This window comes from Corvus kubaryi, unplaced genomic scaffold, assembly GCF_017639235.1.
Source record: "Corvus kubaryi isolate FWS band 111438036 unplaced genomic scaffold, C.kubaryi_AGA036_p1.0 65438, whole genome shotgun sequence".
Classification (NCBI taxonomy): Eukaryota; Metazoa; Chordata; class Aves; order Passeriformes; family Corvidae; genus Corvus; species Corvus kubaryi.
The window spans coordinates 92,269-164,357 of NW_024582002.1; the positions used below are offsets into that span (position 1 = coordinate 92,269).

General features: G+C 39.0%; 1 protein-coding gene across 1 annotated transcript; it reads right to left on the reverse strand.

Annotated features, from left to right (window-relative positions):
* Positions 1 to 994: 994 nt before the first annotated feature.
* Positions 995 to 59,814, reverse strand: LOC121673443 (ubiquitin-like protein 3). The gene is made up of 5 exons (XM_042046738.1): positions 59,132 to 59,814; positions 11,103 to 11,211; positions 7,498 to 7,584; positions 3,168 to 3,245; positions 995 to 2,765 (listed from the first exon to the last, which is right to left on the reverse strand). The coding sequence occupies exons 1-5, from the start codon at positions 59,156 to 59,158 to the stop codon at positions 2,713 to 2,715; spliced, it is 354 nt and encodes a 117-aa protein (XP_041902672.1). The 5' UTR covers positions 59,159 to 59,814; the 3' UTR covers positions 995 to 2,712.
* Positions 59,815 to 72,089: the final 12,275 nt, after the last annotated feature.

Below are 72,089 nucleotides of genomic sequence, written 5' to 3' on the forward strand. Positions count from 1 at the left end.
ACATACAAGGAAAAAAGCACACATCTTTTAGCAATCCCCCTGCCCCAGTTTTCCGCCCGCCTCACACCACAACAGAAATGCTCTTCCGGGGCAGAACTCTGACCATTGTTAGGAAAATTCAGGCAAACTGTTCTATCCACTTTCTGCAGGAGTTATTTTGGCATGCTTTAAATGCCAGACAGTACTTAAGGATTTGCCTGGACATGTGCATATATGGATCTTATTCATCTTAACTAAAGGGGACTCCACATACTTTGCTACAGAACCTCACCGAATACTTTAACTAGAAGCTACTGGATTTTCATGTATTTATTCTAAGTACCTGACTATTTTTTCAAACCAGGATTACATCTCATGCATTCGTTTTTCAAAATCAATTTGAAAGACTTGTTTAACTAGCCGAGTATGTCCCGTCTCAGACCATTTCTTTTTCTTGTGCTGTCATAGCCATTTCCCATCTAAGTCTGTGTTACTTGGGTGGTCAGCATTTTGGAAAAGGGAAGTCTATCAGACTTTTTTTCTTTTTAAAGAAGAAGGTTTGTGTCCCTACAGTTTCTTATTTAGCAACCACACTGCAGAGCAGAAGGAAATGCCCCCCCTCCAGATTCACTTTGGTAATGAGCACGTAATGGTGTGATCTCAGTTCCCAGCACCTCAAGGGATATGTGTGTGCTCTTTGCTATCAGTAAATGAAGGTTCAAAAACTCACAGTATGAGCACACGGCTCCTGTGAGGCACACAAGGGTGTGACACAGCTGCACATTTGCAACTGCTCATGCTCACATTCCTCTTCAACAGAAAAAAGGTTTCCAGGCCACTTATGAAGTAAAACAAAAATTGAAGTGATAAATCCCTTTAGCATTTTTCAGCAGGTTTTGTGCCCCTCCTTTTTTTTTTAAATAAATAAAATGGAGTCCTTACTTAATTTCCAGATTAAGAAGTACTATTAAAAGCAGTTACAGCCCCAATTACAACCCTTGAAACACCACTGAAATGCACTACAATATTCTTTTATTTAGTTTACAGAAGAGTCTATCAGTACAGGTTGCAGAAAGAAAATGTTTAGTGCTATTTACAATTTGTTTTAAAACTCTGCTCTATACAAATTTAATTCTGATCAGTATGAACAATATTTTTGTAAATCTACTGCATATAAAGCATTTCATCAAAGCAGTAACAATGAATAAAATAACCTGTTTACATTTGAATGATGCCAATCATTCGGAAAAACGATTACACAGAACATCTGTAAGAGTTGTGGACACTTAGGTACAGAACACAATGTCAACCTGTGACTCAGTTTTTTAAAGGCTAAAGCTATTTATATGGAATATTGTTCTATTATACTACACGCCAATCTATATTTAACCTCTATAGTTATGTATTTTATAAGATCTTTATTAAATATATTCTACACATATTTGTAATTTCACCCAGGAAGAATTCCTCCCCAGTGAAAAAATATAAAATCTTTTATACTTTTTAATTTTTATTTATTTTTATTTTTTACAGGTTTAGATGAAACTAGCTCATGCTTTAGTGCTGTGCAAATTTCTTTAGCATATCAACATTTAAATTATTGATATGAAATAAAAGAATGGCATCCTTTTCAATTATGTACGCCTTCAAAAATCAGCTTCTGATTTTAATACCATTGCAAGCACTAATACCAAATGCAGATTACGTAAAGAAACAAAACTAGTACTATGGCAGAAGTTTTTCTTTTTGCTTTTTAAATTTTAATAATTCTCTTGAAATCTCTAATGAGTAAGCATGACACTGGAGTCTAAGGTACAGATGAGAAAAATGACTGAAAAACACCAATTGCCAATATTCAAATACATAAAATTGATTAGTAAATGATGTTTTCTAACATTTATGCACAATAATAAAAGCCTATGAACTACAGGAAACTACCCCTCCCATATTAAGGCTAGGAAATGCACTCTCTGCACTTGTTTGTGCTGTCTGAATAAGCACTCAACTAACACACGAGATCGGAGTGCACACAGTAACAAAAAAATCAGTTTCATCAGCCCTCTACAGAGTGCTTTTAAATTACAGGCACATAGTATTTTTTCTTTGTTGCAGTGAAAATATATATAGTTAGACTTGGTTTAGTTAGTATTCTGTGCCAGTTTGGCCACCGAGGTTGACTTAGGTAGAATTGACTTAACAGTTTTTCCTTTGATTTGGCCATAAGTGAGATTTGTTTTAATTATTAATATACTATTTTCCAGTGTTGCATTATACATTGTGGGTTATTACTAGATGTCTCAAATATTGTTAGAGATTGTTGATGAGAAATATACTGTCAACCATATTTAGTGCAAATTGCATCTAGAAAGCTTGACTGGTTAGATCCGGTTAATGCAGATTTTTGTGGTAGCAAAAGGATTCCTCCTATGGAAAAGAAAACAAACCTTTCTGGAGATTGAATTCTTTCAAAAAGTGATGTACTCTAAGATTATTCAACAAACAAAAAGGAGGAATTGAAAAAAATAAACAATTAAAGTGTTCATAGATCTTTCACTTTTTAAAAAAAAAAAAAAAAGACTAATGAGACAGTGTTCGTGTATTATTTCAGTTCCATGGATTTACAGACAGGCTCTTCCTACAGGTGTTTGAAGCAAGGTAGGGCCTCTTCTATTCCAGCAGCATGAAAGACAAAGACTATATTACATCACACTTAGCAGGTAAAGCTAACAGGGTTTACAGGATTACACAGCAATTGCTTTCTCCAGTTTTTTCACGGTTCCTTTGACCTGCAAAGAAGAAGGAAGTTTTACTTACATGCCATTTCTAAAGCAATGAGGCTGTTCTGTGTGAGAGTATACTTAATACAAGTCTGTTCTTTACTATTTTCAGTAAAAAATATTTATTGTTATACACATGCATACATAACTGCAAGATAAATCAGGACTAGATTTTCACAATAAAAACAAGAGCTTCTAAGGTCTGAGTAAGTTTCTGCACTAACATAAAAATGCTAAACCAGAAAGTTAATTTCTTAGTTTTCTATAAACATGTACAAGAGCATTCCATTGCCTTCTTCACAAAAGAGCACAAGGACTTGACTTTTCTCTGTTATGAAATACTCAAAAAGCCTGTAAGAGACCTGACCACTTTGCCATGTACTCGAGTAAGAAATTCCTCTAATGCCCTACCTTGAGAGTTTGGTTCTGGCAGTGTCTCTCTAGCCACCAAATGCATCACTGTTGTTTTGCCAAAAGGGAGTTTTAATGCTGCAAAAGGAGAAAGGGAGAATAATTAACACATTACATCAGTCTTTTTTTCTCCAAAATACCCAACTGAAACTAACTGTAATTGGATTAGCACCTGTTCAAAAGTTCATACTGTTGGGTTTGAACTGCTTACTGGTTGAAGTTCAGTAAATCAGGGACTCAGGGCATGAAAAGAATCACTTAAAACACTGCATTCTTAGAGATATGATATTCCTGTTAGGAAACTTAGCCTTCCTCTTCTGAGTAAAAAGTGAGGTGGGCAGTCATGCCAAGACTCAGGTGTTAAGCATTCTTTAATAATAAGGATGCAAAAAAGTTGCTAATTCAGCCACCAAGTTGTTATTCCTGAGATATCAAAACACTGAACCTCTACTGAAGAACAGATTTTCCTAAAACACATTTTGATCCATGACACAGATTCTTTGACATACAAAATGTCTGCATCTTGCCTTTTAATACTAATCTGTCACATCAGCTGCATGTGAAAAATATCAAATTTAAAGCTTTTTAAATTAGATACAGTAGTTCTCACAGTGCTGCCTTTGTGAGCTTTAGCAACACAAAATTTTAAAAAATGGTCCTTTCCACAATTCCTTCTGCTTGTGTCTGAAACTAAAATGATAATTTTTACATTCCAATTTAAGTATACAAATACATTGTATACTTAGAGTATCTTCCTTGATTGTTTTTCTGAGAAATACAAGGCAAGGATGCTCTAAGTTTTGTCCTTCCCACCTTACAGTGGAAAAAAAAGTCAGTGCTAAATTTAACAAGAATTTAATCCTTAATACAAAAATAATTCTGATTTGAGTAGAATTTGTCCTATCAAACTCAAGTTACAGCTTTTGTTTTCACATACAGTGAAATGGCATTTTAAGTGAATAGATGAATAATGAATGGCCAATAAACCTGAAGGCAACTGAAGTGAAAAACGTCTCTGTTTTACACTACAGCACAGATTAAAGATTCACTAATAAAAACATAAACCCAGTATTTAGTAATTAGGTGTATTCAATACAAGCCTCGCTACAAGACTGCTATTAAAATCATGTTTGTTGCCTACATATTTATTTGAAGAAATGCAAATTATGATTAAAACACAGGTCCAAACAGGTGTAAGCACACGAAGTGATACAGAACTCCACAAGATTCTTTGAAGCAGCTGTACTTTGGGAATAGTGATCTCTATGGAAAGGCAAATCTGAAAGTTTCTTAGTTTACTTGAAGCACTGCCTGTGCCTGCAACTAGAAGCTATTGATAGCTTGAAGTCTGACAAAGATGATGTATTTTGAGTACTTGGTACCATGACACAACTGAAAAGTCTAACAGACTGTTAATATGCTCTTTGCAAACTCCATGGAAAAGGACTGTCTTCATAACATAAACTCTTGAATTACAAAGTAATCACATTAAGAACATCTTTCATAATATCAACACATTTCAGGACACTTGATTAGTGAGTTGTGGAGATTAACTATTTACAGTAATCAAGTAGAACTATGCTAATATTTACATCAACTACTTTCAGCTACTAGTTTGCACAGTTTACACAAGTTCTTGCTAGAAATTTCCAGCTTCTTGTTTGGAGCACCATGACACCATCTGAGCAGCCTAACCTATGCTCAGTAATCCTTTCTTGCTCTTCTCTTTGTGCTTTCACGCCTTTCTCTCACTAAAAGCAAAATTGTATTTAATTCCTTTCCCAACTACTCAATCCCATTGTTTTTCTGTAGTTTCTATTGTCAGAACTTACTTTTCACCCCCTTTTGGAATGTGGATGGCATATGGCAGGTTGACTTCCCTTCCCCAATAAATAAGGAAGCAAATGCTGCTGATTACCATTATCTACCCAGAAATGGAGAACTGTTGATTATGTATTACTTCCCTAATTAATATTATTTGAAATGCAAACTGCAAAACAAATATTTAGCTAAAGGATTAAATTTCCTGTTGGAAGCTGAACAACAGACTGCCTTGCTAGGCAACTCCCCAGCACTTTGCACAGGTAGGACACAACAAAACAGTGTGGCTCAAGCCCTGCAGGCAAGAGCAGCGCAGCTTTACAGAGGGGTCTGTTCTACCCTGCTTCCAGTGCCATTAGCTCTGCTGTTCTTGTAGTGACAGTCCATTCAGAGAAGCTATCAAAAGGGATGCTTTCTTGAAAATAAAATTTTTCACTCAAAACCACTTTCTCCTATCAATTTCTCATTTTTGAGCCATCTTAGTTTATAGGAGTCTCAAATTCAGAAGCCACTACACAGACACGTAAGGTAAAAGTGAACAAAAATGCACTCCAGTTAAAAAAGAAAACACCAAACTGTTTCCTTGGAAACTTTTGTGTCACTGGATGATAAAGTGATTTTCAGTAGGTCAAAATTCCAGTCAATATTTCCTAATCACCTAAAGCAAATATAACACTAAGTGCTATAACTCAGTCAAAGAGCGCTACAGCTAGAAAAGCTTAAAGAAAGTGTATTATAATAGTATAAGAAACTAAATATTGTGTTTAGCAAGAAATTTCCTTCCTCCCCTCCTCCACTTCCCTTTTAAAGGTAACTAGTTCACTTAGGGCTGCCTCTAATGAACACCACAAACTGAAGTAAGAGTCTTTTCAGGCTGTTTCATGAATTCCTGTTCCCCTTTCAGCTGTGTAATCTTACTCCTGACAACTTCATTAGTACTGAAGTTAAGCCAATGTTTTAGGGATTCTTTTTCTTAAAACAATACAGCAACAAAAATATTTTTGAAAAACACTAATATACATGTAAGATCCCTGGGGTAAAAACACGATGATTAAATCACAACGCATGAACGATTAAGAATGAACTAAAATGCCCTGAACCCAAGCAAGTGTTCAAAATTCATAGACCTAAGTTAATGCAAGAGTCAGCAGCATGCAGATATCATTTTTCCGCTTAACTCATTAAATAATATATTAAATACATTAAACAAATATTCAACATTTTCTTAGGTTTAGACAAATGTCATTAAAGGGAAAAAGTACTGGTGGTGAAGAGCAACACTCAGATGAATGGCGAAGTAAATCCCATTTAACTATCCTTGCCTGGAAATGTAGGGTAAGACTAGCATCTTTAATTGCAGAGATGATCCAAGACTTAACATTTGTCTTTCAACTCTACTCCAACTGCTACTAGCTGCACTCACTGTCACCTGGTGAAAATACAAATTAAAGAGTGAATAAAAATTTCAGAGTTCTTCCAGCTGAGCTGACAATGATCTTGTTTGTATATATAGAAGCATTAAAAATTTATATATGTGGAGAGTAAATCTATTCTGTAAGTACATCACTAGGCAACACTGGGAATGGTAGAAAGTGAATCAATAGGTGTATCATCCCAGTCAATTCTTCATGGAACATCACCATAAGCAGTCCAGAAATACTATTTTCAGATTCCTCTTAATTTCAAAACCATTTCATTGGTGATTATATTATATTATATTGTCCTTTCTGTATTGCATCCAGGTACCAAACCATGAATAATTTGAACATACAAAGTAGGAACATTAATTTGTTTTTAAACTGGCACAGAATGGAGAGGCTCATAATGTTTAGTCACTGATACAGCTGATATTCCCATTGGCAAATGCTACCTACAAAAGGAAAGATGACTTAACAAATGTGTGTCACACCTCTATCAAGGGTTCCCACCAAAATGCGTAATTGTGGGGAAACAGTTGCCACGAGAGGGCACAGTTGAATTACATTTCCTTAGCAAACGCAGTGAAGCCATTTACTGTTGTTTTCACATAACTATGCAATTGTATCCCTGGGAGAGCACTGGACAGCAAGAATGCTTCCCCTCATTCTCATTCATAGGGTGTCTTCCTGCATTGCACTAAGATTTAAAGTATTGTTTGACCAATTTTCATAAAGTTTATCAAGCATTTTAAAATACTTCAGATATTTATTAAGTAGCTTGTCCTGCAAATGCAGTGTAAGAGAGGTGGAACAAAATATTCCATTTAGAATGACAACAAATAAAAGCAGCACTACAGTTTCTTTGTGTGAGAGGAGGCTTGACTTAGCAGGTGGTACCTCGCAAAGTTTAACAACTCATGGTAACAAGATGGAAAAATATGCAATAAGGTACAGTGTCACCCTATGCACAAGAAAAACAGTATAAAGCAAGCCATACTGCGATCTTGAACAGTAAAGTAGTATTCACTGAACCATAAATAAATATCCCCTTTGCCTAACTGTAACATGTATAATAAAAATTATTTTCATACCTCCTAATGTCACGTTGCCATGAAGAAACCTCCCTTGATAAATAAGCCGCAAGATATTTGGACTGCTGACTTGTTCTTCTTCCCAATCTGAAGAGAGAGAGAATTTCCACAGTTACATTGTGAAAAAAACATCTTTTGTTATTTCTCTCACCTTTACCCAGGAAGAAAATTGGGAACAGGACTCTTTTGCTTAAAACACTAAAGAGAGATCACAGGCTGAAGGTACAGGAAGGTAATTCAAGACCAGCACTCGAAGTCTATTCTTGAATTTATTATTTGACACTGGGCATTCAAACACGTAATTTTATGTCTGCAAGTATAAGTATTACTGATGTCACAGACTGCAGGATATATTTAGCACATACACAAGTCCTAAAGAAAATATTTCATACATGCAAATTGCTTCCTGGTTCTTGATACCCAGGCCATTCTGAAGTTTCCCAAGCCATGCTCCCCGTCACCAGCTAACTGACTAACTGGAGCTGCTCTCCAGCAATGGGAAGCTGCCGCACACAGAGCAAGCACGCATGTGATGGGTCACTTGAAACAGGACTCTGAGATCACAGCGCTGAAAAAAGCTCCGGAGGCAGCTCAGCACCGTTCGATGATGGCCAGATCCAACCAGTTCCATGGCTGGAGGGGGCAGGGACCTGAGCAGCCCCCAACTGCCACCACAGAGCCAGAACAGAGGCTCTCTCAGAGCAGACACCCACCAATACATTTTAAGGAGCTTCCCCAAGGCTGATCCATGGATGTTTTTATATGGCAAACCGTGGTTCGAAAAAAAGCAAGCATGCATTTTCCTATAATGCTTAAGCCATCATAAATAAATGATAAGCTTAAATGGTCTTTTCCTACTCTTTTTCCATTCCCTGTCACAATGTGAAGAACAACTAAATATGCACTTTGCTTTCAGAACAAGTATCATAAAGCCTTGAAATGTTGAATTTAAATGGTCTCTCTGGGAATACAGTGTCTTCTGTTTCTTAGATGACCAAATATCTGGCAACAGTTGTTCACAAACGTTCTCTCTTTCTGCTTGTAGTGTTTATATAGCAAAATCAATATTCAGCAAGGGATCAGGACAAGCCACAGAAACCAACCTGTTCACTGGGAACATACAATTAACATACGGGCAGTAGCAACTGGCACCACAAAAGGAGAGGAACTGAAAAGGATAGAAGGGGAAGCATTTGAAACAAAAGCCATGGCTTCAGAGCGTACAGAGAGGCATCTGGTGCAAAAAGCAAGCAGGCAGAGACGTGGGCAGCAGGAGCCATCTCAGCCCCAGACCACGGCGGGGGCAAGGCACCAACAGCAGAAGCTGCAACACTCCCAGGTGCTCCCACGTGCCTAGTTTGTAAGATTAGATTAAATTAGGCAACCAAAGCTATTTGAATTTCAAGTATTTCCACTTAGGGTCTGATTCAATTGTCTTGCAATTCAAGCACATGCCCATTCTGCTATGCTGTGAAGTGGGCTACATTAAGGATCTGAATTATCACACTGCTACCATAACAGTTTTATTTATTTTTACTCCATACAGTCTGAACTCCACTATACTGTGGCTGTAAAGAGCAGAAATCCAGCCAATTGACAGTGCCATAATGATGTAAAACCACAACCAAAAGAAGACAGACTAGATTTTGGCACAGGTATTTTCTCACTGTTAAGCTGCCAAGTTACCCATCCTTTTAATTTCTGCTTCTTGGCTGGAAGTCTGAAACATTTCTTTCTGACATGAATTCAAATTTTAATTTCCACTGATGACTAAATGGGCCAAGGAAACACTGAATCTTTTTTTTTTTTTTTAAAGTTCAGATAATTGGTCTACAAGAAAGATGTTAATATTATTTAGAAGAAAATGGGGAGGGGAAGAAGAGAACAGGTAACTATCCAGATGATATGCATTAAAATAAATTTGGTGTTTTCTACTGCAAATAAAGAGATCCTAAATTAAAAACTCTACTGCCAAAAGAGGTGGGGAGAAGTTTGCCTTAATCCTGCCAGTATGTGACTGAGGTTATTTCATCCCTTTTTTCCCCCACAAGATCATGACAAGTCAAAATGGTGGTAAAAACAATTGCATCATCTGTGTTTCAAGGATACTTTAGTCCTCATCAAGATTTCTCAGTCCTGTGGCAAAGAGGAGCACTCTCAGTCTAAAAACAGCTAATGGGCTAATGCTTGTGAAAATCTATATGATATTCTGAAGCGAGGGGGGGGGGGTTTCTGTCTTTTAAATAGAGACCATTCTTCTTTGCAAATTAAATATTCATCAAAATTTAGAGCACTCCCTCAGGACAGCAAGTATTTGAACCGAGGTTTCCATGTCTGGTTCTACTTTTTTTTAAGGAAGAGACTTTAAAGTCTGGGTTTCTTCCCAACTCTAAACTCAGAATCTGCAACTTTCAAGCTCTTCACGAGACTCTGAACATGACATCACGTGCTCAGGCATAAACTTGAGTAAGAAAAAAAAATCCAGTTCTGCCTTTACTAATCCAGATAAATGTACACAAAGAACATTTGGTTATGACAACTATGTTATAGGCACACATTAAAAAATGTACAGCACAGATGCTATGTTAACCTATTTTTTGAAGTGTTTTACATCTGTATCTAATACTTCAGAAGACTTAAAACCTCCTCTTTCATTACATATTTTACTAAATACATAATACTGCATCCCAGAAAACCGAACTTTTTTCCTGACCTCAAAGAACAGTTTAAGGCCTAAAATACTGATTATCAACATTAACTTTTTGGCATAAACGATCATCCACCATATGTCTTTGACAAAAGCACCACAGAAACAGATAGTGCAATGTTTTAGTTTGTCTAAATAGTAGTCTTTTTAACATCAAAACAGTAACCCAAATGAAGTCCTGTACCAAAAGAAGCATTTTCTTTCATCGTATGTAATGCTATGTCTGTGTTTTGGCTATTTTCCCATGAAATCATAGTCGGGGAGAACAGAACCACTTTGTTTTGGGGAACTATTCACATATGTGAATACACATCTTAAGTTCTCAAGCCCATTTTCCAAAGCCAGTATTCCTGCACGACACCAAGTACATTCACATAAACAACATCCAGTCTTTTAATGTCTCTTAAAATGGGCTTTTATATTTGTTTTTTTCCCTGGAAAAATATCAGTATTACAGATCCTTTCCAAGATAAGGCAGTAAGGAAAAAGTACTTCAGACTCAATTTCACTAATGCATTCCTGTGACTTCCTGTGTTTTATTTTAGCTGTCCTCACATAAGAGGTTTTATATCTCCAACATTTCCTCACACTTACTAGATCCTCTAACATCAAGAAAAGTGTTGAAAGATAGGGGGAAAGAAGTACTTCAATTTGGGGAAGCAAATTTTAGAAATAAAGTAGGAAACAGTCCTGACGTCTAAAAATCTGCCCAACTGAAGGAACTGTGAAAAAGAAGGCAAGACAACTGTATTTCTGCATAAATCTTTGTCCAGATAGTGAATAAACACACTTAATTTGAATGTTGAGCACGGAGATCAGTTTATCGACACTTTAGTCAGAATATACAGCAAAGCTCCTTGCTCACAAGGTAAAAAGCCAAAGCCACTCAGCTACTCACCCATTGGCCAGTTGTCATACACATGTTTTGCAATATCTGCAGCAGAGTCATTCGGTGAAAACAGGAACTCTTTTGTTTTCCCGCTTACCAAGATGAGGCGCAAATTTATCTGGTAAAAAAACCCCAAGACATCAGTATTAGGAAAGCTTACAGAGAAGACTTAAATTTTTTATTTTTTTACAGGTACTAAAAAATTGTTGTTGGTTTTGGAAGACTGATCCAAATGACTTGAGAAAACAGTTTAACATGTTAACATATGTTAAAAAGAGGGTCAAAGAGGTCAGTAAAATGTTGTTCACATACCCATAATCTAGGAAGATTAAATTCTAACAGCTGGCATTTTTGATTATAAACATCGGAAGATTCTGTTAGTGATTGAATCAACTGTGCCAGTAAAAAATAGCTTTCAATAGGGTAGAAACATATTCTAGCAAGGACACATAAGCAACTCCTGAATGAAGAGGAAAAATACAAACCTGAAAAATTAACTTAAATGGAGAGCATTAAAATACCAAAATCTGCTCCTGAATAGCCTGTGAGCCTAAATAAAAGCCCTAGAACGCTCCCTCCCGATCTCAGCCAGTGCAGCTACAAAACACCAGGGAGTCAGACAGCATCCTTCCTTGCTCCCAGATGCCACAAAGTTTGAATCCCTCTGCCAGTCTTCTAAATCCAAAACTTCGTCCCACCACTTGTCTTTCACTACAAGCAAAGTGAGGTCCACATGCAGCACAGTAATAACATCCCACCATAATTTTTCTTTGGTTAATTTCCTCCATGTAACCACCAGCACCTTCAGCCATAATTTTCCTCTCTTCTATTTGCAAATTACTGAATATAATTTCTTTTCCATATAGCATTAAAATAACACACATAAAGAGCTCAGTATGACATTATTTACAATGCAAAAGAGATTAAATTTTGGCTCCTCAAGCAACTGTTAGCAAGGTCACAAAATATGTTTGGGTAGCTAGCACTTAGCAATGCCCATGGCAAGCAGGAGTCTAGCTGCTGTTGTACTTCGACCTACAAGCCCACATTTCATCAACTTGCAGTGAGACTTCAGCAGACTAACTGCTTGGATACTTTTTTCCAAGTCACACTCTCAAGCTGTGGCTCTCACTTTAAGGCAAGCTGCAACAAAGCTTTCTTTGTTGGAATTCAGTAAACTGTTTTCTACATCAAATACCAAGTGAAAAATGTACAGCAATGTCCAAGTTTTCTAGACTTCTTGAAAAGATCTCAGTGCATCATATCCACCGAACATGACAGCTCTGCCTCAGCTACCTACTCTCCACTTACTTCAGAAGGTCTTTAGGCAGCTCGTCTATTCCCTCTTGAATGCTTTGGCTTGGATTCATCCTACCTATCTTTAAGCACCTAATGGAAGTATCTCTATCATCCAGCACACTTCAAGGTCAATGAAGGAAATGACCCCTCCTAAAAGCAATTCAGTCTCTATTTCAAAGTGTAGCAAGTATAAAAAGAGTGAGCATAAAAGGCTAGGTTCTCCTCCCTGTCCTCTTACTAACACCCTTCGGAAAAAACAAGTTCTCCCATTAGCCCAGGAAAGCAGCCAAGTGGCAGCTGTCTCTAAGAAAGCACCATGGCCACTCCAAGAGTATCACTGCATACCAGGAAATCACAAAAAAAACTTGAAGGAGAGAAACTGAGGAAATGCTGTTTAGTCAAAGACAATTCTTCATAAAATTCAGAATACATTTGGCTATACACATTAAAGTTTCGTTTTCTTTGAAATTTCCACAATGATTAAGGAATTATTTTCAAATTGCAACAATATTTAGCAGAAAAAGCAGATCAAGTTCTACAGTTCCTGTTTACTCCAAAAACCTGACTACTGTGATGAACTACAGCTACAAAAATTTGTTGGACTATGTTCAGGTGTTGTTTTGCTTATATTTTCAGTTTCAGTACTTCCCCTCCCTTCACTGTCTCCATTTGTGTATGTATAGACAACACTTATATATATAGTTCCTTTAGCTGGACTACCCTAGATAAGCTCTTCAAGCTATCTCTAGTGAGACACCTATTCCCTCTTTCATCCTAGGAGCCTGTCTCTGCACAATTTCTTCTATTTTCTCCTCAAACAAATGACTATTTCTGAAGCATATTAAATGATATCTCGCCAGATGCTTCTGTAACACCACCAGTAATTTCCTCTGTCTACTGAAAACATCTTCTGTGACATTATCCCAAGAGCACATATACCTTCTTCATAACTGCACCACACTGTTTGCTCAGTACTTTTTTGTGCCCTTTTCTACTTTGATCCTTTCAATTATTCAGCCTCCAAGCTTTTATCTTGCCTGTATCACCCTAAAGCACACAGGTCCAAATTTCATCCCACTCCTATTACTCCATCCCTCAGAGAGAAAGAAGGCTAGGTGTGAAGAAGTATTCTGCATCATAAAGATGTTTCAGATTTCCCCCATGTCTGGGCACCAGACCTAAGAAATCCCCCCCAAAGTTCTTCCTCTCTACATTACAAGCACTTTTCAAACTTCATGTCATCAATGAATTCTAGCAGCAAGACGTCTTTACACTTACCTTTGTCTTTAAATGACTCAGGAAACATCAAAATTCATCTGACAGTTGGTTCATAATGAACCTAATAAGAAGCTCTCTCTGAGCTGCCTCCCCCCCACCTCAGCTAGGTCCTTTATAGTAGGCTCACAGACACACAGTTTTTCTAATACATTTTAATTTCTCCTATTTAACCAACAGTTTGCAAAACAGCACCACATCAGTTACTAAGTACATATTCAGATGACACTACAAAAATGTGCACGTAGAAAGTAAGTTCTTTTCATCTGGCTTTTGGAAGTGCTGTGTACTGCATTTGATTCCACTCTCTCTATACTTCATTATCTTTAATTATTTTTTAAGCATTAATGCACCTTATTACAATACCAACATACCGCCAAAAATTTAGGAAATTCAGACTGCATCATGAACTGTTACTTGTACTTGGAATGGGCTGCCTGTTTAAAAGAACAAACAAACCAACCTCAAATTTTCAGCACCAGTGCCTACTGTAGCCTCTTCAGCAGCAGCCCATGTGCCTCTCACTCCAATTCCCCATATCCATTTTCTATACCCTAACTGGCTCATGAGACACCCTCTTAGCTTGCTCCCTCTGGCTAAGCAGTTCCCAAACTCTGAATTTATACCGTTTATGTAAGGATTTATTTTGTTTCATCTGTGTGTAGTTTACCTGTGTTGGGGGTTGCCTGGTTTGAAGACCATAGCACTTTGCAGGCAGGAGACATAATACCAAACCATGCACTCCCTAGAACTACCTGATTTGGATCCTACAAGGAGATGACTAAAAAAAACCCCAAAAGATTAGCCCTGCTCAGCACTTAAAAGCATGATTATGGCACTGCATTAACATAGAAGTGAAGTTCTTCTTCTACCATAACATTAGGGAGACACATTTCTTTTTATTCTCATTACTGACTTTTGAGATTACCAGCCACACTAAAGTGAATACAAAAAGGAGATGAATATCACTGAAAAATAATCAAAACTAACTTGGCTTCCTGAAAAATTTGATTAAGTCATATCTCTGCAGTTAATATACACCAAAAAAAATCAATATAAGCAACATGGCGGGGGGGAAAAAAAGAGTGAAAAATGTTAGATCCTTCTTTCCCCCTATCTCTCCAAGAGTTCTCATTGCTGAAGAGCATTTCTTCTAGTCTTACTGTGAAATATACAAGGCACAGTGAGATAAGATAATCATTTTACAGGGTATATTACAAAGTATGTGTAAAATGCAGGATATATATTTTCATTTTAAAAAAAATCACCACATATCAGCAGAAGCCCAAAATGAATTTTTAAGTCAATCAAGCAGGTGTTACATCAAGTGCAAAGAAACAGCTGTTCTAATGAAAGGCTCAAGTATTTTCTTATTTATAGTACAGCATGCCACTGACATATTTAGTTTGCATGTTTCTCTCTCTCTCTCTCTCTCTCTATGTATATATATATATATCTATGTTTCTTAATCTTGACTTGAAGGAATCTTAGTCTTGAGTTGTGCATCACATTACCCCAAAGGGTTTGAAGCAAATAATCCCACAACTTGCCTTCAAATTTAGAGTCTAATCTCATTTCCCTCAAAAATATTGGGAAATTTAACTACTTGCAACTGCTGTACTACTTAATTCTGCAAACAAACTATAGGGTATCTGAAAAAAATATTTCTGGCAAAATTCCAGAAAGCTCAGAACTAAAAGAAGAAAGAAAAAAAAAAAAGAGCATATGTGTATATACATTTACTCAAAGTGTAGAAAAAAGTCTTGGCTAGGTAAAGAAATTTTGACACAAAAGCATCAAATTATAATTTTTCAAGTTAAGAAAGGAGTCTTAGTAATCTCAGCTATCCTGTATCCTATTTCCTACATTAAAAGCCACCAAGGAGGTTGTATCTGTACCCACTGTAACCTTAAAGTCCCTCCACCTATTCTTGTCAAGTGTCTTGGTCTCAAGAGACTTCTGCAATTCTCAGGGCCTTGAGAAGTTCGTTCTTCAACCGGGGATGTTACAACAACTGTCCTGATTTTGGTTTTTCTTTTTTTCAGGGTACCAAAGGGAGTTCCAGCCTTTTGCTACAACCAAGTGATACGGACCACATCCTCACACTTCCGCATTGTAGTACCAACTGCAACATTACTGCTGAAAGCAGTCAAGGGCAGCCAGAGTATCAGAAGAAGGATTAAATACAATTTGCAGACTACATCCCCGCTGCACAGTTATGTAATAGCACATTCTGTTTGTGATCTCGAGCATGCAAACCTCACCCTCTCCCTCCCACCCCAATCTCATAATCACAGCTCCAGTAACTACACCATCTGCTGCACTGCATACACAATAAAAATTTTCAGTGTAGATTATATTCTGCAAAAAAAAACAACCCACCACCAAACAGAAAACCACCCCAAAAAAATACTATATTTATGAAAAGACTATAGTAACAACTGTGACCACAATTTTTGGAAGAGAAATTTGGGTCACATATATGCTGACGTAGAATAAATTGTTTTTTCTTTGTTCTAGGCATGCAAAGTTTGTTCATTCTTAAAGGCATACCTACAGAACATCTTAGTGCCACAAGTGCTTCTAATTTCACAGCTAATGTTAAATAACTGGGAAGTCACTTTAACATTAATAAACATTGTGTAGGGTGTAAATCTCGTTTCTTAATGTTTCACTGACTTCCCATCTATTCAGTTAAACAAGTTACTTTGTTATCAATTCTATGCTCCATCCAGTAGCAGCTTAAGATTGCTCCCCATCTTACAATTAAAATGCAGAGAAGGAAAGGTGTCATATCAGCACATGCTATGCAGCCCCAAGTTTAAACTAAGTACTTTTCTTTAGCTGTTTTAAGATTGAAATACATACACAAAACAATTTTTTCTTCAACATCCAATACACTTACTTTCTAATTGAAGTTCATTATTGTAAGAAGTAACTTGGTTCTCTAAAGACACATTAAGGTTTCCTAATGGCTCTAGGCCAAAGAGAAACCTCCCAGCTCCACTTTTGTGACTGAATTCCACCAGATTTACAAACGAAGTTGAACCAAGCCCAAATAACAGTCTAAGCATCACAGCGGCATCACACAAGCCAAGTCAGCAGGGACCTGCAGGTTCTAGACACCAGGTCACTCCTGGAAATGCATCCACCTGAATATAATGAAGAACTTCAGTTTTTACATGCCCTGGAAGGCTGTTGTAGACCCTGAGCTGCTTCACTGAGTGGTTTCTTCTCATTCCCAGCTTAAATTTATTCTTGAATAGGTTACATTCACTGATGCCCCACCTACATCACGCTTTAGCCAAAAAAACCTTGGGGTTTTGACAGCTTTCTTTTGCATCTGCAGACAAGGACACACTTCGCTAAAATTAACAAGCAAAGGTTTTCCTCATTAAAGGGCTGGCCCTTGGTGGGAACACTGTCTTCAAAGTTCTGAAGCACATCAATAGAGATTAAGGTAACTGGGCTTGGGTAGGCCTGGAGGGGACCTATTAGCAGCCTTCCCACGCCTGAATTACCAAAACAAGGACCTCTTTACTGAGGTCCAAGACAGAAGACCAGTGGACAATGGTCATAAATGGAAACAAGAGACTCTGAACTATGATAGGGTAAAAAGTTTTCACCCTGAGAATCTCAAAACAGTGGTCACTCAGAGATGCTCTGGAAGCTCTGGCCTTGTGGATTTTCCAGGTCCAACCGACAAAGCCCCAAGCAAATTCAATGGTGACCCTGCTTCCAGTAAGAGCTTGGGCTAGAAAATTGCTCAAGGTCCTTTCCAAAGTGAATGATTCCACAATCCACTTTAATCCATATCTGCTTTAGTTTTGTTTAAACTTTCTTAAGTATGCATAATTAGAATGATACACAGTATTTCAGGAATTTATAAAATGCTACTAGAACCTCCTTAAATCAACTGCAAAAGCCTCTCCATTCTCAATACAAATACCACAACTGTCTTACATTTCTAATGCAGTAATCTTGCAATGCTCTTCTCTAGCCCAGCTGTTTCTATGACATAAGCTTTCAAGCTTGCATTTCAAAATACAGCTTTTAACCACCCATGATGTACAGGATATTTTTATTTTAATTCAATTAATTCTGTTCCTATTAATTCAGTCTTTGGGACAATCCCATCTCCACACAACACCACAATCATCTTCTACACTACTCATCATCAACAAATTTCATCAGCATACTGATTTTCCTTGTCCTAGTGGCATAAATGAAAACATTACAAAGACAGCTGGTCCCAAAATTATCTTTAAGGAATTCCACTGAGCACGACTGACAGCCTGACACTGACATCCTGAACACTGTACCTTACCACTTTCTCCACCCAAGTCACACACTCTATCAAACCCTGCCTGCCACAACTGATCTCTTCCTACGCAATATCAACTACTCACTGAAGTCCAGACAGATTACACCTCTTCTGCATTTCCCTCGTGAAAAACACTCTCCTTCCAAAGAAAATTGGCTGATGAATCTGTCATGATCTAATTTGGATAAATAGAAACCATGAATTTTATTCCATTATTTCTTCTCTGCTCCTTCTCAGCATCGTTCCTGAGATGGTTACTCATCTGTCAAGTTCATAGTCTCTCTTCACATCTTTTCACTGATCTAGCATGCAGATATTTTGTAACTTAACATCTTCAACCTGAAGAAATACCAAGCATGCAAATTCCTCAGATACACTCCTTGTTACTAATCCAGTACATTTAGTTTAATCAGTATCTGCCTCCTTGAAATCCAAAGCCTTTACATATACTCCTGCTTTGTTTATTTTTCCATTTGATTTTAACTGTATCAGCTCATGGTCATTGAATCTAAGTCATTTCCCCAAGCAGCCTTCTGAAGACTTCCAGAATGTTCTGGGAATTTGAGACACATCCAGAATAATAATATTAGCTCCTTCTCAGCCAATAAACTAGCTGGTAGAGGGATTGAGGTGCACAGGGTAAGAAAGTAATAGAGCAGAAGTATAAATCTGCAGCCCAACAGTGCAAGCATTCTCAATGAGACAGAAGAGATCCTTGATCCTGGATTCTTCTTCAAGAGTAATATGGTAAAATAAATAAAACTACAGTTCTCATGAATCATACTTCTAGACACCTCTTTTCACCAGATACTTCATAGAAAATACAGGCAACTTAACCATACTTCCCCAATTGAACACCTAAAATTTACACCTGGCAACACTCAGAACCCCTGTATTTAGCTACAGCACCTTGCAGTACCTATAATAAATTTACTTTGTATCAGGAAAAAAAGATTGACATGGAACATGAGAAGAAACATAAATTGTCCATGTGAATGAACAAAGCTCTGAAGTGTCATTGCCAGCTGCGTCACTCATTCAAAGCCACACCGCTTGTGAAAGTAGGGCAATCCCAACACAACAGCAGGTAAACGTGACAGCACCCTGCGTCACTCTATTCAAGTCTAAGGTGAACTTCATACCAGTTCCTATGACATGCTCACCTTTAGATTACTACAAAGTGAAACAAATATGGTTTTATGTGCAATGCTTGCTCAAACAAGGAATGGCTAAGGCAGCTTTCCACTGCTAAAAATTTATTTAGCAGATTTCAGAAACTTGAAGTGAAAAGAAAGAGAAAACCAAAAAAGAGCATAAACAAATTTTATTTAAAGGGGGAAAAAAGCAAAATCCTACAAGCATTTAACTCAGTAGCTATGATAGAACTAGCTGTTTCTATGGAAACCATGACACTCTTGAACTTAAAATCCTAGTGCTTGGTCACACTTCATCCATTTCCTCACTTCAATTCAAGTAACACAGAAACAATGGCAATATCCTCCTATGAGTTCCAGGGTTATGTTTTCAGAAGAAATATCTAGGAAACACTGTCCTTCAAAATAAATTAATACAGCCACTATGATAAATAAGCAGTAAAATACAATGGATTTCAGTCAAGTTTACATAGTGTTTCCTTTACTATCCTATTTGCATTCCTGAAACAATTCTGGGTTGGTTTGGTTTTTTGGGTTTTTGTGGAGAGGGATGAGTGAACACAACACACCAATGTGTCTGCTGGAGCTAATTAAGAACTAAGAATTTTCACTGAAAATCAATTTTAATAAGACAGTAAAACCCGAAGAATAACTTTTTCTTACAACATACTGGTTCTATAAGCAAAAGATTTTTTCATGATTTAATGAAGTACAACTCCACCATGGAATAATTTCTCTCCCAGAAGTACAAGAAAACTGAGGCAGTCCCTTACCTGAAATAAGGCAAGTGATCAAGTACCTGGTCTTCTCAGCTCAAACGGAATTTTGGCTACTATGTCCCAAGTACATACTTTAGTCATAAACCATCTCCTGCTGCCCCCTCAAGAGAATTCACTCTGACAGGGAAGACTCAAAGACCTACTCTGATTATTCATTAGCCATAGTCAGGGCAGTTTCACCCTGCACATGTTATAATTGTCTTAGTCCATCATGATTGTAATGTGCAAATTACACAACACAGAAAACCTTTAACTTGTCTTTAATACATGTCAGAAGACCAGGAGACTTAATACAAATAGATAGTAAAAAATGCAGAAAGTAAATCATGTGGCATTCAAGTTTGCTATTTTCAAAGTTCATCCTTTCAACTCAGTCTTACAATAAGTGTATTTTTAGTGAGGAATAAAGTGACTAAAACACAAAACAGAGAAATTGATACACTCAGATTAAGATCAAATTTAGGTAGAGACCATTTTAACAATTGGTATCCCACGCTAAACCAGTCAATTCCAAACACAAGAGTGGAAACAGTAGTAAAATTGCATCAAATGTCAATGCCCACAAGAGAAGTTCGTGCTTGCAAACTGAACCAGTTAGCTCTGCTCAGCACAACCACAGTGAGAGAGTTTGATAGCTATGGTAGTTTACAGCCTTGTGGCACTGTAAGTAGCTGTAGCCACCTTGACCCCTGAAGGTACCATAGAAACCAACCCGTGGTGGTCAGACATCGATGTCTGACAACACACTTGGTTAGGGTGAGAACCCATAATCCCCTGGTTTAGTGATTTGTACATTTTAAAATGATTGGTTTATGTTTCCTCCTCCCTGTTTTATGTATGAAGTTGTAAATAGTCATTTCCCTTAGTTAACTATGTATTAGTTCTAGAACGTTCTGTACTCCTCGATATCCCATTGGTTACTTCCCTTATTCCCGCCTATGTGCTGTTCCCATTGGTTTCCTCAGTTTCAACCCCGCCTCCTTCCCTTTGTCCCATTGGCTGTATCCCTTATCCCCGCCTTTCCATCCCTCAGTATAAACTCCCTGGACCCTCGCATATTTTTGGCTCTTTGTCCTTAGTGCCTTTATGTTAAGAAACCTTCCCGTGGAACCTATATGAGGAGTCCCCTCTCTCCTTCTTTGCCTCCGCCTGCACACCTGACAACCAGCCCAGGAGTAGCTCCCTCGGGTGAGGAGCTCACCCTCTATCCCTTTTGTGTGTGAAGCCGCCGGAACCAGAGGGTGCAGCCAGACCTCCGGGTGTCTTTATTTTCCTGGCTAGTGTGCCCTCACAGCCTCTGTCCTCAGGAGAGACTTGTAAAACAGGAACCACGTCATCCTGCTGTGACATATCCTGGGGGTCGCTGGCCTGTAGTACATGGAGTTAGAGCTGAAACTCTAACACAGGCGTTTGTATGACTTCTTCACAACCTACATATAATAATAGCAGAGAAGGGCATTCCAGGGTTTCTTTCTGAAGTGGGAAAAGAGTGTGAGTAGGAGAGAAAAAGAGAAGAAGGTGTCTGTTTCTAGATTTCAATCTCTGTCTCCCTAAAAATATCTTTTAATGACACACATCCCAGTGTTTGACTCCAGAATTTAAAAGTGAAATCAGTGTGTACCATCTGTGTTACCATTCTGCCATCTCTTCCCAAGAGCTGCCCCTGGATAAGCCCAACACCTTGTTTTCACCTTCTCCTATCAAGCTGATGTTTGAAGCTTAGAAGTCCACCACACAAATATGATTAATGATAATTCTAGTCACTTAAATTTGGATTTAATTCTGATATAACTCAGTAATTGTTCTAATGTGCTCTGTAGAGAGAATATATATGCATTATTTTAAAATATTATTTAGGACAGTTCAATGGCATCTTTTAAAAGACCGATGCAAGATCACAAAGTCTGTGAACACTTGCATTGTGAAATGCCTAACATCTCCAATTTGAAAGTGAACACTACTGCAGCTGCTAACAAAGGAGAACATACAATTCCAAGGAACCAGTTCCATACATAGGTACTTTTTCCAAGTGGAAGTGGCAGACAGATACTCTCTATCCCTTCATAATCCCCAATCAATTATTTTCTTACCTTTAACCAACTTTGTAGGGCTCAATTTGATTTAACCATGTATCTAGAAGATTATCTAGATTGGAAGGTATTACAATTGTATAACCCACATAGGTCATACCATAGACAAAAGTGACAGTAGTTTTCATCCAGTTATAGCCTGGATGAAAACAAACATCAGCTTCAATTTGACCAAAACTGAAGCTCATTGAGGGGAAAAAAAAAGTGAACATAAAGAAAACATTAAAAACACATGCAAAAATGGACATTTCAAGGAATCTGCTATTTAAAAAGTAATCAAAACAACTATAATTGCAAGCAGCATATATTCATGGATATCACCTAGTTCCACATCCTAATTTTCAGGAGAAAAGTTTGGGGTTTTAATGTTTTTTGTTTGTTTTTAAACAAAGTTTTAAAAGATGATTTTTTATATTAAGTTACCTAAACATTATAAAGATGCACTGGGCTCTCTGCATTCCTGATCTAGACTTTATTGCAGAAGTCCAACTGCTTCTCCCTCTGCTTCTGCTTTCTACCATGTGAGACAGGAACAGCAACTAAGGATCCCTTCAGTGTATACATTCATGTACATGAACATATACATGTAAAGACACAAGTAAGTAGCCAATTCAGAAAACCTCTTGGGAAATCTTTAAATAAGGGGAAAAACCTCCATTTATTTAAAAAACTAAAAAAAAAAAAAAAAACCAAATATAAACCAAACAAAAACATACAAACCCACAAGAAATCACCCCACTATCCTGGAAATGAATGGTCTATTCCTTACATATGAGAGCATAAAGATTCATGAGATCTTACTCATGAAGATTACAGCATGAGATGATACTTTTCCTCAGAAGCAAACTGATCTCCAAAGCAAAGCCTATTTTTAAAATGTGCTACTCTTCAGGTCCCCAAAAAGGGACAATGACAACCAAGTACAAAAATAGCCTGATTTGGAGCAGAAGAAAAATAATACAAGAGAAAGGAAACAACCCAACCTTCTGGATTCAATCTTCTCTTTTCTCTTGCACTAACTGTTGCATTATATGTTTTTTAATACAGTTTACTGTGCAGTACAGAAAACACCACACTGTGACTAAGTAGGCGATTATAGCTAAAATAAATATTATTTGCCATTTAAACTAAACACAGCTTGAAAAAAATATAAGGAAAAAAAGTCCCTCCATAAAGATAAATAGTGACATGGTCCTCTGAAAGTCCCCTCATATCAACTCTGAGCTATTAATAAGTACACTGAGTGAAAAAAAACAACAACTTCCCTAAGGTTTTTCAGGACCTACATCCCAATGGAAATACCAGCAATAGGAGGTCAAGTTTGCAGCTTCTCACTTCAGAGTCACGTTGGAACTCTGCTGACAGGTCTTTTAACTTGGTCAGTACCAAGGTATTAAGTTTTTCCGGCCTTGAGAGTCCATGTTGAAAAGAAAATGGAAAGAAATCTTAAATATCTTTTAAAACATGAAAGAGGAAAAGAGCTGCACCTTGACTTACAGATGTATTTCAGTTCACTTGGGTGGGAATACCATAAAATTAAATTTTTATTAATAGCTACCAATTCCTAGCTTCTCTGGGCTTACTGTGTATCATGGCAGTCAGCCAAAGTTTTGCCATTCCAAAGCACTATATAAATCACTGAGCTGTGATAATTAAAGGCAAGAGACAGGGCATTATATATTTTTGTCTCTGATGCAAAATATCATTCACATTTTAATCAAAGTGGGTATCTCAGTGACCAGAGAGCTCATTTACTCTATCAAAACCAAGCAACTCAGATATGAATGAGAACACAACCTCTTCTAATTGTTTTCCCCCTAAAATAGCCCAGAGTAAACACTGAATTATGTGATAAAAACCAAGGATTTTCATGCTGATGCCAATTTATTCAGAATGCAACGCTTCAAGAGCAAACAACTTGACTTTGACCTCTGCCTGTGCTTCTCAGAACAGAATAATGAACACTCTTTCTTTCCATTCTTTTCTTCCTCAATGACTTACCCTTAATGTTCAACAAAAATTTAAGCCATTTTTATAGAAAGCTTACATGTCTTTCTTCTATTTAAACATTATGGTACTAATGCATCCCCAAGCTAAGCTTGTTGAAGTTAACTCACTGAAGTTAATGGAATGACATCACAAGTAAGGTCTGATCCAGTTATTTACTGTGCTCTGCATTCACTGTTGGAACACTAAAAGGCACAGCTTATTCACCTTTCTTTCTGAAGCCAGTTAAGTGCTTGTGTTCTTCCAACGAGCTGGCAGTCTAGAGTAGTTCTTACCCTGTTTCCATCTTGATGAGCACTAGCACATCCAGACTGTCTATTGATGACTAAAAGAGTTAAAGCTGCCCTTTCATTTTGGTCTCCTCCTTTTCGGGAATTGTTAAGCCTTCTAGAGTCAGAAACATACAATTTACCAGCTGTTTGTTAACTTACCACTCAACTTCCTTGGATGATCTAGTTCCTGAAGCAGTATCACTTTATGACTACCCCATGGCTTTGTGAAGTACTTGCTCTTACAGTGCGGGGATTACTGCAACATGCATATCAGACAACGAGGCCCGTGGAAAAGAAATATATATGGACCGATTCCTGATAGATGTTTCAGAGATGTTTATTTCTCCAGCTGCATGGCCGGGGCTCTGCTGAGGAACTGCTCAATCACGGGACCCGAGGGTCCTTGCCCGCACAGGGAGCACAAAACAACCAATGGGGAATGAGGCTGACCAGGGACAGGGAAACCCCATGTCTGTCGCCTCAGGGCCCCTCTCCCAGGACCCCACGGCAGGGGGGAAGGGACTCCAACATTTCACCCATTTATTTTAAACAAAAAGAGATTTAAAACTTAACATTGAAAACAACTGGATAAACATAACAAGAACAGTTTCAAAACAAAACAAGCCACCTTCCTGAGTCTTTAAATGTCCAAACAGATTCTCTGGAACATCTTAAGGCTGACAGAAGGGAGACAGAACTCTCCAGGCATGCTTTGTGGGGAAACTGAGGCAGGAGAGGGTTTAATTTCTTCCCTCCCCCTTTTCATCCCCCTCTCAGCATCAGAGAGGAGTTGTAGGGAAAGGGAATTGTATAAGGAAGCCATGGGCTGAAAAATGGATTTGGAATACATTGGGGGTAATAGGATATAGGGTAAAAGGGAAAGGTGGGATTAGGAAAGGGAGACTGTAGGAGGGGCTTATAATAGAGATACTGTCTTACATGACTACAATTTTTAGCATATATACTGCCTTTTACAGAAACACCATCAGGCCCAGTGATCTCTGCTGCTTGTAACCCTTTTCTACCTTGCACAATTTTGAACTCTATCATTTCTCCATCTCCTAACCTTGGGATGTATTTTTCAGGGTTATTCTTTTTAATAGCAGTTCTATGAACGAATATGTCTTCTTGGTTGTCACATCTTGTTATAAAACCATAATCTGTTTAACATTATACCATTTTACTATTCCTAAAACCGTAGCTACGGTGATTTTTTCCTTTTTCTGAGTGGCTGCTGTTTTCTGTCTCACTGCATTTTCACTTTCACTTGCTCCCATATTGGAATTGTTGGGGCTGCTTGTGCCTTCGCGCTCTTCCCGGGGTCGCATTCGGGGCCGCGCGGGCCGGCCCGGGCTGCGCCGCTCAGCTCCCTGCGCGCTGTCTCCTCTACTCTCAGCTGCGCTGCCACTGCCTGGCGCTGCGCCCCCGTCTCGGCCGGGCCCCTGAGCGGCAACCCCCCCGCGCCCTGCTCCAGCGTGCATCTCAGCTAGATGTGGCTCCGCTCCACCACCGCCAGCCACCGCCCGCACACCGCTCCTCTTGGTCGGGCATTCACGGGGCTCGCTCCACCACGCGCTGCGCGGGGCCGGGTGGGCTCCCGCTGCGCCTCGCTCTGCTGCTGACGCTGTGGCTCGCGTCGCTCCGAGGTGGGAACTGCCTCGCTGCTGCTCGCAGAGTGCTTGGTCCACATGGGCGAGGTCGCACGGTCCCTGAGCCAGGCTTCCCTTAACCAGGACACAGCTGACATTGCTCAACAGTCTCAGTAATTAAATAATAGTCATGAAAATATTCTTCCATCGGCATATATTTTGACTCAGAAATTAACTGTGTCCAAACCGTATTCTGAAAGTCTTTGGTGAGAATTAAATCCCAAGAAACATAGAAAAAGTTCTTAAACAACCATGCCAGGAAATGTTTCAGTTCCTTTTGAGCTTGAATTAAGCTAAAATTTAAAAATCGTTGTTCAAGAATCTTTTCAAGTTTAAGATAAATGTCCATATGCGGCTCTGAGAGCCAAGAGTCTTTCCACGGTTCCTCCATAGTTTAGATATGGAATAGCAAAACAAAAACAAGAAGAGAAATCCAGAGTTTCCAGAGTTTTCTCACAAATCAGTCGCTTAGGGATGGGGGATCGTTCTGCCTGCATTTTTCTCCACCATTTGTTACAGTTGGGGTACTGAAACACGCTGTATCAGACAATGAGGCCCGTGGAAAGGAAATATATATGAACCCATTCCTGATAGATGTTTCAGAGCATGGCCGGGGCTCTGCCGAGGAACTGAGGCAATCACGGGACCCGAGGGTCCTTGCCCGCGCAGGGAACACAGACCAACCAATGGGAACGAGGCTGACCAGGGGCAGGGAAACCCTGTGCCTCCCACCCAGGGCCTCTCTCCCAGGGCTACATGGCAGGGGGTAGGGCCCCAACAACTTGCCACCACAGTAGGCAAGTCCTTCCAAAGCAGACTGTGTCTGCCTGGCAAGGTACCTTAACCTTTTTCATCCACACAAGAGTTTTCTTCAAAGAAAATCAGATTTTAGTGAAGATGGGTAAAAAAAATCATCTATAAGAAAAGCTTTTCAGAGCTGTCTTCTATTTTCATTTGTCTTATATGTCCAGAGCCTACACAAAAACCATCAAATTACATAAAAATGCTTCATTCCAGCCCTTCAGGAAAATCTATCTTCATACAAATAGCACAAATTTAAGACCCAATTGATATTCAGGCATCTTCTATGCATAAATATCCTCTTGGTCTAGGCTCTCACTAAATCCTTACCACAAGGAGAGAATAGTGATGCCTTCTTGAAGGCAATACAGTCTTTTAATCAGTAGTGATTATAAGCAACACCAGTCATGGCTCTCAGTTCTTACTGTATCAACAACTACATTATAACAAGCCATCTGCTCTGTGTCAAAGCAGTGAGTAAGGTTGGCTTCTGTGAATCTGGGGCAACATGTGTTCTAGCTTGCATCTTAATTATGGTTTGCAAAACGCTGCGTACGGACAACCACAGAGGTATGTCACTGACAGCTCCCCAAGTAGCTATGATTCTTACCTTTAAAGCAAAAAGGAATTAGTAATACGTCCCTGAACTTACTTCTTTCAATCTATATACATAGGCAACAGGAGAATACATAATTTAATATGCTTTTCTTCTCATACGTTGTGAGTTTTGCTAGAATCACTTTAGACCTAAGTCATATTCCAAATCCTAAATTTTCCTGTCCTTATGTTTTTCACACATGTGCTCAATACAGGTAGTACACAGGACTCGCCACCTCCGCATGTCCAAGTCCTCCAAGAACTGGAGAGGACCTGACTCTTCTCATTTTTCTTTCTTGTGTACTCAGACTGTTAAGGTTTTTAGGATAGCTATTTGTTATGCTTGACATATAATATTACTTCCAGGATACAGGGGAGACGCTGATTTAAAATTAAGAGTATTTTATTTATAGTTCCACAAATGCTATAATAGATTTTAAAGACCCTCTAACCCTCTATTTTAATTAAGGAAAAGGCATGACAGTCTAGCATCAACTGACCACATTATGAAAAATCTAACTGGTATATAACTAGCTATCGTTAGAGAAGAATGATTCCCCAGACAATTACTAAACTTTTGTAATTATCTCAATTGAAGCCTTACTTTGATATTACAAGAAACAGAATAAACTCTCACATAAACTAACAAAACAAAAGGCTGTCTTTCTTATTGGGGTTCAACGTGATCAACTCAAGAACTGTGGACAGACATCCATGTCAGCTACGATGAGCTATATATATATATATATATAGACATTATTTCATTAGAGGGAAGAAAGATGCTATAGTTTTGCATTTCTTGTTGTGACATAATAAAGTTAATGGGACCATGCTTTTGGAGAGAAGAAGATAAGAATAGAATTTAGCAAGCTCTCTGTCAGGAGACACAACATCTGTTAGTATTAATCTTTTTTTAGGGAAATATGTACGTATATATATATTGGCTGAATGTGAATTCTGTGCATACAACCTGATGCTAACAGTGTTATGGTTCAAAAGTTCCCAGTTATCAGGCAAGGATTTCCTAGCTAATTACCAAGTCAAAATTACAGCACAGTAGTAGAATTGTAGATATAACCACTTCTTACAAAGGGTCTAGCACATACACACAAGACAGCCTAGAAAAACACAGCTGCTCTATAGGAAGAGAATGAAAGTCCACATAGTCAGTTCTATTCCATTCTTCCCTATCACTTTGGGAAGACAAATAATTACACAAAGCTGAAAGGAAGATCTGGCATTTAGAAAGGAAAGTGTATTTGTCATACAAAACAGCTATCAAGAAAACTATTGTGTTAAGTTGTGCATGGCTTGGGCAACTATTCAGCAGAGAGTCAATCAGCATCAACCTGTGACAAGTAATACTGTCCCTTACTGGTGCCAGACACAGCTATGGCATCATCCACTTTTCACATTCACATTCTCATTCAGAAATTACTTTTCAGCAAACATAATGAATTCTCATGTGCATATAACTATTTCATTGATTACTTCAACAAGCAAGACTTGTAACAAACAGCCCATCAAATCATACAAAATAAGTGTTGTATGAATACTATGCAGTATTTACACAACATATCAAGGATCTGAAAAGCTGGATAAGCATACATTACAGGACACTGTCTAAGAGCTAAACATCACCACATTACACAAACATTCAATCTTGTCATCTCATCAACACATTTGTTAGTCTGTCTGACAGGTGAGTACCATGTGGGACAGTTCAGTTCCCTTTTAATCTGTACTGTAAGTGATGCTCAAAAAACTTTTTTTTAAATTCAAGATTTTTTAATAAAGCTTGAAACCACTATAAAGCAACTAGACAAGGCAGTGCAAAGAGGAAGAACAAAGGAAATGTAGAAGTGGAACAAGATGACAGCTACAAAAACTTGTAGAACCTGGAAACTGTTTCCTTGGGAAGAAACCAAACAAACAAATCCAAAGCAAAACACAAACAGAAGATAACTACAAACAAAAAACCCACAAAACCCCAAACCCAACTCAATTCCAGACTGCAAAGAACACAGGAATAACATCGGCAAGGGAAACAGAACAGCAGCAAAAGGATGAAAATCAAGAACAGTGGTGATGAACACAGCCTGGAACGAGACTGATGGCCACCGGCTACAAACTTTGTAAAGCTATGTGAAGCCTATGAGGCTCTAAGCGATGAAAAGTAACTGGCCACAAATATTCATGGCCAAGCAATTAAAAATAAGTGAAACCAAGGTAATAATCAATTGAGTCTCCTGAGTTGCAAACCTTTCCAAGAAAGAGCCGTTAAATACACCTAACATGATATGCCCCAAATAAAAGCTTGGCCAAAGTACCTCTGAGGCAAATGTTAAGAAACTTTTAATAAAGTATCAAAGTTGCATTGTATCCTGGCAAAAACATGTTTCACATTTTAATGACTGCAGCACAGAGAACTGTAACAGACCATAAGCAAAACTCCTCTCTTCAAAACCCACGGTATTTTGGACCTTTCCAATACATGCCTCAAAGGTAGGATTAAAAAGTTTAATTAGCTTTTTATGCAAGTACTGAACCAGCTGATCATGTTCACCTTCCTCCCCAACTGCGTCAGTAAGTCATCAGGGTACTATTTGCTCTCTTGAAGAAGAGACCATTATCATGATTACCTGCTAACAGTCAAATCTCAAAACCCTTGGTGTCATCTTCTCAAAACAATGTAGGAAAGGTCACATGAATGCTCTATGTTATGCAGCCTAGACCTTGCACTCTTGTACCCATCCACACTCTGGAACTGAGAACACACCTGTTCTCCATAATTCATCTTCTTTTCTTTAAATGTGAAGAAAATGGACTTCCTCCATAATAAACTAAAATCCTTACATTAATAAATGTGATCTTACTTACACTACACACATTTATGTACATTATACCAGGAAATATAATAGATTAACAAAACAGAACCGATCTTCAATACACTAAGCATCAAAACAAGAATAAGTTTTCAGAAGAGATAAGTCTCCATAAAGATATGATCTGAAACTTCAAAACAGTGAACAAACAGAAGTGCACATAAGAAAATAAATTAAGTAATAAAAAAGTGACTATTGTTGCTAAAAACCACTAGTTTTTTAAGCATTATACACATACTGAGTCAATCTGGTTGCATTATAAGAAAAAATAACTCATGCAATGCCACTGTGAAAAATTAAGACAAATTACCCATAGAATTCAGTTTCACGAATAGTGAGAATATTAGTAATACATACAATACTAATAATTGGTGCTTTCACAAAGATAAAAGAAAATTGAGACAGTATTTCAATCCTACATTCTAGAATGCTTGTCAGGTCACAGGTTTAAACTTCTCATAAACTTCTGAGATACTTCCTTTGCAACTCAAATATTATTGGCATTTTTACAAAAGGCACCTCTATCTTTCCCCATTAAAAATGCTGCTAAATAAACAAAAGAGTAAAGTCCATATACCAGCAAGCACTTCCATAATTATTAATTATAGTATTACTTCTCAGTATTAATTCAACCTATGGAGAATATTAACTTGCAGATGGAGCCTTATTTTATCACAAATGTATTCTGGATATCTCAGAGAAAGGAGTAAAATTTTTATGGAGAGTCTCATTTCCACAGTACCATAACTGAAGAATGTTTTCCTGCCTTCAATGACTGGTTTTGGCTCTTGAAAATTAACAGCTCTGTTTGACATAAAGCATGACAATCATTTTCACAAAGATTCTTACTAAATTACATCTTTTGTCTCATTAAAACGAAGTAGTAAATTCCACTGAATACTTACCTCGCACATCCTCTGTGTTCTTGAAATCTGACCATTAATTTGCCTCACTGTCCAAAGGCAATTTATATGGTTATTACTTCCTACAGCATTTCCCCACCCTTTTACCTCAAAAGAAGGATTAAGCATGTTTTTCATGTCCGAAAAGGAAGTAATTCAGCACATGGCATACCCAATTTCGGTCTATTTTGAAACATTGTATTTAGTCAAGAAAAAGTAACCTTTCATCCCCAAAACAGCATTTTTATCCTTGCATATACACGAAGTTCTCATTTCTCTTCAAATTTAACGGTTAATAACAATTCACAGCTACTCAGACTCCATTATTTTCTCAGTTAATGTTTAATAGTAAACATGATTCATAATATGGTATTTCCACGTATAGATAAAGTTGAAGTCAAATACAAGTGCACTAAGGTGCACACTGGGAGGTTTGAAAAAACATTGACTTTGATCTTTCTTTAAATAGTGATAATCATTACCAAAAAACCATACATTACAGAGAAAACACATTTCTTCAGAACTCTGCAAATTGCAACATAAACCCAAATGTTTCTTGCCTACTAATTAATTCTTTTGTGGTTTGGTAACAGAGGGAACTTGCACAGAGGGAAGGTACTTGCAATAAGCTAAATTACTATAGGGACATAAATCAAAATAGTATTTTACCCTACTCTGCTTCACAAGCTACATTCACAGACACTCATCAGTTAAAGACTTCCAAAGTTTCCAGAGGAAAATACAATGGTAAATAATACTTCCTTGTTATTATACTGTTCGTTTCCTCAAGGAAGGAAGTGTAACTGACATTAAAACCACAAGAGACGAAGTCATCATGACTCTTAGTTATTATTTTTTCCCCTCTCCCAACAAACTGAGCTCTGAATGGATGCTGAGTGTCCACCACTGATTCAACAGGAGAAGTTACAAGTGAGGCCTCTGCACCATTCCCATGTGCTTGGAGGTGGAAGTTTGACTTGCAGCCCCCCAGACTGCTGCTTCTGCTGCCTCCTAATAACAGGCTGAAGCCAAACAGATTCTCCTACAGAGCTGTTACTGCTCTATAGAAAAGCATTAAGAAGAAAACCAAAGAGAAATATTAAAGATGACAAGCTGCTAAATGGACCCCCTTCCATTCCCTTCTGTCTCTCCAGAATCACACACAGGCTGTCATATGATTTGTCTCCTGCACATAAACGAGTGCAGACAGAAACACTAGGAAATACATATGGGGAAAAATTATCCTATAGGCAAAGCAGCAAGATGAACAGTTGGAAGCATAAGTTCATGACAACAGACCAAAGGTGTAAGCCTCAAACTGAGAATTTTGAAAACTGTGCCGTACCTGTGCACACTTGAAATAGTTTTAGTTAGACATAATGTCCCCAGAAAGGGGTGTAAAAGTACCACTCTCAGTACATGCTCTTAGTTTGAGATTAAGAGAAAGAACAACATATATTTTTACCAGTCTTCCACAAGCAGTGGTTCAATGTGCAGAGAACCGAACTGAACAACCAGCTTCCAAAATGAACAGATTTTAAAGACCTTATGACTTCTGATCCAGAGTGCTTAGTAAGAAGAACAATTTGTAGTTATTCCAACAGTACTTCAAGAACTTCAGTATATTTTTATGGTAGCTTCTTTTTCTTTTTTTTGTAACACTTAAAAAGTGTGCTCTAGCATAGAAACTCTATTACTAACCAAAATGTTTTCCCCTTTGCACATGGTTCAAGTATGAAAGCAGTACAAAACAAAGAACAAATATTTAATTTCTTGAAATACCACTGATTGTTTCCCTTTCCAGAAAAGCATTAAGTGCTTGTGAACTCTAAATATGTATCTTTTAAGGGATTAGATACTTCTATGTAAAATAAAGGGTTAGAGTTGTTTGGGTTTTTAAATGGCCACAATTATTTTAATTGCTTCAGAAACAACACAATTACATTTTTGTTGTATGAAACTGCACGTTGTACATACGACTCCAATCTTTCCAGAAAACATTTTTAGAGAAAAACAGACCCACATTCACTGCATTACTAACACATACAGATATCTGTAAAGATAGTTAACACTGACTGAGGTTTTCCATTGAAACCTTCTGCACAGACTACACTTAATATTCTGAGACCTACATCTGTGACACTGAGATTTTCAACTCTAGTTTTCACTTAAGATAGGGTTTGCTCTGTATGTCCAAAAGGAGGGCTGGAATGAAGTAACTGCTTCTGAAAAAAGTAAAGAAACAAGGAGAAGCACTTCCACTTATTTTTAAAAAGCAACTTTTTAAATTTAAATTAAAGTTTGAAACAACTGTATTAATACAAATGGAAAGGAACCTAAAGGTCCAGTGGTAATGTTTGAGTGATGACTATCTGCTCTTGTGAGACCGCACATGGAGTACTGCCTACAGTTCTGGTGTCTCCAACAGAAGGACATGGAGCTGTTGGAGCATGTCCAGAGGAGAGCCACGAAGTTGATAAGAAGCTTAGAGCAGCTCCCTTATGAAGACAGGCTGAGAAAGTTGGGGCTGTTCTGCCTGGAAAAGAGGAGGCTGTGTAGAGACTGCACAGTAACCTTCCAGTACCTGAAGGAGGCCTACAGGGAAGCTGGAGAGGGACTCTTCATCAGGAACTGATAGGACAAGGAGTGATGGTTGCAAACTGAAAGAGCGGAAACTTAAGTTAGAGATTAGGAAAAAATTTTTCACTGTGAGGGTGGATGAGGCACTGGAACAGGTTGCCCAGAGAAGCTGTGAGCATCCCAACCCTGGCAGGGTTCAAGGCCAGGTTGGATAAGGCCTTGAGCAACCAGGTCTGGTGGGAGGTGTCCCTGCCCATGGCAGGGGGGTTGGGACTGGACCATCTTTAAGGCCCATTCCAAGCCCTTAATGTTTATGATTATCTAACAGAGCTACCTTCTAACTCAAGCAAAGAAAATTAACCTGTTTACAGTTATCTTGGAAACTGTATCAGAACACAACATTCAGTCTTTCCTGAAAGAGATACATTTTAAAGGGAAGCTTTGCAACAAGTCATCCTTTGCAGAAGTCATTTTAGCTGACAGCTTTCTGGTAATTAATTCATTGGCCCACATTGCTGTCTGTAGCTTAGGTTTATTTCCTAGTTCACAGTGAACTAGATGCAAGTAGATGAAGAAGTAAATACTATTCAAGAGACCAACCATCCACAACAATACAGGTAAGTATACAACACTGAGGAAATCTTTCTATAAGCATTACATATCATATTCAGCTTCTCTCATGAATCATCCTATACAATTAACTTTACTTTTTCTAGGTGGGTGAGTTCTTGCTCCTTAGGAAAAACAGTACAAATCACTAGAAAACACATATTACATCACCTTTCCTGTTTGACTGGAACTTGTCAAGAAGCCAAAAACCAGTTTACTCCCAGAAGGTGAACAAAACCAGCAAGAAACCATTCTGATGACTGTTTAATCCCTAGTAATCTGCTGTGATCCTGGATGCTCTTTGCTCTCTCCACCTCTTACTATACTTCAGGTTCCTATGAATTTTCTTACTTATTTTCCTAACTTTTCCCCCTTCCAGCACTGTTTTCTTCTCATTATCTGCACCCAGTCCAAGGTGACTCATTTGTATTCACACATTTATTTGACACTATACATTGAAGCACTTTTCCTCAATTTAGTCTCTTACACATGTGACAATTCATTTCATCTGCAGGTAGCTCAGTCTCAGCACAATCCAAAGTAAGCTTGTATTTTGCTTTCAAACGTTTTCCTGTGTACCTACTCCTACTTGTACTTACTACTATTGTCCCATTTTTCTGACTTCTGTGAGTAAAGCCAGGACTCACTCAGGAGCACCTCACAATTTTCAGTTTGCCTCAAATATTATATTTGCCCCTTATGAACATGGACAGACACTGTCCACTGTTTCCTTACTTATCTGTATCACAATATGGCCTAGAAATCAAAGTCTAGCACACTTAACTGTTACCAGAATAAACAAGCTGCCCCTTATAACTCAAGGTTGACAAGAAAATACAAAACCCCTACAGACAAACCACAAAGAAGGCACTGCTCACTATTATTATGCTCAGTGGTCTTAGAATAACACCTATGTGTTGTCAAAATCCTTGCAGAAATTTGCAAAAGATATTCAACAGGTTAAAAAAATGGAAAATATTAGTTTTGCAATAAACATATACAATATTCTTTCTGAACAGAATGACCAGTATGGGATAAAGGTCAAGATGTACTCACTGGATCAGTAAGTGCACGTGCAGCTGCCAGTGAGAAACAAACAATCCAGCAGTAAACAGGAGTGTATAATACAAAGATAAGCAATCTATTTTTCATGAACTAGGGAAGAAAGAGACAATGAATGGACATATTAAGAATGCAAACATTACGTGTATTATCTTTGCAGATCATTCTGAAAGCTCATAAAATGAGTCAGGGAAAAGAATACTGCAGCAACTGAAAAAAAAAAAAACAATGAGGAGAACCTGGACAGTACGAGCTATAGGGACAAGAAAATGTAATTTACTTTGAGTTCCTATGAAAGAAGAATCTGAAACCTTTAGATGAAGATCTTATTAAGCCATCTCAATCACACCCATTCAAAAATGTCACCCAGATTTTTCAGGCCCAAGTGATGATCAGAAAGCTGATACTGCTCATGTAACCAGAACAAAGGTAAAGCGAACAGCTTTAGGCCCAGTTCTGCTCAAGCTAATAAAAGATGTGTCAGAGGAGCAGAGGTTTTGGCCTGGACAAAGACAAGCCTGGACTAGAGGCTTTTACACAAACCCAGCGGCAGATGGTTCTCTGTGAACAAGGAAGCGCTTGGGAAAGTCGAAGCAAGGAGAGACAAAGCAAAGATGGGTACACAAAACACAACTGAGCAAAGTACCAAGGACAGAGTGTTCTGAAACCTCTACAAGAAAGCCTGGAGTGAAGGAGTTTGAGCCATCTAAAGCAATAAAGACACTGCAGGAAAAAAAGAGAAAAGAATGTCACAATATCCCTGAGGGACAGACTTTCTCAAATCCATTATAACCCCAAGGCTGTAATTTATTGGCAATAGTGAGATATATACATACAGCTCATTTAGATGTTAGTAACAAGTGCATTATTTAATGAATATTGGACACAGACATATAATGTAGCTGAAGACGACATTTCTCTTAAGGATTTATAGGCACTAGAGTGGGCACAGAAGTTGGAACAAGTTTTGAGCCTTTTTGAGTTGTTCCTAGTAGGACAAAAACAATTGAAAATTACACCACATAAAATTGCAATTCCATCTTCAGGAAAGTAATACAGTACTTGTATTAACACAACAGAAGACATTCTCTGAAGTATATATTAAGATGTTCCAAGGAAGTGATTAAAAATGTTCACAGCCCTTCAGGACTTAAAACTCAGAGATTTAAAAAAAAATTACAAAAATAAAAAAATTGAAGAGCCTCCAGGAGAAGCAACTACATAGGGAATATAAGACAAAAAGACAGCATTCCTGTCAAGATGGGTTTCAAGAAATAAAGTATGCCAAACCATCTGGATACAAGAGGGAGGTATTCCAGATTGAATCTTAATGTAGATCAGTTTACTGTAACCCTCTCTTCCATTTCTGCAGTTGTGTTCTTTACATCATTTATGTTTTCTATTTGAAATATTATAAATATGGTAGTGGGGTTAAATTTTATCTAAACCTAGATTTAAGTAAAAATAATTTCAAAGTAAACCTGAACACTAAGGACATGAAGAAAGCTTATGAATGAGTCAAAAAAGTTTCATATAGATGAATGTAAAAGAAACCATAATGCCATCAGTATTCCCCCACCCTGTCCCCTAACTCAAAACTTCTCTTGTTCCCATTTATGACTGTGAACTGTCATTCACTCTCTCACCCTTTTAATTCAGTAAAGAGCCTGGATTCAGCTTTTAGACAACCTCCTTGTAGATACTAGAAGGCTGGTGTAAGGTCTCCCCAAAGCCAGCTTTTCTCCAGGCTGAAGTCCTGTTCCCTCAGCCCCTCCTCATAGAAGTGCTCCACCTCAGTGGTCTCTGCTGAACATGCTGCAGCTGGTCAACACATTTCCTCTTTCAGTGCAGTACAGGAAACACTGCTCAAAGCTGGACACTGTACTCCTGATGCAGTCTACTGAGTGCCAAATAGAGGTGAATGTTCACTTCCCCTAATGCCCTGGTTTATGCTCCTCCTGCTATCACCTGGGTGCTGTCAGCCTCCACTCCTGGCAAGACACTCTGGCAGCTCATGTGTGGCTCCCGGCCAGTCAGTACCCAACATACATCACTTCTGGAGGTTAGTCCACCCCACGTGCAAGACATCTGTTCTTGCTGAATTTTCTGAAGCTCCTGCTGGTTCATTCCCTTGGCTGGTTCATTCCCTTCATCCCAAGTCCCTCTGCATGGCAGCCCTGCCCTCAAGCAGGTCAACTGCACCTGCAGTTTGGTGTTCACAAGAGTTCACAAGGCAGGAGTGTCTCCTCTTCCAGGTCACTGATAAAAGATATTAAACAATCTGGTCCAACAACAGAGCCCTGCAGGTCTGCTTGTACCCAACCTGCAGGTTGGAAACCAACCATTAGGCACGACCTCTCAAGTTTAATGATCCAACCATGAGTTCCCTGTTTAACCAACCAGCCTACGGGCTCATCTGTTCGTTTTCCCCATTCCTGAGATGGACTATCTCTGTGCTTAGAGGAACTGGAATCTGTAAAAAGCCCTGATGAAGAAAGCTCAGACAAGGGAAGCTTCAGCAGCTTGGCAAGGGGCATGGCACAGTTTCCAGCTGGCACTGTAGGATGCTGCAGTCTACAGGATCTCCACCATTATCTAATTAAAAAAAAAAAAAAATCCTTCTGTTTCTTCTCCTACCATATGTCTGTCTACAGAATACCTGAATTAACATTGTTTTCCCCACAACCATACCAGGGATGTTAGGGCTTTCAGGTCAGGCAAAAGTCCAGGGAAGAAAGGCATGTCTTATCAGAGTATTTTCAATTGTTAGTATATAAACGTACTTAAAAATTATTCTCATTTTAGTCATAATCCTTCCTTGGCACTGAGAATTAAATGTGCATTTAATATACCAATCCTTGGATCTCTTCAGAAAGACAAAAATATTGCAGGGAATAAATATCTGTTCAAAAAGTGATTTGGGATTTGAAGGTATTTTTTGTGCTTTTTTATGATTTCTTCCTCTAACTACTATGACTATGAAAAGTTCATTTTTTAATTCATTAAAACAGCATAAAACATATCGTGGCCCATATCTGAAGAGAGGAAAAAAAAATCCCAGAGTGTCATTTTCATTAGAATTACAATGTTCAGAAGCGTCACTTTCCTAGAATACTACCCAAATCCTTTACAAAGCTTTATGGGTGGTTTGGGCCTTTTCTTAGGTCATAATTTTATTTCCAGTATTGAAATTCTTTCTTTGAGTGACAGGCGTGGATTTTTTTTCCTGTATGTGAAAGGATCAAAACAATCACCAGGTATAAGCAGTCACTTGCATTCCCTTGATATGCAAATACTATAAACATGCTTTTCTTCACTGAGCCATTGCCTGTTCACACCTGGTACTGGAATAAGAGAGCAACACGGACACACACGAGCAGTCACAGAGTGAAAAACAGTACCCAATATACAGTCACACCACCTAAAGTACTACACAACCTGCTGCAAGGCTGACACTGCTTGATAGCAGTCAGATGAAGGTACTGTAATCTAATGTGACATTATCCTGAGGGGCACAGGTCCCAGTGGCCCTGCAGGATTAAACTGTTGTGTTTTATCACTTCAGAAAATGGAAGGGCTTTTCAGAAATAAAGCCAGGGGAATAGACACTCAAATGAAAAAGTTTGTTATATACAAATAGCAAGGTACAGCAACAGTGTGGACATTCGAGTGAAGCACAAGACAGTGAAACACACATCACATGTTTGACCAGACAGGGACAAGATCACTAACTGAGGCCCCTTTCTTAGCTGATAACAAAAGCAAAGAGCAATATTCTGCTCCAGATCTCCCTCTTTTCCAGTAAGTAGTAGTACCAAATTCCACCAGGATGCATATTTCAGAGATGACAACTTCTCTTGCAATATCTGTTCTCAAAAATTTATGAAACACATGCAATAAAGCATTTAGAGAACAACTTAAAACACAATTTCCACATCTTTCAGTATCACTGACACCATTTAGATTAAATAAGGTATTTGCTGGTTTCTTTTTCCCCTTTTTCTGTTTGTTTCTTTCAGTAGCCTGAATGTTTAAAATAAAGTTTAAAACAAAACCAAAAGCAAGCAGCCAACCAACCAAAAAACAAAAAAAAAACCCCAACCTAACACATTAAATGAAGTATTTAAGTGAACAAAATACAGGTTACTATACATGTAAGGAACAAAAGGTTAACTTGTGACCCAGAAAGTTGGATGGGAGAACATAACATTGCACATACACTTTTAAAGCACTTTTCCCTGTTACAAACAGCAAAAACAGAATAAACCTTTCCTTGTTTATTGTTTTTTGCCTTACAAAAATCTGATCAACTGCTCCTCTCCAAAGTTACACACACACAATAGCCCGTTTAGCATTTGGGAAGAATTATTTTCTTTGTTCCTATTTAGCAATCTCATTTCAATTGAAGTGTCTTGCTATTTTTAAGTCCCTCTTAACCCAAAAAAAAATTACTTTCCTACTTCCACCCAAGTTACTGAGATGGCCATTTTTGTTGGTATTTCAGGTTAAGCCTGATTTTCAATACAAATCTATACAATCACAACCATTCCATCTTCAGATGAGGGCAAACATTTAAATGAAGTCAGAAATGCAGAATGATAGCCTATTTTGGTAAAACTTCAGAGGTATCTCTTCAAGCTCCTATGTATAGGCAAACTCCCTATCCACCACAGATGCCAAATCAGTCATGTATGGACTTTAAAATACAAGGAATTCTGATGTAGTTTGGTTTCCAAGAGCTAAAGTATCTAACAGCATTTTTACCATTTTGATGGTGGCAAGCTGCAGCAAGGGAAATTCTCACTGCCCATGCAGATACAACCTTCCCAGTGAAGGTAGGTTAAGCTCTGGTCCTAAGAGGCTGCAGAATCAGCATCTTTGGGCAGGGCCAGAACTCAAATGCACAAGGCTCAAGCAGCATGATCTGAGGTTAGCCCTGCTCTGAACCACCATCACAGCTAGCTCTGCTTTGGGCTACACACCTTCAGAGGTCTCTTCTAATCTTAAGACTCAAAATCTATAAATATGGATTTTCTTACTTTTATTTATCATTTGTATTAAATGCATTGCATGTATCACAGCACTGGTAAACTGAATAGAGCTTCAAAGTTCATGTTTGGCAGCCTCATCAACAGTTTTAAGCCCAGCTAGTAAGTTCTGGAAAAATGATTTATTATGGGTCTAGAACTATATCTCTGTATAACAAATTCTGACTTACAAGTTTTCTATGGGACTCCAAGAGTTAAAAAGAAAAAAAATCTTTTATTCTACCTTAGCACTTTATACTATTACTTCACTACTACAGCTGATAGCTGAAGGGCTAAACAAACAAAAAAAACATTTTACAGGAATAGGTGAACACCCCCAATGCCTCCCACACACATGCAATTACAGTTTTATTAAAACTCATGTCCTCTCTCAGACCAACAGATTTTTATTGCTACAGAAACACTGTTTCTCTGACTTACTTCCTCCCCCTTCTCCCAAAACAGAACCTGTTGGGAGATGAATGTCTGACAAATATGGCACCAGGAATATGAGAAGAGAGAAAGTATATATTGTATCAGAAAGGTATGAAAGAAGTTTATTTCCTAAACTCTCTTCTTGGTTATTCAATTCCATCAGAAGTCTACAATAGGAATAACTACCTAAAATGAAGACTATTTAGGAATTCATGTGCCTTTCATTATTAATATATTCAGTTCACTAGATAAAAAAAATTAGAAGAGTGCTTCTGTTTTGCCTGACAAGCAACTAATCCTTTAAGCTACGTTCACCGCTATGATCCGACTTGGAGACTGGCATTGTCTCAGTACATTGGTGGTTACATAAATGTAAGCAGGCTTGGATCTCTAACATTCAGCCTGCTGGTCTTTTCATTAGGAGTGTGCATTTTCTGTTACCTCTGGACTTGTGTGAACACAGGCTATCGATAAAAGGGATGCTCCCACTCTCTCCCCTTTGCTGGGGTCAGATCTAGTGACCTACTATCATCAGATGACTGGGTTTAAGCTGGACATATGGAAAAGCTTTGGGGGAATTTCTGGTAGATTACTGTTCCCTCAAATCACTCAGTGGCTAATTCCTCTGCAGGCAGAAGGACCACTAACTAAATCCTGCTATAAGGACATGGAGGAAACATGGCCAATGGAAGGCAAGTATTACATGGTTAATCATGTACAGACATGATAACTAGATGGGAAGGTAAAGGGAGAAATAGATTTTGTCTACTGGTTCATGTGGAGACATTCAAAACCCACCTGGATGTGTTCCTGTATAACCTGCACTAGGTGACCCTGCTTTGGCTGGGAGGTTGGACTAGATGATCTCCAAAGGTGCTTGGTTTGGCTGTCCACTTGCCAGGAACACAGATAAATGGACTGTCTTGCAATCATCTTATATACTCTGGCTTTAGCTACAAAGCTTCCAGTCAGATTTTGAAGACAAGGGCTGGGGCAAAGGAGATTTTAAAAGCATAGATTTGAGGTCCTTGATCTTCCTAGAATAAGCCTCCGATGAGCTGGGCCAATAAAGTTAAGCCAAAGCAAACAGCAGAGACTGGATGCAATTAATTCTCAAATTCAGTTTATCCAATTCACATACACATAAAAGCAAAGCAAGCATTTCAAGTATTTTGATACCACAGCTTGATTAGTAGCCCAGATGTACTCCATACAATAGCAACAAATTCTTGTTTCCATTTCACATGCATATCTATAGTTTGGAGAAACAAATGCTACTCTATCAAGCAAAATGCTTGATGCTACTCTATCAAGCTGTACAAAAACAGTGCTGCTGTTCTGGGAAGATCAGAAAATGAAGCTGGACAGGGCAAGAATATATTGGGATATTCATACATAACATTGAATGGAGAGGTTTCATGCTTTTAAGTGGTGCAAACGTGTAGCTAACACAGTGATGAAGAATAAACAAATAAGGACTTCTGCCTTTCCCGGCACAACAGTCTCACCCTGACTGAACAGAGAGAGCCAATGAAAGGAGCTTTGCCACTCTGAGTGATCAGACACAGCACACAATGTATTTCATGGAAATCCAAATCAGAAAATACAGCGCATTGCCTCAGGTAGCTTCTTCAACTGACTTCGGCTCAATTTTATTAAGGCATTATTTTGCAATTTAAAAAAAAAGCAGAATTCCTGTGGAAGTCAGAATATTAACTTCTAAAACTATGTTTTAAAGCCAGCTCTAAATTGCAGTCAGCAAAGAGCTGGTTTCTAATTCTAAATCATTTTCTGCAATTCTTTTTTTTTTTTCCTGAATACAGATTGTTTTGCTGCAAACTGAGCAGCAGAATAGAATGATTACCTGACCTGCAATAACCTTCTTTCCAGGCTTTTGTAAATACCAACTTCTTTCCTTGTCTCATCATCCCTTATATAAATTATAATCAAGCACACAAACAACATAACACTAAAATCTGCCAGGTCACCCTGACACCATTACAGAATAGATCTTTTTTATTGTGAAGACAACACTCAAAAACAGAGAATGATTTTAGCAAACTCTACTGGTCTAAATGACCATCCCAAGACACTCATGTAAAGGAAAATAGAGTTCCAAAAAGCTGTATCATCTCACAGGGTCAGATAAAGCAAGGAGAGCGCCCGACAGATTAAGTGAACGCCACGTGGGCTGGATGTCAATAGGATTAGAGTGGACTTTGGTTGCCGCGAGCAAAGACTCCACATGCCTCGCAGAGGGGTCGCTGCGAAGGCACATGGCTCGTCCTGTGGGGCAGCTCCAGACCTCAGTGGGAGGAGATGAAAGCCAAACCAGAGGAGTGCAACAGGGGAAAGGTTTCAAATACATTCCTCAGCCAGAGACTAAATATAAGGAAGTGTCAGACATGCTATTGGAGTTTCAGATCAAAATAAAAAAGCTTTTTGTCAACTCACAGAAAGCCTACTGTGTTATTCTTAAATGCACGCCTCCATCCAGGCAACAGCACAAAATGGACAGCTGGCTAAACCCATCCAGAAAAAAAATAAGCTTCTGGTGTATTTAACAGATGGTGACATGGGTTATGAAATTGGTCTTTGCCTCAGTCTCCAAATATTATTTTTAACATAATTGAGATATAATATTTAAACACCCTTAGAATAATTCTCAGATGAAACAAAACTAAGCACTTACTGGAGTGCATGTATGTATATAGATTCTATCCTATTCCACATTTCTGTTATCTGAGAATAAAATCTGTGCTCACAAAAGTGAGGAGTTTTAGGGTTACTTTATTGTACCTAAATATCATATTGCTTAAGAAAAAGAATTACAAACAATTAAAAATTTCCCCTCATTCATATAGCTACCAAGCTGTCTTCTACAAAAACGTTCTGGAATGTAATGCCATGCAACCACATGCCATTTTCACAGAGAAAATAGTAATGCTGTTAATCTTTGTTTTATATCACAAGATTTGGGAGGGGGAAGGAGATTTGTTTTTTATCAATAACAAAGATCATTCCCTTCTACTCCTACAAAAATCAGTCTTAACCTTTTCACACGGTACAGGAAAAAATGAAGGTGTCCTCTCAAAAAAAATTGGTTTAAATTAGGCATTTTTCTTAAACTTGCAAATAGACTTCTGTCAATCCTGAGAACTCTTAACCAGCAAATTTAATGCCACAAAAAACAAGCTCAATTTGGGCTCAAGCTGAAGTAGCACAGCCCCATATTTCATCAATTTAAAAGGAAAGCAAAACACGGAACATAACTACTTAACTGCAATTCTTTATTCTAATGTTTAAAAACTCTGTTTGAACATGTCTAAGTAATAAATTTGTTCATTTACAGTGACTTGACCATCCCTGAAAAAGAAATGTGAATACACGCTAAGGGAGGTTTAGATTGGGTTTCAGGAAAAAATGCTTCACTGAAAGGGTTGTCAAGCACTGGAACAGGCTGCCCAGAGAAGTGTTGGAGTCAGCATCCCTGGAAGTATTTAAAAGATATGTAGATGTGGTGCTTGGGGACATGGTTTAGTGAAGAACTTGGCAGTGTTGGGCTAACAGCTGGACTTGACCTTACAGGTCTTTCTCAACTTAATGCATTCCATGATTCTATAATTATTAGACTTCCAACATTCAAATATCTATCACTACAGGTTGGGCAGTCAATTCTCCCTAAATATGTAGTATGCTGATGCTACAAATGGACAAGCTACGTACTTCAGAGCCTGCATCAATTACCTAGGCTGACCTCTCCAATACATTACATTGGGTGAAACATTCTCTTCACATTAAAATTAAACCCTAGAATTTAACATTTAATAAAACACTGTGCACACTCTATTAACAGACATGTAACTCTTAAACATAAAATAATTTATTCATCATCAGTCTTCAAAGAGAAGGAAATAAAATTAAACAAAGACATACAATGCACAGATTTAGCAATATAATGCTTTCCAAAGCATGGAAATCCAGAACTATGTCACAGCTTTATCTTGCTGGTAATTTTCAGCTTAGTTTGAAAAATAAAAAAGTCATTTAAACAAATCTGCCTGCATTCAACAATTATGATACACTCATCCTCAAATAGAGGCTGTATTATAAAGTATAACAGCCCATGTATCACAACAGAAAAGGGATGAAGATGAACAAATATACTTGTGGGCTGATAATTTTTTGCTCCTTTAAAATTCAAAATTATTTTTAAAAAATCTGACTCTTCAGGTCACGTGTTATTTCCAGGGTTCCTGATCTATCAAATTCTTTGTCCATTTTTCACTGACCCCACAACAGAATCTGGCCATACAAAAGAAGTCTGCTAGAAACAAAACCGCAAAGTTTAGTTTTGTCAAAGGAATGAAGACTATATTTGGATATATATCTATTTACACAGTTACCATGTGAAAATTCCTCTACATTAAGTTCCTCAAAACATGAAGTGGTGCATAAGCAAAGTAACTTTCTTGATAATTTATGCTGGAAAGGTTCCATTTATGACCATTAGATTTCTACTTCAACTTAAAAAAAACAAACCATAACCAGCAACAAAAACACAACAAAAAAACACCACACACACAAAACTAATGTTTCAAAACCTAAATTCAGACAGAAGTGCTAATATGAAACACAGCATAAAGGCTTCACTCAATCTGTAACTCAACCTTCAGCAGTACTTAAGTATCAAAAGCTGCCCTCCAAAATATAAATGGAAAACGTATTTATCAAAATATAAGTATGAAATTTACTCCAGTATCCAACTGGAGAAATTGTATTGAATTACTAGGGCAATGATAACAAGCTTCCCTGCATTTATATCTTATATAATGCCAAAGAATCCTCATTATTTAATTATGTAAGCATAATTTTTCAACCCACTCATATTAATTTCTGCTCTGAGGATATGAAATATCTTGCAAACATTTCAGGTCAAATGTCAAAAGAGACCTGTCAAGCTTCAAGCAGTAAGCTTCTTTCATGTAATCTAATATAAAAACCCCCAAACTAATCCATATCTGACTTTTTTTGCAAGATTCCATTATAAAAAATTCAGTTATTAAAACAATGTAGCATTGGTATAGGCAGTGTTCTTTCTCTCCTGGCTCCACAGCTGTGATTACACACCTATGCAAAAAGACACCACATTTCTGCTGTGATTTTTAGAACAGTTCATTCAAGTCCAATTTTATACAACAGATTATGATGAGAATAGATAATGCACTTTAAAATTTTTCAGAATTACCCCAAATTAAACTGCCCAATTTTCATTTGCTTGATAACTTACATTACTTTTAAATTTACTGTGCTAATGTGTATAAATTTCCATTTTCTTCTTTTTAACAGGCCGTGTGCAACAGCTTAGATGGGATCACACTTAGCAAAGATCTGCAACCACACTGTACCTACTTCACCACCACAGGCAGCTGCACACTATTTCCATACAGTTGTAGTTAGGAGCAGATCTGCTCCATTCAAACAGCAGAAATGTATTTTGAATCTCGGAAGATTTTCTTTCTTTTGCAGTGTTCACATCTGTAGGTGTGAGAGTTTTCTGTTGGAAATAACAAAGCTGGTAGAACTGTGATTACCTGTAAATTGAAACATTTAATGATCTTGAAACATTACTTAATGAATTTAAGCTAGGAAAAGACAACCTACCTAAAAATCAGTATGAAAGGACTGGAAATGAGGTTTTACAAAGCCCCAACAGCTCAAAAGAATTACCTAAATATATACATCTAGTGCTATTTCCAGATGATGTGAAATATTCCCTTCATACAAAGCAGCTGCATCTCCTGCAGGGCATGGGTCTCCTGCAGCTCATGTGTCATTGCTGCCTGCCCTTTCTGGCCATCCTGAGAACGCTGGCATGTGCACACTGGCACTGGATGCCATGTTTAGGCAACTGAATCATGTGCTTGAAGCACTATTGCTTTAAAGCCTGTATTTGGTACGGTAAGATTTACTTTTGCCAAAAGGTGAGATAATGTTTACATGGACACTTCTCAACAGTTTTTCCACCCAGCAAAGTAACACACACGGCTTCTCTATCTCCACTCAGCAGCATTTGGATATGTTTGTGTCTGGAAGGCAGAGGAAGAGTGAGGGTGTCCTTCATCAGAAACCTCTTATCATGTGACAGACTAAAAGCTTAATTAAATGGAATTTTATCACTCCAAGCACAACCTATGCATGGTAAGAGAAATTTGTTATGATTCCTTGACTGTTTCTTGCAGCCCATTGTGCTTGTACAGCAGATTACTGTCCATAAATAAGCCTGATGGCTTTGACACTGTTATGTTCAGTGTCTGTACCTTTATCACTACATGATTGTGTAATCATGATTTGTCTTTCCCTTTTACTCCTTTCAGCTGCTACCACCACCCATCCTACAAACTGGTACAGCACTCCAAAATGCCTACATTGACAAGTGAATGCCATCTTATCCAGCAACCCAGCAAGAACTACTTTGAAACGATTCAAGAGACTTCTCTTCCCTATCCCAATGGCTGCAGAGACTGGGGTTTGCCAATACAGCTTCCAACAGAGCACCACAAAACAACTGCTCTCTTTATCCAAAAGTTAAAGATAGGACAAAAATACAAGACTACTATATTTTTGGATTTTGAATAAGTGATTTTTGCATAGAAAATTTCAAATTGCCAAGACAAAGAGCTATGGGTCTTCCTAAAAACTGTATCCCATTTTTTGGAACATGTTACAATCCGATTTTACAAGAGAAACTATGATACAAAAGACAGCAGAAAATGCTGTGTTCATTCAAGTATAATTCTCTCTCTTCCATTTCCTGCAAAATAACAACTAGTCAAAGAAAAGAAAAAACAACTTCAAAACTGTACTGCACCAACGACACCAATTTTCCTTCCCTCTGGTCTTCATTTCTATATGCTAAGAATTACAAGATAGAACAAGAATTTTCTTTTTTTTTTTTTCTTTCCTGAAGAGAACAATAAAGGGGAACAAAATCACCTCCAAACCACAAGTTCATTATAAATAAAATTCATAACCTAGGACACTTATTTAAGCATCAAAGTCAGGACTGACATGCAGGAGCAGAATCAAGTATGAAAGGCAGCAAACTATTTACCTACACTCTGCCTTATCTGGCACTACTCAGCACACTCAATTATTCACTTTGGTGCCTGTCTGTTGGTTGTGGGCTTTTTTAAAGCTGACTTTGAATTTCACCAAGCAGCATATTTGCAGATAAAGGCACTGACTGATAATCATTCTATGCTCTATGCTTAGGGCAAACTGTCTTTCCTACATTTCATTTCCTGGAAAAAAAAATTAATACAGAATTTAAAGGAGATAATTTAAAAATAAAACTAAATCCCCATGTCCTTGAACATTGGAAACTACTCTGGATTTGTCTTCTTCTCCTGAGATTGTTTCAGATTTAAACTGAGGGAATGCTATTTAAAAAGTATGAAGACGAAAACTGACAGATATATTAAGTCAATATTTGACAATAAAGTGCTCAGAATTACTGCTTTATTGAAAAATCATCAAAACTACAGCAACAAAACCATGTGATTCTCAACTAATAAGAGTGGAAAGAAATACTAACATAACCCTAAAAAACAGCTTCCCCATATGCATTAGCCTCAAAACTTGCTTTTTACAACTTAACAAATACAAATAACAATACAACAAATACAGTTACAACCTTTCTCCAAATGTTCTTGGGAGCATCTCTCAATGTATAAATATTTTGTTGTCTTTTGCCTGATTTTAATTAATTCTCTGTCCACAACAAGTCTTTTGAAATAAACTCTTCACATCAGCAAAGAGCATGCTGGTTTAATTGAAATGCTGGTACAGTGATGTTCTGAACAAATGAGACTGACAGGCACAGAAGATGCACCAGAGCAGAGCTGGCCTGAGAAATTTCAACAGAATTTGACTAAAATATGAAATGTCATTTAAAAAAACAAACCACAAAACACCACAAGAAAATCTTGGCCTTGTTTGAATTTTGACTCGCCGCAATTCAAACTGTAAGATTTTATTCCCTGTAGCTCTGCTGCAGAGTTATCTAGCGTAAGAGCACATTTGAGTGAAACTACATTACTACAACATCCACCATTTTTGATAAATAATAACCTTCTTTATAAAAATAAATGGATTTTTTTTAAGTACTTGTTAAGAAGACTAGTATCACAGGAAGGCTGAAGATTAAGACTTATCTTCTAAAAGAGTTTGAACAGTACAGGAAGATAAGACAGCAATCCAGTCTCTGAACAATGAGGAAGCGCTGAATAAGGGGAGGGGTAAAAGCAAATGGTTCTGGAAGAAGAGACAATTATGCATTTACACCACAGAATGGATAAATATTGTTAAACAGTCAGGTATTTAGGACCAGTTGTACTTCATTTAACAAGTCAAGGGAGTTCCCTCGATATGGGTTTTCCATGTATGCCACAGACTGCGCTATGTTACATATACCACACTCACAGCAGCAAAACATAAAAGATAAAATTGAAAGCCACAAAAATCTGTACTGAAAAGACAATCTCAGCTTAAAAATGCCAGGCTCTTTGTAGAGAGGTATTTCAGCCTTCATAGTTAACTCAGGGAAAGTTACAGCTGCACTTCTGGAGTCCACCCCCACCAAAACTTCGCCCTTAAAAACTTTCCACTCCTTACTCCAGCAGTTAGGTGCAAGGAGCACATATGCTGGGATCATCAAGTGCCTGCATGGGAATGCTGGAACAAGAAGTATTGTGCAACTGCACTGCAGCCCTCCCTAGGGATTTCCCTGGCTACCCCTTGAACCACCTTCTCCCTTCCAAATAAGAAGAAACAATTCAAAGGTGACCCTCTCCAAATTAAAACAATTTTGCAAGTACCTGCTGCCACTTTCACCAGAGCCCTCATCACAACTTTGCTCACAGTTCACAAAGCATTCCACCCACTACGATGGCTATTTTGAACCTCCAAATAATTTCAAACATATGTAATTTGAAAAAAAAAAAAAAAATCCATTTGCAGACTTAGATGAAATCCTAATTTGTATAGAAATATACTGGCCAGATGCAGTAAGCAGACAGGAATCAAACCCAGTTCCAGTTTCTCTTTATTAAGAGCTCCTAGCTATCTTGCCATTAGTTATGAAAATGAGATCCTCAAAACAAAGTCAAATAGCTCAGTAACAAGCTGTTCTCTTGGTGCCAGACCTAGCATATTGCACCCAAAAACCCCAGTCTTATGTCTAGACAACTAGAAATACCCACTAGCATAATTATTTTTTGACATAAAAGCTTTCCTTCCTACTTTCTTGAGATTGAAATGAACTAGCATAGAGCTGAGCTTACATAAAATACTTAACATATCTTTAAATTATACAGGTGGTCTTTAAAACACCTTTTCTTGGAAATCCACAGCATGAAGAATACACATTACGGCACATTTTGGTACAAAAACTTCGAATATTCATGTCAAACATTATTCCACTTATGTGTTGTAATATGGGTAGTGGAAATTACTTATTTTGTCTTGGACTTGATGTTAACTTCGTTACCACTGAATCATATGGACTCAGCAAATGTGGATTTATTCCCCATACCTAAAATATTTTAATAAAGCTTTTTGCAAGCTTGGGGTTTATTGCCAAAAAAATACCTATATAAGTATGCAAAGTATAAATCACTAAAACTTGCGAGTCCAATAAAGTTTGTTTGCATCACAGATCAATAACCCAGATTCAGAAGTGAGAGCTAAGCTTTCACTGTCACACCACACAACTGTTACAATGCACAGATTAAAAGCATATAAATTCACAGGCCAAATTATGTAAATATTCAATTTAATATGCCCTAAGTAATGTGTTGTGCATCAAATACAACCACCGAGCAATATTCCAAGAACTAGTTTTATTTTGATGTTACTGCCCATACAAATATAAATTCTATAAATAAAAGAAAATACTGCAACTAGGTATTTCAGAGTTTAAAGGCACACAAAGGCTTCTAGATACTCTCTTATAGTATATAAAAGGTAAGCATGCCTAAAAAATCTTGGGTACTATTTAATCTTCACAGAAATACTGAAAAGAAATGCTATTTTAGAAGAACTATTTTATAGTAATGTAATTAATAATAAGCTTCTTGAGACTTAGTAGTATATGCCACATATATTCACATGTAGATTGGCACTAATGTACTTTTAATAAGAGAATCCTGAATTTACAACCTCAGCTATGAAAGAGTTTTGACTAGTACTGCACTTCACTATTTTATCACTATTCCATTATTTCTCTATATTAAAAACGTATGTCAGATTAGATGGTACCATCTAGAGTATATATTAAGTATCAGAAACAGATTATGGTGATGTGGATCTCGGCCAGACCACAAAGCATTACAACATCACAACTTTGCTGAGGAGATACCAACCAATGCTACAGTATATGGCTTTGAAGTACTGTTCTTTTTGAGATGAAACACGCTGTTCTTCTCAGTCTCAAAGAAGAACACATAAAGCTTCCTTCTGTTTATTTTGAAACTGGTACCCCACTTTTATCAAGTGCTTGAGATAATTTCTTATGCAACATGAAACAGTTAATATTGCATAATGAAGACCACAAAAGAGCTTACAGAAGAACTCAGGACTACCTTTAAAAAAAAAAAAAATAAAAAGGGAGCTTAGCTTTCCTTTCCATCCAAATTGTCAATAGATTCACAGACTAAAATCCAGATCCTCAGCTGCAGCTAAAAAGCACCCCAGTATAAGCCCACCTTTGTTCCTCAGCAGTGGTCCAAGCCCTTGACATAAATTAGACCAACTCTCAGAGAGACCAAAACCATCACAGCAGGTAGACACCAACACAAACACTTCCAGCTTGCATTCCTTGTGTGAACATCAAGTATCATTTTGATACCTCCATCCCACTGAGGTACAGATTCCTTGTCAGGCAGTAGTAAAACAAACCTACCAAACTCCTAGACTGAATCTCTGGTATTACTTGGTTAATTTCTATGGAATACATAAAACTCAAGGAGTTTCTTGCTCGCTTCTGTCTCCATAACAACAGTGTCATGGAATAAACTCTCAGCTAAACTCTGCCACAAGTCTTCCATTTAATGCTAAACTGAATCTCCCAAAAATTATAAGTAAGCAGCCAAACCAAAACAAACCCACAAATGTAATCCTGTCACTGGCAAGCTATTTTCAAATTTCTTTACAGAAAGTAAGAAAAAAACTCCAAGACACTGATGGCAGTGTTGGAGTTGTGCAATCTGCCAAATCTTCATTTTACACAAAGTTTCTATCTGTGGAAAATGTACACTATTTTTTAAAATCACATTCTACCATACATGCAGAGTCTTACTACAAACTGAGAGCAGGTCTTCACTGTGGATGGTGTAAAAGCAGCAATAAATTTCTCCTCTGTCAAGGAGCTAAACACAATCCCAGTTAGCGACCACAAAATAGACCAAATTTCCACAAATATGTAAGAGTTGTCAGCTGCAACATTTAAGTATTTCTGCAGAACTACACTTTTCAGGTTCAGCAGACCTACAAACAAGAAGGTCTTAACTTTTTCTTTAAGCATTGCTCTCAAAACCAAACAGACCTCCTAAATAATTTATCTTCATTGTTAGGAAGCTTTTATAGCAACTTTTCTCCTACTTCAAATTTCTTTTCAGATATGGAAGTGCACAATGCTATTTGCAGAACCTCAGCTGATGTCTCAGAAACCTTTCTTTTACCAACTCTTGGAAAGTCTTGATTATTCATGCATTTTTTCCTCAGTCCTTCCTTACAATCAGCGCTTTCAACACTTAGTAGTACATCTGTGACTTTATATTTGTCTGGAGGTATACCAAATGAAAATGTTTCAGCCATTGCTTTAAGATGTTCTGCAACATATGTATAACTGAAGCTGTCAAAAATTAAAGACTGTCCTTCTAGAAGAATTTACAGAATAATTTTTAACAATAATTGAATTCCAAAAGACAGATCTCTAAATTATGTGAAAACTTGTGAAGAGCAGGAGTCTTGAAGTTTAGATTTGATATTAGCATAATGACATTACAATTTCTCATTTACATGCTGCTCATTTTCCCACACTTCTAAAATGAAAACAGCGCACTCAGTCATATCCCTTTAATAATTATGATGAGCTAAAGTTTACCCATGCAAAATTGTGGCAGGAAAGGCTTACTACTTTAGTAGGCTCAATTAATTGCTGTAAAAACAGACTTAATGTGAAAAAGAATACTGATCAGCAGCAATGTCTTTCACCATATTCAGAATAAGAAATAACCAACCTAGTGGATCCAATACTGTACTCAGAAGAGACTGAAAAATAAGCCGAATTATCTCTTTTACATAAAACCACAAGAATGATTAGTCACATTCCAGATATTTCTGGATTCCTGCAAGCTGGTGTAGACTCACAGGCTCAGTCAGAACTGAGGTCTCCATTCTGCCCACTATTGCATAAGCAGATATAGAGACATCTCCAAAAGTTTACATTCTGAGTTTTACTGAGTAACTAAGCTGACTGACCAGAAGTATAAAACAAGTAAATCCCACTGACAGTTACTGTGACCATGGCTTTCAACATTCACAGAAGTTATACCTAGGAGGAACTCTCAACTAAAAAAAAAATAGTAAAGCATACCTGTAGTAATTTTGTTCACAGTATCATGAAAGTATTGCTTACCAAGTCCACTGCAAGGACCACATTCAGACAGGCTAAGTTCCTACTGCAGCCTTAAGCCAAATCAAGGAAGTGAGATATGGGCTTCGACTGATCGAAAATTTAGGTTTAGATATGCAGAAAGCAGTCACAAGCTCCATGGTGAAACCTGACTTTGTCCCCAATTCCACATCTGAGAGGTGCAACTTGTCCCCATTCAAGCCCTGACTGACCTGTCCAGTTACCAGATGATGTCTGCCAATTTTTTAACATGCAGAATTGAGCATTCCTGATGTAGATATGATCGTTCTCCTACACTCGCGTATACTCAGCATTTGTTTCTTGCCTCTCAATCCTGCTGGAACCTGCCAGCAGCTACTTCTCAGCATTCCCAACATGGGAGGAGTTAAATCTCCTTCAGTATACATCCCCTCCAGTATTTCATGAAGTTAGACAACAAAAGCAGAAAAAAACCAGTTCAGGTAACAACAACAACAAGGGTGAGTGGCAGGAAGGAAGAAACAGTTTATACCATCAGCCTACACTTCCATCTGAAGTATAGAGCTGCACCAGGGCCCAGAGTGAGGATCAATCCATCCACAGGCTACAGCTACTCATCCCCAAAGAAAATGAGATTAATGTCATGCAAACATTGTTTCAGAATATGTCAGATATATTAGTAAGTTACAAAGTTTCTACAACAGTGCCAGACCTAAAAATGTCAGTTGCTGCTACGGTGGTTTTTTTTGGTTGTTAGGTAAACCATTTTTTAATCTGTGAAACAAAAAAAAGGTGGATGGGGGAAATGATAAATACAAATCATTTTGGAATATACCCAAATATATACACACTGAAGATGAGCTTTGGTAGGTTTATCCCTGGCCACTGCTTCAGATAACAGAGAAAGTTCATTTCATTACAAGAAGTACTGCAATATGCTACAAAGGCTCAACTGGCTTATATATTGGCTCAATATATAAGGAGTCAGAAAGAAGCTTCTTCAAGCTCTTCTTTCTAACACAGATCCCACCAATTCCTTCTTCAAGAGGAGAAAAACAAACCCAAAACAAACACTGATAATGGCAAAAGATAAGCTACTCATTTCTGTTACAATCAGCAAAGAATTGTGGAAAAAAGGGAAGGAAAAAATATCCATACAGAAAAACTCAGTTAGCTATTTTTATCACAAAATGTAATGTATTAGAACTTTCAACATGTGGGGGATACAAAAACACAGAGAAATAATCATACTTTTATTGCTAAAAAAATGTAAGGGATGAACTTAAGACTATTATAGACAAAGGCTACTAGGAATACAGTAATTTTCAAAACCACGAAAAGGAGCTACTGAAGGCAAAAGTAAAAGCACTTAAAACAGAAGAACAGAGATGCAGGACTTCTCATATTTTGTTCTGATACATTAAAATGCTATGGTGAACAAATTATTTTCTAAGTTCCGATCGTATTACAACACTAATGCACCTATTATTCTTAGATGAAATCGTTTAGATTGAATGATGGACAACAAAACTCAGCTGCCATACAACCAGCTACTCCTTTAAGTCTCTCTCATCTGCACCTTATTCTTGGATGCCAAAATTCCCTTACTGATGCAGCATCAGTTTCATGTCCTTCCTTTTCCACTGCTAGCCTCCATTAATATGTGTTAAAAAGGAAGTCCCTATATATGTTCAACTATTAATCAACATTCTATATTAAATTTCCTAAAAAAGAAGATGCACATACATATTTCCACTAAAGATGCTGACACTAACAAGGCGTGAACTGAGCAGGGTTTCTATTAGTTATTCTTCTTCCACCTACTGCCCCCTTTAAACACTGGCCACATACAAGCATTTTAGACCATATACTCCACGCTCTTTTATGTCTGCAAATGTCGCACACCAAACATTCAGTTTTCTTAAAAGTAATCTCTCCCATACCACCTACATCTCTTAAGTATAGCATATGGATTGAAGAGCTGTGCACATTAAAAATTAAAACCTTTAATTGTTTGGTAGATTCCAGCATTTTGCTGTTTACCAAATGCAGAAAAACCCAACAAACCAACAAGAAAACAAACCAACAATAAAAACCCCACCATGAGCTAAAAGCATCACCCTCTGTTACGACTCAGACAGGAAAAGAATTGGATCTCCTAGAGGTCATGCAAAGAACTGCCCAGAAAGAAAGTGCTGGCAGAGCCTTTTCATACCTACATAAAACACACTGACTACAGGAAACGGTGGACACCGTTAGTACTTTTTAGTCATGCAGGCGGCTTTCTGTGGACTCCTAAAATCCCTGAAGAATTCTAACTATAAGGAGAAATATCACAGGCACACAGAGAAGAAGCTTCCCACATTCTGGTGATAACTCCACTAAAATAAAGGGGATTATTCAATTGAGTAATAACTTCTTGACTGAGCATAAGTTTTTCATAGATTGCTTTAAAATTGTCAGCTACAGTGTTTAAACAAATATCAAACCATTTTCATTTGGTCCACTCAAAAAGCCAGTGTGATTAATTTCACAAGTCCATAAACCACTGCATGTCTATTTATCACTACAAAAGAAATACAACTTGCAAACAGCCCTGCTGTTATTCACAGTCAAACTCTAACTGCTACCAAATGGTAAAAATGATAAATTACCTGATTAAATTACTGAACATAATCAGAGGTGCCCTGCTGCCACTACATCAGTGCTTATGTGAAAAATTGAACAGAATTAGGCTCTAGATACGCAGTTTAGTCTTCAAGAACTGCCCCAGACATGTCTAGTCCTAATGAAGTTAATGAAACTACTCAGGTAGAGAGGTCAATATTAGCAGGTTTCATTCCAGGAGTGGAGTTTTAAGCTGTAAGTAGCACACATTGCTAAGGAATAATGCACCACAAACTTACAATACCCGGAATGTGGTGTGTCACTATCCAATTTATTAGTGGAATGCAAATTATAAAGTACTGTGTTAATTATTTAAGAAGTGATGTTGAAATGGTTAGGTGGTAAAAACTGCTGTAGTTCTGGAAACAAGTCAACTCAATGTCAGAGAACAGGAGACTGAGTCAAATTATGTCTACTTAGAAATACAAAGCTTACTGAAAATCAGATCATTTACTATGAATTTATGTATAGCAGATCATTCTCAAAGGTGGGACAGGAAGACAAATTAACATATTTTTAAGAAGCAGCAATTATAATATTATTATTATTATGAGCAGGTAAATTCATGAATCTGACATAAACAGTTTCAAACATTATTATTATAATACTTATGTAATTCATAGCAGATTTACTAAGTAAATGGAGTCTTCATAAAATGACACTCCATCACACTCATGCCAGCTCCTACAGAAATGGGAAATCAATTTTTTGCAAATGCAAATTACACAGTGGGTGGGTAAGAGAAATGCAAACTGCAAAATCCTACACTAAATAAAAACATATATAAACATGGTGACAGCCTGGTAAGAGCTCCTCTTCAAATAGCTAACGAATGGCAATCCCATTTTCCTTCCTGAATGAGCTCCTTTCAAATATGGAGGATGGTGACAAAAGGAGACCAAAAATGAGTTTTCAAGTAATCTTTTCATAAAGTAATATTTATTTGTTGTAATTAATAACTGGAATTTCTACAACACACTTCAAACTTTCAGAGAGAAACTGCATCAAATAATGCAGAAACTAAGAGAAAAATGATCCCATGACAGGCCAGAAAATATCTATTTATTTAGTTAAATTCTACCGACATTGGTAACATCTTCATTCAAATGTTTTTGTAATGACTCAGTATTTAAACATCACTATGTATAACAAGCTTCTTCCTGATTTGAATAAACAGAGTAGCACTAGGCCCAGCTATCCCGAGCAGTGGTATTCTCATTACACTGTAGCAACAGAAGGAAATAGTTTCCATGGAAAAAATTGGATTTTGCCTATCTTAAAATCTGTGTACTTTGTAGAAAATGTCAAGCATTACAAGCCTAGTGGCAGCACCGGGACTCCCAAGCAGGCAGGCCCTAGGAGGAGCACGGAGGTGGCAGCTCAGCCCAGGGTGACAGGAAAGAGGAGTGTGCTTCATGTCACAGTCAAGGGACTCCTCCAGGCAACTTAAAAAGCAGCACTGAGATTTGCACCTAATCCTCCACAGCCCAGGCGCGGATTTCTGTGATATAACGCTAGACAGACACGTGCAGGAGAGAAGGGGGTTCAAAAAGCTCTAACAGTCTGGGAGACACTAAAAAGAAATACATGAAAACTGATAGCTGAAGAGCTTATTGCCTCTGAGTTTAAATCCTTTCATCGCTCTTTTCATCCAGGGGAGGTAAATTTTATTTATAGTATTTGAGAAAGGCAGGGGGAAGAAAAAAAAGAAAAAACCTGTAAGCTTATAACTGCTGTTTGATCATCCTCTGTATCTTACTGTTTCTGCTTTTTTTGGTCAAAATTCACTCATTGTGACTGCTGTACAGAAGCTGTGAAGGAAACACTGAAAGCAAGCAACTAAACAGATACCATTATTTCAATAGCCCACTTGCCATACATATCCCAATTAACTGTACATCAATCACTTAGACAAGGGCTACTCGTTTTCATTGTTATCACTACCGGGGCAGGTTTTACCCGCAAAACAGAACTTCATCCTGAAATTAAAAAAAAAAAGCATAGACAAGTCCTCTGCTTTTGGGGAGGAAAAAAAGTACCTTTAAATGTGAACAGCTGTGTGGAGAGACATGAAAATATTCTGCTGTGAGAATAAAGAATTAACATATCAAACTGCAGCTACAAGTTCGTGGGTGTTTTTTTCCAATTAAGTGACTTATGAAAATATATCCTGATTTATGGAAATGCATACAAATGGAGAAAGTCGTGCTGAACGGAAGATTACCTAGCAGACCTGATTCACCCTACCTCTTCACGCTCTGTTATATCTTCCTATTTTAAATGCATCGAGCCGAGTATCCAATACAAGCTGAAGTACAGTCCGCCATAAGAAGTACTAGGAGTGCCCTTGAAAAATGTCCAGATTGCAGCTAGTGCACAAAGGACCTCGCCATGAAAATAAAGCGCATGAAGATTTCTCTCTCGCTGTTGAGCCGGCAGCAAGTGAAGAGATTAACTTCCCACCAACATCGGAAGACAAAGTGTTGGCAAGACACAAGCCAAGTTTAAGAGGTTTAGAAAGAAAGAAAGGAAAAAAATTAAAAAAGAAAGAAAGAAATGGGTCGAGCAATTCATCCCGAATGCTCTGCTTCGTATTTGTCTCCCCCACAAAAAATGCTCGACTGAGCTGAAGAGCCGTGCCACACGACCCAAGCGTGAGCACTCCGGTACTGACTGCCATAGGTAAGGGAGCCTGGCATCCCCCTTCCCTGGCTACACGGGAGGCGACGCTGCAGATCTCCCACTCCACCATCAAAAAGCGAAGCAGAACCAGCATCAGGGGCGGGAGGGAGAAGGTAATTAACTGGGAACTTTATGTTCCTTAAATATGCAACCAAGACCTTTTTTTTCTTCCCACGCCCCTCTTCTTTCCATGTTCTCTGTCAAAAGCAGGCTGAAATAAACGTTATTCTATAATAAAACTATTAAATAAACAGTACAAGACTCACCATATCAGCTGGAACGCTGCTGGACATTTTGATGTTACCCTAAATGGCTTAAAATCAACTTTAAAAAAAAAAGAAAAAAAAAAAAAAAAAAAAAAAAAAAAAAAACAGAGCAGCAGCACCAAGAGCAGCCTGCCGGAGATCTTCAAGATGCAAAACCGGTGTCAATATCGGAGGCAGCAGCTTCCACGTCCCCTGCGCGAAAGAGAAGAGGTGCCCGATAAGCAGCGGGGAAGGCGGCCGGCTGAGGAGCAGGAATATCCAGGGGCAGCGGTGCCGGGCTGGACCGGAGGAGCCAGCGGGAGACCAGAGATGGCAGCAGATCTCTGTCAGCGGCGGCAGCAGCGGCACCAGCGGTGCCAGGTAGACCAGGCAGCAGGACTACACCGCCACATGAGCTGCGTGTGGGCTTTTTCCCCCCTTCTCTCCCTTTGCCTTCTCTCCCAGCCTCGACAAATGACGACGGGATGATTCACACGGGATAATAGTGCGTCCAAGTCACCTCCTCAGTCGGCGCAGGCGACCCGGGCACGCAGGCAGGACCTGGCTCCTGCCCCGGGCGGCGGGGCAGGGAGGCGGGAGGGCCGGGGTGGGCCCGGGGCCGCTGCGGAGGACGCCGGGCTGCGGCCCCCTCTAGGCGGTGTGCGGCATCCAACAGCGCCCGGCGGGGACGCGGGCCGGGGCGGGAGGGAGGGCGGGCGGCCGGAGGGGAGAGCCCTCCCCCGCGGCGCTCGGCGGGGGCCGGGGGGCGTTCGACGGCGGCCGCCTCCCGCAGCCTCAGCTCTCCGCTCGCATCGCCGCCGCCGCCTCCTCAGCCCGCCCTCCCTCCCTCCCTCCCCCGCCTCGTCCGCCGGCGGGTCCGGCCGCCCCCCGAGAGCCGCGCTGCGAGCCGGAGGTGCCGCTCCTTCAGCGCGATCCTCGCCCGCAGCCGCCCCCTGTCATCTTCGGCTCAAGCCAACATGGCGCCTGCCGAGCCGAGCGAGGGGACGCGGCAGGGGAGACACGGACCCTCCGCCGCCGCCTCCGCCACCCCCGCTCCCGCCGCGTCACACGCCGCCGCCCCGCGCGGCACCATGGGGCTTGTAGGCGGCCAGGGCCGACCGCCGCCGGGGCGGGGCCACCCGCCCTCCGCAGGCCCCCGTCCCGTCCCGTCCCGCCCCGCGGCCGGAGCCTCTCGACCCTTCCGCGCTCCTGCAGCTCGGCCGGGACGGTACCCAGGGGACTCCGCGGCACCGGCTCCCCCTCCGGGCAACAGAGACGCCCCGACCGTGACGTGAATGGGCGCTTTCGCCCTACGGGCGCTGCAGCTCCCTCAGGGGCGTCGGGCGCTCCCCTCACAGCCCCTGCCTCCCACAGCGGGTGCCGTTCCCGGCGTGTCGGCCCGCGCTGTCCCCTTGGACGGCTTCCAAAAAAAAAAAAAAAAAAAAAAAAAAGGTAATTGCCATAGAATGTTTAGGGTTTGGAATGGACCTTAAAGATCATCTAGTCCTAACCCATCCAGCCACTAGACCAGGTTGCTCAAGGCCTTATCCAACCTGGACTTGAACACTGCCAGGATTGGGGTATCCACAACGTCTGGGAGCAACCTTTTCCAATGCTCCACAGCCCTCTGAGTAGAGTTTCTTCCTAATGTCTCTATTTCCCCTCTTTATATTTGTATGCGTTACTCCTTGTCCTATTACCCCTTGTTCTATCATTACAGTTCCTGACAAGAGTCCCTGTACAGATTCCCTGTAGATCGGTTACATTTTCATGTTAACTGTTTTGTTTTGCACCCCAGATCTTCAAGTCTGGGCCTGTACATCACGTTTTTGTATTTCTCATTCTCACATTATTCTTTAGGTTTTTCTTGAGGGTTTTTGGGGTTTTATAATTATTTGTTTGTTTCTTTGTTTCCCAAATTGTGTCATTTTAATAATGAAAAAAAAGCTCCTGTAAAATTCACAGTGCAAACAATGACTGCCACCTTGGAAGCACCTGGAGAAAGGGCACTCCCTCATCATGTCAAATGCCACTTCAAAAGCCACCTTGCTTCCTGAAGAGCTCTGCATTTTGTTATGGATCCAAGTTATCAGAAACTGTGTGTGCAATGGGTGTTTTATCCCTTATTCCAGGTGGCTCCTGGAGATCAGCATTCAACAAAGAAAGGCAGTGCCTGATGAAAAGTGCACTGCAGCTCAAATATACGCAAAAAAAATCCACACAAGGCACATGTCTAATGAAGAAATGAGTTGGGCTTTTAAGAGGGGTGTGGATAAGCACATTCACATACCAATACTGTGAAACTGTCCAAGAAAAAAAAATAAATCAAGAAAATCAAGCAGATGGTGACAGATGGTTCCTTTGTGGACAAATCTCATGTAAAACCACAGGAAATTAAGACATAGTTGTTCCCTTTAATTCTAAAAGTTCGAGTCTGCCTTTCCTGTTTTAGGACTTCATACTGCAAAGGCAACCCCTGACAAGACACTGTCCCTTGCAGGGGTTATAATTCTTTATTTTGTACTCTGCCCCAAAATAGTACAAAAGTACTGACTTCAGAAGATAGATCTGACAGCAAGAAGTCCTGTTTGATGCCAGGGAAAAAAGTTGGGGGCCAACAGATGTGGCTCTGCATGTGTGACCTCTGTGAGGATTCTATACTGTCACATTGTGTGACTTTAGGCACGTCACTCCCTCTCTTGTCAGCCTAATTTACTTGGATGGTACATTTTTGGGAGTCAGTGGCAACCCCAATCTCAGTCAGGCCTTCTAGACACCAACAGGATAAAAGGTCTTGTGTTTGTGGGAGTAATAGCAAATTGTTGAAGCACCGCTTACTCTTTCTCTGACTGGATATCCTTGAGGAACAGAGAAAGTACAAGAGGAGAGTTAAAGAGATGAGACTTGAAAGATGGGTCTCCATTTCAAACATTATGTATTCTCAGGTATCTATGATTTTCTGATTAAATCAGTGACAGACTAAGAAATTATAACAGATCTTGCTTAGTAGAGTTTATACTTAGAACCTTACTAATGTAGGCTTTTCCCTGAAAAACAATCCATCAGTCAATCAATCAAACAAACAAACCCCAAGAAACTTATATACAACAGTTTAATCAGCATCTTAATATCTGCTCCAAGGCCGTCCTGCAGACCAGCCCTTCACTCCTCTCAGACAGCAGCCCTGTATAGGTGCCTCGAGGTGATCCAGGTAATTTAGGAGGTGCCCTGCCCATACCTTTCCTGCCAGCACTCTCATAGTAGGGGCAAGAGAACAGGCACCACAACTGCTTTACAGGCACTGCACATCACAGCTGTCTCCCGATGTAAGCTGAAATTGGTGGCAGCACAATTACGTCCTTGGCCACTCTGTGACTGCTGAGGTGCATGGTCCTTCCCACCTCCTCTGCTACAAGCTGGCAACACAGATAGCGGGGCTTTGTAATCCTTTGCAGCTCACAGGGTGGATTGCCAAAGATTATGTGGAAATACCCTTCCTCTGAACATCAAGAAGTCCATGCGCCCAAGCAAGTCAGGCAAGTAAAGACAGCAACAAGCACAGGCAAACTGGACAAGGGGTCAGCAAGGCAAGCAGGCAGCAGCAGGGCACATCCACTGCACTGGAGATGGCCCTTTTTAATATTCAGATGGAGGAACTCTTCTGTGGTACACAGTGATAAACACATCCATAGGACATAACCACAGGAAAGAAACCAGCGTGATTCTATGGGTTTTGCTTTTTTCCCTCTCTTTTAGCAGTACATGAAGAGGAAGGATCATGTGTTGGTGAAGCAGTGGGGCACAGGAGGAGTCAGGAGTCTTGAATACTCTGAGTTCTTGGTGCTTTGTGTATGCAGTTGACTTGGTCAGCTTTTCTGCCAAATGTTGTATAAATGAGGATCGGCTCCTCTCTGATACACAGCTGTACTGATCAAGAGATGTCGATTACCTTTTTAATGATTATTATGATTACCATCTATTTGAATCTACAATTATGACTGCTGGCCAGAATGCTCCAGTATTAGGCACAGCACAGTGTAAGTACATATCTTGTCCTGTCCTGAAAGGTTCATAGTGCTGGGTTTACCCAACAGCTGATATTTATATCACATTCAAATGATTATTTTTTCCCCTGGCTTTCTTCTGTGATGACCAAACACAAATGAATGGAGGATCTGGTAAAACTGGCACATGCTGGAGAACATTTCAGGGTGATTTTGTGATCGCCAAATAACTAAAAAGAGGTGCTGAATGATGATGCTGGTAGAAGTTGCACTACATATGATGACAGGGGTAGAACCTACCAGTTTTGTAGAGGTGAGGTCATGTATTTGAAATGCAGGGTGGTCAAATATAAAACAGAAAACCAATCTTTTCTCTTTGGGATGTATTAAGAAATGCTGTTATGATAGTATTCATTTCACATTTGCAGAGAGAGGAAATGAGAGTTGTGGTCAGCAGTAGTTGTCTGGAACAAGGGACCCTGCAAAAGCATAACCACAGGCTGAGTCTGGGATCAGCTTACAGATAAATCCCAAGCAAGTGCTACAGGCATACACATCTGAAAACGAATCTTTTCCACATCCAAAGATCAAGGAAAAAAGGGGAAATGCTGTTCAAGAGGAATACTAGCAACATAGAAAGCTTAAAAGGCTATTTTGTTTTTGGGGCCTAATCCTGTACTCAGATGCACAAATCTTTTTTCCATTAAGTTTCCTTTGCAGAACTGTCATTTGAATTTAGACATCCGGGTACAAAATAATTCATCATCATTACTTTAGCAATTTATGGGGGAAATTGATGAGGTGTACAACTGATACTTCATTCCTCATTTGAAAAATATGCCATGGCACAAGTAGAATTTGGCTGTTCTGTATTCCCTTAGAGAGGAATTGTGCCAGGTATCCACAAGTAGACTGGGCTGCGGATTAAGCGTTTCATGGCCATCAGTACTAGTTGAAAGCTGACTCTGTACTGAGACATGCTTAATAGGAATAAAAGGTCTGTTATACTAAATCAGATTAGTAGTCCAGCCAATGTGATATCCTGTCTCCAGCAGTGGCCAGCATCAAATGCTTCAGAGAAGGACACACAGACTCCCACAGTGGACAATCATGTTATGATCATCTTGTTTGCTAAGTTTCCACTGCTGCCAAGGCTGCCAGAGAGGCTGGTTTATGCCCTGGAGCACAAAATTTCATGTCCTTTATAGCCTTAATGGCAGCATAACCCATTGTTAACATGTGAGACCGATTGCCGTTTTTCAGAAGAGCAGCGCTCTCTCCCGAGAGTTGTTACTGCTGGGGTTGGAGACCAAGTCGAACCTACATCCCACGACTGACATTAAAAGCTCTCAGCTCAGTACTGTCTTCCAGTGTTTTCCCTTTGTGAGCTGCAAAGGATTAACGGAGCATCTTCAGGAGAGGTAACACACCATCACGAAATTTCTTTTAAGGCGATTTCTGATTTGTCTCCACATTTTTCAGAGCACCCTGAGAAGGTGAAAGGCTCCCAAGACAAAGGATTTAATTCTTTGGGGGTTGGCTGTGGGACAGATCAGGATTCTTTCCCTCTCTGGCAGCCACAGCAGCAAGATATCCAGGGCAGCAAGGAACACACTGGGTTACTCAACAGGGTACTTTTAGTACCTCTGTAGAAACACGTGGCTTTTTTTTTTTTTTTTTTTTTTTTAACTCTTACAGAGCCAAGTTTGCATTCAACTCAGTATGAGTCAGTCACACTGAACTCAGGTGCCTTACAAAGAAGTGTTCAGGCAAAAAAGCTGCACTGGAAATGAGGGCTGGATCCCACAGAGTGCTTGCCACCCGCTGTCTGTACTGCTGGTTTCTCGTTCTGGCCTCTGCAAAAAATTCATATTTTGTGTGTTCAGGTTGGTTTGTTTTTTTGTTGTTTTTTTTTTTTTTTACTAAACTGACTCCTTTCCCCTTGGAAGAACATTGATTTTTGCCTGTTTGCTGCTTCTGTGTCAAGCCAAACCAGCATGTGGGTCCTATCAGCCTCTCCATCAATGCCAGCAGGCTTCTGGGAATAGCATTCCTCAGTGCCTCACCTTTCTCCGAGCCAGCAGGAAGGCAACAGAAGGACCTCTGAGATTTTGTAGAGTTTAGAATACATGCTGCCAGGCAGAATCATGGTTTATTTATTTATTTTTTAAGTTATTCATCAGATTGATCTTGCTGGCAAATAAAAACACACAGCCAGTTTAAACCAACTCACATTGTTCCTCTGAATGCCCCAATATGCTTTAAGGGTTTATTTCCTCCCCTCACATCTGCAGTTCCTGTGTACAAGCAGACAACAATAGGAAACAACTGAGTGACACTGCGTGCCCAAGGTTACTCCTGACCTTCCTGATGCAGCTGAACCAGGCAGGAGCCGTGCTCTGCCAATCTAGTGAGTGTTGCAGAGATATGGCATAGTGGTGTTACACTTACTGATGTCACAAATTATGTCAGCTAACTTCTAAGAGCAGGGGTGAAGACTGATAGAAGAGGGTACAAAGGTGGAATAAGAACAAGAAGCCCCCTAGCCTGTTTTAGAGAGTACTCAAATCACCAGAATTCTGAAAGTGGTTTAACTATCTGTATATCTAGGAATTAAAGGATGCATCTGTCAAGTTCCTACAGAAAAATAACCCTGAAAACAATTGGAAGAACTCCCTTATTTTATAATATATAAGAAACAGGAAGGAGAAATTTTAGCAGAAAAGCTTCCATCCTGGATCAGCTTCCTGACAACGAGGGGGAACTTTAGGGAGCATTGAGGTAACACTACATTTCTGAACTTGAGACTTGAATTTAACAAAACATAGCAGTAAAATGCTCTTTAATATCAGGAAATAAATATGGGGAAACAAAGAAGTCCTACACAACTGATTGTAAGGGTTATGGTGGCAAAACTTATTAAAATTTGCCTGAGAAGAAGGAGGTCAAAGATCATGAAAAGTGCTATATCAAATTAAATGACAGCTCTGCAGAAAAAGGAACAAGAATTTGTGGCTTTGGGGAATGACTGTTGCAAAACTCAAAGCTGCAAAAGAAATTGTCTGGAAAAAAAATAGAGAAAAATGTAGGGTTAATGTTCAAGAGAAAATATATTAAGCGGACCAAGTATCAGTCTTAGACTGATCAAGGATGTAGAAGGAAAATGGCTTTGTAAAACTGTTAAACATGAAAGCTAAAGCTCAGATTGCTTGTTGGTGCTACCAGGATCCCAGCTATTGTTTGTGCCTCACAGGAGCCGCTGCAGCCCAAGGCTGAGTGTAGCCTATTAGCTGTGCAGAGCCAGAATCGGCAGGGACCTTGGGGTACCAACTGTGTTTTATCATCCCTCTGTCCTGCTGACTGCAGCAGGTTATTTTTTACACTATTAGGCAACTAAGTTCATTTTTTTTTCCTGTAAGGGTGTCTAATGGGCAGCTAAATATTAGTGAGCTCCCATTATAGCTCACATTTACTACTTCTAAAATAGTACTAAAAATACTAAATTGAAGTAAGAAATCTTTTTTGCTTCTTTGATTTTCATGTCTGTTATCTGTACTACATTAGAACTACTCAGGTTTTTTTAATTTAAGGACCTTCATATGCCTGTAATTTCAGGCTGTTACGTATATGCATGTGTATATATACTTAAACATATGTTTATAAAGCTCTCAATCTATATGCACACATGCATATTAATACTCTGAACACTTTTTAAATTAGCTGAAGCACTCAGATTACATGCAAATCGAATTGTATACTACTTGAACTGAAACAAAAACCCATCTCAGAATTTGCACTGAGTTAATTGTTGTTTACATAAGTTATGTCAATGTAATATAATATTTTATTTGCCTTATTTTCTATCATGCATTAGTCTTTAGATGAGAAACAATATCTGAATGAAGCAGTGTCTAGAAATGCTATTTTTAATTGGCTAAGGAGATTGGTTGACCTCTGGTAACTGGTTACTGTTGTTGGGGAGACTCTCCATGAGTGGTGGTGCATTGTTTAAACATAACGGGACAATAGTCTCATGTCATCCATAGGATATGGACACACCAGAGTTTTGTGTTTCTTTTACTTTATTACTATACATGCAAGGCACAATCAACAAAGACTTCCTGAGGATGAATGTTGTCAGTATATGAAACACTGAATAACTGCTTTTTGTTTTGATGAATGTCCCCTTTCTTTCAGATTTAAAGGGGAAAATACAGGAAAAAAATAGCTCTGGGGAATGGAATCTTGCAGATAGGATTTTTTTTAACAGCCTTTGGGCTGCATTAAATTCTTACAATAATTTTATATGATTTTGACTCCATTGATATAATCTAAATGATTCCAGGCTTACAATATGATGTTAGGGACTGGGCAAATTAATAGGAAGCTGAATTCATGTCACTTTCAAGCTCACAGTCACTTGGGTTCTGAATGTTGCCAGTGTTGGGATTGATTTTTTGTTTCTCTATTTTCACTTTTGCTGATCATGAACATGAAACCCAGGAGAGCCTGATTTCATTCCAACCTCCCTTTCTCATGCCAGTCCCAGGGCCTCTGTGGACAGTAATAGGTATTTGTGTTGCAGAGACAACTGCTCCTGAAATAGCCAGCACTAGTAGACTTCTAATTGGTTTCCTGTCAGCAAAAGAGCAACAGGATCTGAAAGACTGAGTGGGCAGGTTTTACCATGTTTGAGTTTGTTCTATATATGTGTAGTTGCTTTGAAAGAGCTTGAATAGTTTTTATTAATCTCAGTTTTATTAATTTATTAAAATTATTTTAATTAAAAGTTAAATAAAAGGAGGCTGTGTCAGACATCAGTGTTGCTGCTCGCTTATGTTGTGTCTGTCATTGCCCACGGGCTGGTGCCTTGGGTGCCGGCTGCAGGCACAACAGATAGATGAGGAGCAATAGTGTCAATTTTTGTCCGTGTGCAAAAACTTAGGCCACATTTGCAGATTCCCTTTATCATAGCTCTAAGGGTGGGACTCAAGTCATCTAAATCTAGTCCTCTAAAAATACTGGATTTCTTATCTCAGTTACTTTTCCAGCCTCCATCTGTCATCAGTGGAGCAAGGTATGTCCATCACTTTGACCTCTTAGATAAGATTCTTGACTTCCTTCTGTTGACCGTTTTAAAAGCCTGCACAATTAGTTTAGTCTAGATGCTTAATTTTTATACAGATGAAGATAACCTTTGTGATTTCTGTCCAATCTCTCTCATTTCTCCCCACCAGCATGGTATTTTCTGCTCCCCACTCTGCTTAGCTGGAAAGTTAACCATGATTTGATGCTCAGGGCTTCTCCACACCAACCCATCCAGGCCTTGGCATTGTTCATGCTCCACAGTGCTGAGATCCAATGCCAAGGAGGCTGCAAACATTTATGCAGGACCTTCAGCATGAAAGTAATACCACCACGGCTGGAGTCAGTGGGCGCAGGCTGAGGGAATTACCTGATAGAGGCAGAACTGGTTACATACTTAAGCAGGTGCACAGACTTTGGCAGGACCAAGGCTTAAATAATAATTCCCTCGAGGCAAGAAAATGTTCTTCTTTTGTTTCCTTTGCAGCACAAAACCTTCTATTGTCACTTAATTAACTCGGTTTTCAAACTGATGAATGATGAAGTAACTTTGGGAGTGTTACAATCATGGCATCACTTGAAACGCCTCAGTGCTTTCCCGAGAGAGGTGAGAAGGTTATGGGCTGCCTGTTCTGCTACTCGGTGATCACAGCATGTGCTCTGGAATCTGTGACATCACGTCCTTGGGGCACAGCCTGGCTGCTGTTAAACTGTATGGGCAGGATCCCATTACCCAGGTGAGAGTTGCATGAGGTCTGAAAACCTTTCATTTTTCCAGAAGGATCCTTATGTAGGACACCGAGGACACAGTGAGGGAGCTGATCGTTAAAGGCTTGTTGAAAAAGAACAAGAAGAGGACATGAAAGCTTGGAGAAAATATGCCTAGATCTCTTTTCCTTCAAAGATTTAATATGGCTTGTAATGTGTGTATGCTTCCTAGCTCACTGCTGCAGATTTCTCTGTAGAGGCTGCAAGAGGCAGTTGTTAAGCAGACTGGTTACACAGAATATTAGAGTATGTCAAGGGTATTAAAAATGCCACCAAACAAAGATCTTGTTCACTCACCCTGCCCTTTCTGTGACAAATGACTGCAGTAAAAGTGAACTCCTGCTTTTCCTTGTTTATGAAACACCTCTTCCCTTTTGTATGAAAAACTAATATTCCTGTGCTTTAGAAAGTGTATAAGTGGCAGTTGGGAAAGCGGGTAAAAGCTGTACATTAGAGTGGTGGAACAAGGCAAGTACTGAAAAACAAAAGGCTATTCAGATTTTCTTTTTTCCCTAAAAGAAAATGAATGAAAACTCTCATCAGACTGAATTGTTCCGCTCCTGATTACTGTGTGTAGCATGATGAAACAAAAAATGCATTTCCATTTTAGCTTTTGCAGGCAATATATGCCTGCAAAGCTTTTGATAAAGAACTGATTTTCAAAGCAGCACATTCCTGTAGGCTGTCAGTGATCCAGCAGAGTTCTCATGCTGCTTTGACTTTTCCTCCTCCCAAGAGTATCAGACCTTTACAATTCTTTCTAGGATCCTAGCAAATTTAATAATATAGGCAAACTTCTCCACAGATTGATTTTGGATTTACAAGGCTCCTGGCTGTTTGCTTGCATAGATGTAACCAAGAGGCAAAACCCACACATCAGTCTTGAAAAAAACAACCTCATTTACACAAAATAGATTTTACTCTTCAACCTCTTCACAACTGAGACTGGCAATGTATCACACTTGGCCATAAACATTTCTTCAGGAAGGAACTGAAATAAGCCAGTTAAAATAAGATCAGCAAAGCCATCTCCAGTAATACCATCTGGTGACTCTTAATCACATCCGAGTCTAGAATTTTGTAAATATGAGTCAGGTTAAAAAAGACATGCGAAAAACAGTATGAGCAGGGAAGTGCAAGAGCATTAACTAAGAGTAGCTTGCAGCCTGTAGGATGGAAAAGAGCAATAAAGAGGAACATGTAGCAAAGCAATTCATAAACTTAGGGACTAAGGCAATACATTCTCGTTAAAATGCAGCCGCTTACCAACACTACCCTGCCCGTTCTAACGTCTGGTTTGGGCTTAGTCCTTATGTCCCACCCAGGTTTCAGACAGGTACAGAGGAGAAAGATCAGTGCAGAGTTGAGCATCATGTGTTTGCCATGTTCTCACCAGCACCAGACTGTCCCTCCCCTGCCTAGTGAGCCACAGCAGCAGCGTGTGTCCTCCTGAAAGTACGTGAGAACCCATGAGCCACCCTTGTGTCAACTGTATTTTCTAAGCTATTGGCAATATTTTGTAGGATTTGAACTTTTGTATGTGAAGTGGTGAGGTTTTTTTCTTTCCCATATTTGTTTTTCCTTTTCTGCAGTTGAACCCTAAATAAACAACAGCCTGTAGCAACTTGTATCAAGAGTAACAAGAATGTGGGTGACACCTGTACTGGTTTGAAGAAACAATTTAAACCGTTTTGTTATGAAATCTTCTGCAAAGCAATTCTTTTTCCTTTTCTTTTTCTTTTTCTCTTTCTCTTTCTCTTTCTCTTTCTCTTTCTCTTTCTCTTTCTCTTTCTCTTTCTTTTTCTTTTTCCTTTTCCTTTTCCTTTTTCCTGCTGGCATGTATTGTTAGATTCAGTTTCATTTCACTGTCTGCGATACCATTCCTTCTCCAAAATAAGCATCCAAGTGATGCATCACAGGCTTGCTGTATCAGGGAATGTTGACAGATAAATAAATGTGCTGATTTTTTTTGGCATTTATGCCTTTTATTCAACCCTCTAAGCTAAAGACAGGTGATTTCTTAAAATGGATTTACATGCTAGCAAATATAAATAAGCACTTAAAGTGACAGTAGAGATGAGATCTCTATAGACTTGGAAGTTATTAGAAAAACAATTTAAAAGGTGAGAGCAGTCTTCCCATTTTAAAAATATTTTCCAATTAGTTTAACAGGATTTGATGCAGTGTTTTACAGGTTGGTGAACGAGTGGCTGAATAGTTTGGGCAGCATGTGTCTAATCTTGTTGTTTTCGTTAAGCAGCTAGCAAAGTGTGCATCTGTCTCCTCATCACTGACCTCCATTCTCACACACTTTCTTTTCCTTCTTCGGGCAAAATATGTTTGCACATGCTTAATCCCAAGAACATCGTTAATCCCAGGATGTTTATGTGTGGAAACTAAGCACAACTTTTCAGTACTTTATTGGCCTTTGCTGAGACACACAGGGACATATCTCATAGGAATCCACCCACTCCTGGGAAAGTCACTGCTGAGTGCTCTGTGCATGGGGCTGACTTCTACTGGCCAAGGGTAGGGAGATGACATCTTTTCCCTGTGGCCATAAGGCAGCCATTGGGTCATGCACAGTGTGACCTTGAACATCAGGCTTAAGCACCTGCTCTGGCGACTGAATTCAGGAAATTAGTGAACTGTTCAGGTGGTCTGTTCTACATGTCAAGTTCAAGTGGTTGGTTTAAGTCCATCTTAGATGTTTCAGCATGGTTTCTGCTTGTAAGATCTGTAGTGTGGCAGGTACGGGTGCAGCTCTTGTTTTTTCTCATGTTTTCAGACTGAGTCCTGGCTTTGCAGCTGTGGAGAACAGGGACTCTGAAACACCCTTGCCCTTTTCTCACACAGTAGGTGAGCAGATCTGTCAGAAGGCCCATGGGGATAGTCTCTTCCCATTTGTGACCTTAACTCACTATCGGAATTTGTGTAAGGTGAAGCAATGTGTGATGGATGCTCTTGTCATGTATTGATCACTTAAATCCTCTTGAGAGAGTCCGGGCATCCACTGCCTCTTCAGTGGTACTGCAGCCAAGGAAAAGTACTGATCAGAGAGGTGAACATAAAAAGATAAATATATCAAAATCTACATTTATAAAAGTATATATGTGTGTGCA

Excerpts from the sequence above, each read along its gene's own strand:
- LOC121673443 (XM_042046738.1), bottom strand. The coding sequence starts at position 59,158 with ATGTCCAGCAGCGTTCCAGCTGATATG. Across the intron at positions 7,585-11,102 it reads GTATGACAACTGGCCAATGG|ATTGGGAAGAAGAACAAGTC; the intron begins GTGAGTAGCTGA and ends CTCTCTCTTCAG. Across the intron at positions 2,766-3,167 it reads GCCAGAACCAAACTCTCAAG|GTCAAAGGAACCGTGAAAAA; the intron begins GTAGGGCATTAG and ends TCTTCTTTGCAG.